General features: G+C 33.9%; 1 protein-coding gene across 1 annotated transcript; it reads left to right on the top strand.

The window, feature by feature from the left end:
* The first annotated feature begins 49,492 nt into the window (after positions 1-49,492).
* Positions 49,493-54,634, top strand: LOC149550074 (microtubule-associated protein RP/EB family member 1A-like). Its single transcript, XM_089793216.1, has 8 exons — positions 49,493-50,428; positions 50,754-50,822; positions 51,388-51,474; positions 51,667-51,776; positions 52,381-52,565; positions 52,952-53,022; positions 53,146-53,259; positions 54,002-54,634. The coding sequence occupies exons 1-8, from the start codon at positions 50,342-50,344 to the stop codon at positions 54,410-54,412; spliced, it is 1,134 nt and encodes a 377-aa protein (XP_089649342.1). The 5' UTR covers positions 49,493-50,341; the 3' UTR covers positions 54,413-54,634.
* Positions 54,635-72,089: the final 17,455 nt, after the last annotated feature.

Raw genomic sequence — 72,089 nt, 5'->3', positions numbered from 1 at the left:
ATTCCATTAATAAGGTTGATTACAAACTGGGGTTTGACCAATGCTAACCCCTCGTCCAAAAAACAAAACCATTTTTCTTGCAAATACAGGTGCGGAACAATGAACTAAATTTCAAATTTGAATACCCTTTTCATCGAACTTGCGGTATCCACAAACAGAAATTTCGTCGAAGCAGTGCAAGTCAAGGTCGACTTTTTGGGGCACAATTGTGCCCCGGGGTAAGATTGTGCTTTTCTATTTGGGTCAAGGTCAACTTGCATTCAAAAGGACAAAAGTTTTCTGGGTTTTCTCCGTCTCGACATTCCTATTAGAAAAAGGTTGTAGAATTCTTCGAAATTGTACATAGCATAAAAAATCATCATTTCCAGATTCATCCTACTTGAAGGTTAGTATTTGTCTTCTATTCATTCAAGATTTCATGTACTTACTTTTCCATTCAAAGATTATATGATCTTCTACTTTCTCCCTATTCTCCATTGCTTGATCCGTTTGTGCATTGATCACTTCCTTGTGGTTAATCAACTTGGATCATTCCTTTTGGGAATTTGGTTTGAGTATAGGTCCTATTTTTCCCCTATTCATTTTGGTGAACCCGAATCGCTTACCCCCTATCTTTTGTGGAATTAGGTGCCCTATTGTGTTTTGTGGTGTAAAATTTCATATTTGTTAGGTCTTTTCTTGCATTAAGATTAGATTTCATTTATGCTCTTGCATTATAAATTCCAAAGTACAAAAAAGTCTATATATTCAATAAAATCCAAAAACATTTCTTGCATTTCATTTACTATGAAGATTATGAAGATGCTTTGGTGTGTGGTTATGTTCCGTATTACCCTTCTTTTAGCATGTCTTTACCATAACTATGATGTTTATGAGAGTATCATTCATTTTATTATGTTCATGATCTTTCATTTTATTCTTCCTTATGCTTTTGTGAATTTAATTGATAGTAGTCTTTCTACATCCAAAACTTTCATTAAGGATTCATTTGGTAGATTTTTTATTCTCTTGGATTATGTGAAGGATTTGGTAGATGATACACCATCTCTTAATCTTCCCAATCTGAATCTTATTATTCCTAATCCAATGCCTAATTCTCCATCTGTTAATTCTTGTTCTTCCCATGCTTATGATGGCATTCAAGCTATAGTTTAGGATGCAGATGTGCAAGACTTCTTTGATTTAACTTTCCTATGATTCATGATGATATTAAAGGAAAGGGTAAAGACACTTTTCCAAACCTGTTATTCCACCTTATACAACCTTTACTTATGAGCATGATAAACAATCACCTCATGTAGAAGCTTTACATGATATGCACACTACATGATATAATCTGATAACTAAACAATGTTATAAAGGTTTAGGGCTTGGAGTTAATGAACATGGTATTAAGTATCAAGTTCATAGACCCTCTAAACTGGATTTGCATGGTGTTGGTTGCTCAAAATCTCAAGTTAAGGAAGGAGATGTTAATCATCATCCTCCTCTTCATAAACTTCTCCCTACACCTACTTTGGATAACTCTAATATTCATTAAGAGGTGGCTAAATAGGTTTATGTTGAATTGATGAATTCCAAAAAAGAAATCTTTAAACCTATACCAAAAGATGCCTTATTTAAGTACAGATGTCCCTTTCATTATCGCAATAGACACTTGCTGATTGTAGACATTTCAAATTGTACGTTCGTGAATGAGCTGCTTTAGGAATTATATCTCACTCATGCAATTTTACAATTGCTTCATAATTTTGATATAGGGGATTCTCCTCCTTCTGATATAATATAGGTTTTTTTTCCCTCTTGTCTTTGTACTGGGGTAAGAGTTGTATTTTCATCCAGTCTCCTAGGATCCATTAGGCCTTTTATTATGCTTAATTGGTATTATTTCTTCCTATTTTTCCAAAACTATTTGGTTCAGACTAGCGACAGTGCAAAACCCAAACTATTTACAAAAGTGCAAAGAAATGGAATCAACAACCTATCCAACCACACAAAGAATTAAGTAATTACATCTACCAATTTATAAATAGGTTACAATATGGACTTCAGTCCATCACATGTTCCAAAGAAGCAAAAAAACTCTCTCTATGGTAAAATAACACAACAAAATACTTGTTCATTAACCAAGATTTCTTCACAATACCATTCAATCCATGTCATAGGTTGAGGGGGACCTTATATAGGTCTAATACACATTCTCCAACCACTTTGAGGTGGTTATTCAACACTAAGATTGAAATTGCACTTTTTGAAATAAAAGTTGTCATGACAACTTTTACAATTTTACAAAGTTGTTATGCAACTTGACAACTTTTGGTCTAATTGGACCAGGCTTTGTCAAAGCCTTCTAAAACTCTACTAAATGCTCAAACATGTCACTTAGGACATGAAACTACCATTCCACCCTTTCCTTGTCTAATCTAGCCCTCCAAATGCAAAAACACCACTTTTAACAAGAATGACAACAATTGCATCACACTTAGCAACATTGGACAACTAAGTAACATTGCATGTTCCCAAGGACCTAATTAGACCTCCTCATATGAAAGAAACACTCTAGGACTTACTAGCCCCTTTATTACACTAGTGGCTTGGTTAAGTCCACTACAAGCCAAAACTCAACTAGGAACCCTAGGTTACCAACTAGCCTTACCTAGGCGCTCCTACATCATGCTCCCTACAAGAGTAAATCATGTCGCTCTTGTAGACAAGATGTTCTCAACAATTCCCAACTTCTTGAAATCTATAGCTACAACTTATGTTTCCTCTAACTCTGGTTTAGCTTTCCACTTGACGAGGTGTTCCATGTATTATGTCTAGTAGTCTTCTTGACTCTTGAATCCAATACTTTCTCTGCCTCTAATTCTAACTTAGGAGGTAAAACATTAGGTGTTACATCCTTGCCAACCTCCTATTTTTTCATGTCTACTTTTGTCAGAGGTCCCTTAAACTTGGTTAGGTTTGCCACATTAAAGACATGTGGATGTTCAAATCACTAGGTAGATGCACCTTATATGCATTAGCTCCATACTTAGCTAGAATCTTACAGGGTCCCACTCTCTTCATTTGTAGTTTCGTAGGTACTCCTTTCTACAACCTAAACTTATTCAAGTGTACCATGACATAGTCACCTATTGCAAACTGAACGTCCTTCCTTTTCTCATCCACTTTAGCCTTCAATCTTTGTGTAGTCTCTTGTATAGTCTTCTTCACCTATTCTTGAATGTCCTTCATGGTTTGAGTGAAGTCTTTTCCTTGACCACTCCTATATTCCATAGCTCTAAGGTCTCTAAGTTCACACACACCCCTTGGATGCATCCCACAGACAATCTCAAATGGGCTTCTACCTATTGTCCTGTTCACATTGTCATTATATGCATACTCTTCTTGAGGAATAATCACATCCCATGTACGATCATGTTCTTTAGTTAGGCACCTTGACAAGTTACCCAACACCCTATTAACCACCTTCGTTTGGCCATCATTCTGAGGATGGTAAGATGATACAAAAGATAAGTTAGCTCCTAACCTATTCCATAAGGTTTTCCAAAAATGGCTCATAAGTTTGAGATCCCTATCTAACACAATTCTTAGGGGTATTCCATGGATCCTCAAAATCTCTTTAGAGAATATATGTGTAATGTGGCTAGCATCATGGGTAGTTTTGTAAGGTATAAAATGACTCGTTTTACTAAATCCATCCACTACAACATAGATGCTATCACATACCTATTTTGTCTTAGGTAACCCTACAATGAAGTCCATCCTAACAAACTCTCATGGCCTAGTATACTGTTCCACATATCTTGTCACATCTCTTGACAATTTTGGCCAATAGTAGAACCTATGAACTAGTTCTAGGGTTTTGTTGATACCAAAGTGACCACTTATGATTCAATTCTATTTTTCTTGTATAAGGTTCTCCCTCATGGAACCCGTAGGAACACATAACTAGATCCCCTTGAACAATAGGCCGGTTCGCAAAGTATAATCAATAAAAGAACATGCAAGTGATTCTAAAATTTGGAGCATACCTTGTAGGCTTGAACAAAGTCTTCATCATCCTTGTAGAGGTCCTTGAAACTCTCTATGCCAATGTTATGTAGTTGAACTTCTCAAATTACCAACATCCTCCTACTTAGTGCATCTACAACCTTGTTCAACTACCTCTTCTTGTTCTTGATGGTGAATGTGAATCCTTGGAGATATTCCATCCACTTCAAATGTCTATTGCTTAAATTTTCTTGGGTATTGATGTAGATAAGGGCTTGGTTCTTAGTAAACACCACAAAATCCTTAGGTAGAAGGTAATGCCTCCAATTCCTAAGAGACTGAACCAAAACATACAATTCCAAATCATAAGAAAAATACCTCTTCTTGGCTTCATTTATCTTCTCACTAAAGAAGGTTACTGGCCTACCTTCTTGACAGAATGCACCCCCAACCCTCATCCCACTTGCATCATGCTCTAGGATAAACAATTTGTCAAAATTAGGCAGTTTAAGGATAGGTTGTGTGGCTACTGGTTTTTTCAAATTTTGAAATGCATTTCCTTGTTCAGAAGCCCACCTAAACTTGGGCTTTATCCCACCCTTACTGGTGTCTAGTAATGGTGCAAAAATACCACTAAAGTTCCCAATGAATTTCCTATAAAAGTGAGCTAACCCATGGAAACTTCTTACCTTTGTTACTGTGGTAGGTGGTGGCTAGTTTAAGATAGCTGTAACTTTATCTTGTTCCATCTTCAAAGACCCTTTAGATACTACAAACCCTAGGTATACAAGCTCTTGCTTCATGAATTCACATTTCTCCAAATTGATTTCCAACTTCTCCTCATGCAACTTCCTTAGCACCATCTCCACATGCTCAAGATGTTCTTCTCTTGTCTTACTAAAGATGAGTATATCATCAAGATATACCACCACAAACCTTCCTCTGTAATCTTTCAACACTTCATTCATGAGTCTCATAATGTGCTAGGAGAATTTGAGAGCCCAAATGACATCACAAGCCACTCATACAATCCATCTGTGGTCTTAAAAGTTGTCTTCCACTCATCACCTTCCTTTATCCTTATTTGATGGTAACCACTTTTGAGGTCCAAATTTGTGAAATATTGACCTCCTCCAAGACAATCCATCAAATATTCAGTTCTAGGTATGGGAAACCTATACCTTATATTGATCTTATTTATGGCCCTTGAATCTGTACAAAGTGTCCATTTTCCTCCTTTCTTGGATGCCAAAACTACTGGCATTGCACAAGGGCTGATGCTCTTCTTTATCATACTTTGACCTAGAAGCTCTTGTACTTGCCTAGCTACCTTTGTGTTCTTCTCTTGGGTATGCTTATAGGCTTCTTTATTTGGTAATGAAGTGCAATGTACAAAGTGACTCTGATGAATTATCACTCTTGTAGGGGGTAAGGTTATAGGTGTCCCATCATGGACAATGTCCTTATACTTCACAAGAATCTCTTTGATTTCGATGGGTAAGGGTTCTTGCTTAGATTTCTCTTCTTCCTTAGGTTTAAGAAGAATAACATATCCTTCACTGTCTTCATTCTTAAGGGCCTTGATGAAATCCTTCCCATTACTCAACAACACACCAGGAGTCTTGGACTGTGTTTCATCCTCCTCTAATAAGGACTGAATTTTGAAAGTTCTCCCATATTTCTTGAAAGAGATGGAATTTTCCTTCTAATCATATACAACACCTCTTTCATATTTCCAAGGTCTTCCCAATAGTATATGACATGCATCCATAGACAATATGTCACAAAGAAACTATCTTTATAGGCTACAATTGAAAATTCAACCCAAATTTTCGCATTGACCAACACACTTTACCCTTTTCTCAACCATGTCACCTTGTAAAGGTTAATATGAGTCACCTTTACCAATTTGATCTTATCCACTACTTTCTCCAATATGATGTTATTTTTGGGGTTTGAATTCACAAAAACCTTACACACCTTGCCCAAAATCTTGTACCTAATTTTGAACAAGGCCCTTCTATGCTTGGGTTCATGCTTGACTGGTTGTCTAATCGACACCCTCTTGAACATCAAGTTCTCTCCCCTTTCTGACTCAATATGATCTACCTTAGATACCTTAGAACTCAATGTATCCTCATGAGCATATGCAACTCTCCTGTCACTGTTTGAAGTAGGATTGTTAGGACATCTATAGGAAGGGTGACCCAACTAACCACAAGTGTAACACTTCATAATTGAAAAGTATGAATTAATCCTATGTGTACCTTTTCCTCTATTGGAGCCTCCTTGAGTGCCTCTCCCTCTGGTATAACCTCCTCTTGAAGTAGTTTCATTATCCTACTCAAAAATTTTAGACTCACCTTGGTTTTTTTTATCATTACCTCTACCTTGGTATCCACCTCTATGACCTCTTTGGTCTCTTCCTCTACCTCTACCTTTGAAGTTTGGATCTCCCTTATTCCTATTCTTCTCTTCTACCTTAACAACCAATTGATGACACTTCTGAATAGTGGTGGGGGTCCATAGGCTTAGCTCTTCTTGGATGTTCCACTTTAGTCCACCCAAATATCTTGCCACTTTGACAGGTTCCTCCTCTTCAATCTTAGACCTTAGGCATAGTTTTTGAAATTTCTCTATATAAGAGGCCACATCCAAGTCTTTTAGCTTCATACCTTGCGTCTTTCTATGCAATTATACCTCATAATCTTTAGGTAGATAATTCTCCTTCACTTTAATCACCATGGCATTCCAATTAGCTATAGGCTTCTTGCCTATACTAACCCTTTCATCGTACATGTATTTCCACCATGTCAATGCTGAAACTCCGAGTCTTGACTTGGAAACCTTTACATTTTGTGCCTTTGTTGCACATTCACACTCAAAATTATTCTCCATTCCCTCAATCCATTCCATCACTGTATTAGTGTCCATCTTTCCACTAAACAGTGGAATTCCTTCTAGGGTTTATCCTCTCAGTGCTTTGATGAACTTCAAGAATGGTTCTTCATTCAATGGAGGGTCTGGTTTAGGTATGATGTCCTCCTCATAAATCTTTGCCTTCCCTTTATCACTACTTTCACCTTATTTGTCTTTATTCTTGGCTGCCTCAACAAATTCTTCTAGTGATAAGTAGGAGATAATTTTCATAGCATGTCAAATTGTGATATTGCTATTAGGATTTAACTATGTTGATTTTGAGTCAAACTCATTGACTCATGTTTCATGAGTAGTGATTCAATGTGAATCCATCTCCCATGAGAATAAATGAAACACTTAGCACTCATTGGATCTAGGTGATGCTCATAGAGGTGAAGCACTAGGACTTCCCAGGAGGTCACCCATCCCAGTAATACTCCAACTTGCACTCAATCTGGAGTAGTATTGGGATGGGTGGCCTCCCAGGAAGTGTGCAAGCTAGAGTAGTATTGGGATGGGTGACCTCCCGGGAAGTCCCAATGCTTCACCTCTATGAGCATCAACTAGATCCAATTAGTGCTAAGTGTTCCATATATTCTCATGGGAGACATATTCATGTTGAATTACTACTCATGAAACATGGGTCAATGAGTATGACTCAAAATCAACTGAGTTAAATCCTAATAGAAATATCACAATCTAACTCGCTGGGACTTCATTGGAGGGAACTCTGTAGTTAAGTGCACTCAAGATGGAGTAGTACTGGGATGGATGACCTCCTAGGAAGTTCTGGTGCTTCACCTCTATGAGCATCACCTAGATCCAGTGAGTGCTAAGTGTTACATTTATTCTTATGAGAGATAGATTCATGTTGAATCACTACTCATGAAACATGGGTCAATGAGTTTGACTCAAAATCAACAAAGTTAAATCTTGATAGCAGTATCACAACTTCTTCTAGCTTAGTCTTCATTTCTTCTAGGGAATTAGTCACCATTATTGTTTCACTTATTGACTCTTTTGCAGTCTGAAACATCTATCCACAATCCTAAATCTTTTGGGGCTCTGATACCAATCTAATGTAAAGACAAGTCTTGCTCCTTAACCCTAACTTCTCCTAGGGTCTCCTCTAGGCCACTTCTCTAGCCTATCAGTGTTCTTACACTAACCCTACCTTAGAAGGATTACACTCCCAATCCTCCCTTCTTTTAACACCAATATAGAATTCAACTCCATCCAATCAATACTCCTTAGATGCCTTATTGGGTCTCCCACATCAAATGACCACACATGATCACAACCTACCCAGCATGGAGAGAGAGGGTTATTCCCAGGAAATTGGGGCCATTCCAATGCATATCAACTAAAAATTCATAGAAATCTATCAATTTCAAGAAATTGCTCTAAACTAGGCCTAATAGGGCTACAAGGAATTAGGCCTCCAAACTCACCAATGACATATAACTTGGAAAATGGGTTAACAAGGGGGAAATCAAACTACATATCCTCCTACCCTTTTGGAAGACCTTTTGAGATTCACTTGGTCTCACTTCCCCAACCTGTCTATACAATGGGTTGTTGTTTCAAGGCCTAAATTTAAGGGTTTCTTAATATGCTGACAAAGTTCACAAGGGTTTGTTCAAATCCCTATCAGATCATGTCACTAGGAATTCTCCTTGGGAACAAGACTTCTCCACCCTCATATCCTTCTCTCCATCCACTTGGGTTGAAGCAACCAATGCACTCAATCCCACCAAATGTTGTTTTAATCACTGTGATCCCTAACCATGCTCACTTGGCTTTCCTAGGACATCACTATAAAAATGCCAAACTTGCTTTCTAGGGTCCAAGCTCTTGCATTCCTATATTAAAAGGAGTCATGTGACACATTCCAAGAGACCATATAGATGCCACAATGGAAAGGTGAGTTATAACCCCATCTTCCAAAACTACCTGGTTCAGACCAACCACAGTGCAAACCATAAACTATTTACAAAAGTGAAAAGAAATGGACCCAACAACCTATCTAACCACAAAAACAATTAAGTAATTACATCTACCAACTTATAAATAGGTTACAATAAATGCTTCAATCCATGAAATATTCCAAAGAAGCAAAAACACTCTGTCTGTAGTAAAATAACACATCAAAATACTTGTTCATTAATCAAGATTTCTTCATATTCAATACCATCCAACCCCTATCACAAGTTGATGGAGATCTTATATAGGTCTAATACACATGATCCAACCTCTTTGAGGTGGTTATTCAACCCTATGCTCGAAATTGCACATTTTGCAATAAAAGTTGTCATGACAACTTTTGTAATTTTGCAAAGTTGTCATGCAACTTGACAACCTTTTGTCTAATTGTACCTGGCTTGGTCAAAGCCTTTTGAAACTCTACTAAATGCTTGAACATGTCACGTAGGACATGAAACTACCATTCCACCCATTCCTTGTCCAATCTAGCCCTCCAAATGCAAAAATACCAGTTTTAACAAGAATGACAACAATTGCATCACACTTAGCAAAATTGGACAATTAAGTAATATCACATGTTTCTAAGGACATAATGAGCCCTCCTAATGGAAAAGAAAGACTCTAGGACTCACTAGCCCCTTTATTACACTAGTGGCTTGGTTAAGGCCACTACAAGAAAAACTCAACTAAGAACCCTAGATTACCAATTAGCCTTACCTAGGTGCTCCTGCACCAAAATAAAAAGATAAGAAATCATGTTACATTGCAAACATGTCATGATCCCTTTATAACCTTTTTAAAAAAATTCCTAAATAATCATAGATGACTTAACAAGTGCGACATGTTATATTCATATCATTTGGTCTTATGAAATGATAAATTGCTTAGAGGTAATTTCTTATTTCACGAAGACATTATTTAAATAAAAATCTCATAAAAAAAACAAAAGCTTTCGTGCCTTCCCAAACAAATAAATACAAAAACCATATCAATAATTAAACAAAAATTGGAGGAGAATTCACAACACATAGGAAACACGTCCAACCTTGAATGGAGAAGTAACGCCAGGCAAGGACGTGGCTGGAGGAGAAGAAGCCTGTGACATGCAGTCTTGTGTGGAAGAATTTTAGTGCAATCAATCAGATCTTTTTCTTTAGTAACAAGCTAGCTAGGAAAACAAGAGAAGAAGGCTCTTCGTCCACACTGCTTGGAGCTGCATATAAGGAGTTTTCCATTCATTTTTTGGGGGGGCAATATTGTATACAAAAAAAAAAAATCTCCTCCTATGCAAAGAGCTATTAATGCCCAAAGCTTTCCTTCTTTCTATTAGTTCTCGAAAGACTTGTTGCAGAGTTTCAAATTTTGGGAACAAAAAATGATATTGTGAACCCTCCAATATCTTTCTTTCCATCTCAGTCTTGTAGCTGGAAGAACCAAAATAGCACCAAGGAAAAGGAGAAGTTGTCTTACTTTTTTGGGTCTGTCAACTATTGTGCTACAAGGAATACCAGGCAAGACATTTCTTTTCACTTGTTTCTTATCACAATCTGAACAACCTACAAAAGTGTACTGTAGATAATCATTTCACATCTCTTTCTTTCCATAGCAATGTTTGGTATAAATTTCACTAGCTTGTAGGCATCTTAGATTTTTGTTTTGGAGTTAGGAAATGACCTTCATATCTTTCTAGCTCACAAGTGATTGTAGTTAGGAAGAGAAGATGAGATTTTTTCTTTTCCCTTTAATTTGCTTTAAGTCATGCTACTAATTTGTTCTACCTAGCAATGAGATCTAAGAAATGACATGTTCTCTCTGTGACTTCCACTGTTGAAATAATTTTTTTAATTTAATGTATATATGATGCGACATGTTTTGAATTTAATAAAGATTGAAAACTTATGTAGTTCCTTAACCAATCCCTAAATTATGGGGACAAGAGGTTACAATTTCAGTCTATTGGGGTATAGAAAATTAAGTAGGAAGCTTGTCAAGTGTTTGACAATATACCTCATGTGTATACCTTGTGACAATATATTTTTGGACAAGCATATTCTATGCAATGGCAAGAAAAGAATACCAATTATTTGACATAATGCCTTACTGTTATAAATTGTTGTTTGGAGGATTAAAAAATAATACTATGCACTGATACATCATAATTATGGGCTAGAAACTATTTAGAAGTGATCAGTGAATTTTATACCATGATTATATGAATCTAATTTTCTGGAAAAAAAAGTCTTGTGATAGTCCCCTTTTAATTTTGGAAAAGTTCTGGAACAAAAGAAATCTGTTATCATTTTCTTGTAAAAAAAATCAAAAAAATAAATAAATTTGTTTATAGGACAGGAATTATCTTGTTGGAAACATAAAGTTAATGTGAAGCTTGGGTTATATGATTTACAAAATTTATTCTTGATATGATGTTCTCTTTTACCGTGTTTATAAACTGTATAAATTATAGGTCTGATTTTTAATAAACACTTTGTTAGTGAGTGAATCTTTTTTTGGAGATTTAAATAGTACATATAAAGCAGTCAAGTTCTGGGTATAAGAAAGTTAATTTAAATCCTCAATACTTTGTTGTTTAGAAAATCTTATGAAAAATAAAACATTTATTGGCTTCAGACATTAACCTTATTTGGACCTATGATAGGTATTACACAGAATGGATGAACTATAACTTACTTAGAGTTGAAGCTTTCCACTTGGCTTAAAAGAAAATATATTATTTCACCTTATTCAATTGTTAGACTTTGAATAACTATTTACTAAAACCATGTAGACCTCTTCAGTAAATTTAGGAAGGGACAAACTTTTTGAAATGATAACAGAGAGGAATAGGGCATGTGCACATAGGTAAACTCTTCACACAACTAACTATGTTTGGAAACAAAAGTTAATTGAAGTTAGGAAGGAGAGAGTATGGGTTACCACTCTATTTGCCCGAGTGGGTGTATGACAGTTAAGAACTACTTGGAAATGAAATAAGCCCCACAAGGGTCATCTCCATAGTAGTTACATAAAACCTAGCATAAAAAAAACTACATATTGTTATTGAGTGCACGTTCGATTGGTGTCTTGATCTTATAAATATGAGTATGTAGGCAGCCTGGAAAGTGAAGAATAGCTCCAGAGCACAGATACCTTGGAAATATATTTTTTGGTTACTTATCCCTTGCTAAATTATAATTTATTATAAATCTTAATAAAAACTTGGTAACAAAAATTTAAAGATCCTCAGATTGGTACCTATACCTAGCTGGATGCCCTAAATTTGAGAAGGGGTATAGGACTTGGTAATTCTCTCAGTGGTCTTGCACCAGGCTAAAGGTCCAAAATCCAAGGAAAGGTGTAGATCTATAGGTAATGATAAACCTTGCAAAGAAACTTGGCTCAATCCTAGGTAGACTATGTAATTTCTTGCAAGCTGTTTTGGACCCAATTTAGTGCTGAAGGGTGAAAGACTTTGATTAGAGCACTATCTATTCCTACCCCCTATAATAACCCATCCTAGTTGGATGGAGGTACAAATTATAGGTCACTTAGATGCTCCTCCTACCCCACATGGGTAGAGGTATGACCTGAGAAGGCCACTTATATCTTCATTTAGTAACCTATCCTGAAATGATGAAGGTACATAGTCTCGATCACTTGCATGTTTGTCCTACCCTACATGGGTAGAGGTATGATTGAAGATGGCTACTTAAAATGAGTGAGTACCTATCCCAATTGGATAGAGGGTTGGTTTGATAGACAAACTAATTGGTCTTGGGTAGAAGAGCTAAGATTGGCTAGTTATATTAAGTCCTATGAGGACAACATGGTAGATGACAACCTCCTGAGTAATCTAAAATTAAATTAAAATTAAAAAGAGTAGGTTATGCTAATGAAATAGGATAGCTTGTAAATGTCTTGTTATTTTATTCTAAGGACAAGATGGTCCTTACATGTGGTATTAGAGCATATGGTTCATATGCTTGGCCTAAAGGCCCACTACTTAGCTTTTGATTGCTTAAGCTTATTACTATGTACAAAAGAATAGAATTAACAATTGTAGAAATGTGATGCATTCAGAGGGATTACTAACATCTGTTAAATAATTTCCCAGAATGGATGAAAAAGTATATGTGCGAAGGAGGAGAAAATCCTCTATAGATACACCACCAAACCCTCAAGTTCAATAAGAGGATGTCCCCTCACCACCACTTATAGGCATTTTAGAAACAAATAAGAAGGGAACTAAAGGAAGGGAGACACAAAGAATAATAAAACCCTCCATTGTGCAGGATTTTCCATTTGGCATAGGGTGTAATGCCCCTAGTATTAGTAAGAAAATAATGGAGCATTATGAACAAGTGCATCCAAGGAATGTACCTATTGTTTCTGACTCCGAGGAGTCGAAAGAGGAAGAGGAAGCAAAGTAGGTTCTCTACAGAAAAGACTTTCGAATAAATATTTGTAAGGTGTAAAGAGTATGTGTAACTATAAAATACATAGCAATGAGTTGTATAGCAAAATCCATACCTATAAATCACATCTTTGTAACATTCTATATAAAAGGAATAAAGATGACTTTTCTTTAATTTTTTTTAAAAAAAACCTTATTGCTATTAATAACAAGTATATTCCTTAGTACTTGAAAAATTTCAAATAGAGAAAAGAGAGAATGAAAAGTTGAAATATTAGATATTAATGAATAATCATTATTGGCATGTATATTCTAGGGTAGAAATGGCCCAAACTAGGGGTTTACAAGGCAGAAGAGGAGACAAAGCTACAACTTCTATCCACGAGAAAAATCCTAATGAGTAAGCTAAAAATGGAATATAAATGCTCATCAACTTGCTAATAGAGCAATGAGATCAAATTCATAACCTCCATCAAACTATGAATGATCTCAGTAACTGACAAGAGCAGCTTGATAATATTATGGAGAACCTAGAGGAAAACAAGGAGTACCATCATCATAGAGCTAAATGGGAAATTACACCACTCACAAATGTTCCCCCTAAATAGAACACAAGTGACAAACCCAACATAAAAGGATTGGTATTTGATCCTTCCAAGGATATAAAAAAGATTACTCCACCTAAATTTGATGGAAGACATGTCGGGGACATTGCAGAAGATTGGTTGACCGAGATGGAGAAGTACCTTGAACTGAAAGATTACCTGGCTAGCATGAAGGTTGTATGGGGATCTTATCAGCTCACATATGAAGCAGCTAGTTGGTGGACCAATATTAAGGATCAATTTAATTATACTAAATCCACCTTGAGCTGGGAACAATTTGTAGAGAACTTTCAAGAGTGATGGCTTCCTTATCTTTGCTATGATTAAAAAATGACAGAAGTCATGAACCTGAGGTAGGGTCAGTTGTCCATGCAACAATATTCAAACCATTTTTCTAAATTGATGAAGTTTGTTCCCATTCATTAGAAAGATGAATGAGCTCAAGCAAGAAAGTTCATTTTGGGTTTGAACACAAAAATTAGAGTTGAAGTGGATATGTTCATTCTTAAAGGGATGAATCGAGTGTTGGAAAAAGCTCGTAAGCAAGAAAGTAAACTTTAGTCTTTAGTAGCTACTAGACACTCTTTTAGCATAAGAAACCTCCCTTCAAAAGGAAAGTAGAGAACATGGACTCTAGAGGACAAAATGATAACAAGAAGAGACGGTTTACAGGTCCAACATTGAATTGGAATCAAGGAAGCAATCATAATGGGAATGCATAAAAAAAAGGAGGAATGTACATCCCAAAGATCCTATGCGGCTAGCAGGGGGATGTTTCACATGTGGAAGAGACCATTTTGTTAGGGACTGTCCAGGGGGATTGAGAGTAGCTCCTAGGCTACTACCTCCACAATGACAAATTTATGTTGCAGTAAGATATCGTCAAACTTGCCATCAAAATACACCCTTGGAGGCCATAGGTACACATTTCGAAAAACCTATTTGTTTCTTGATAGATACTGGTTCATCAAAAAAATTTGTATCTCCAGAATTGGTTAAAAGAATGTTATTACTAGTAATGAAAATTGACGCATCATGGAAGATCCTAGATGGGGATAAGGTTGTTAGATTTTTTGAGAAATGTCTTAAGGATGCACTTGTTGAGTTTCTTGAAATAAGTACTAGGGTGGATTTATAAGTTGCTCCCTTGGGAATCTATGATGTGATCCTAGGAATTAACCAGCTAACTGAGCATAGAGCCAAAATGGATTGTCTCCATAACATAGTACATTGTGTAGATGATAATGGGTATTGGGTTGAGATTTATTTCCTGTAAAAACCCATAGTCATAGGGACTATTTCTGCTATGCAATTGAAGAAAGAAAGATGAAAAAAGGAAAACCAAAATTTTTATGAAAACATTAAACACAAATGAGGAAAAGGAAACTCCTATGTTTGAGAATAACCCCTTTCTCTTTGAGTATCAAGATGTATTCCCCAAGGAATTACTAGGGATGCCACCTAAAAGAGAATTTGATTTCTCAATAGAATTAATGCTAGGAACAACTCCAATTTTTAAAGTCCCTTATAAGATGAATACTACAGAACTACAAGAATTGGAAATACAATTGCAAGAACTATTGGATAAAGGGCTAATTAGACCTTGTGTATCCACATGGGGTGCTCTTGTAATATTTGTTAGAAAGAAAGACAAAACCTTGAGGCTATGCATTGACTATAGAATGTTGAATAAGGTAACCATCAAGAATAGGTATCCTTTACCTTGAATTAATGACTTATTTGATCAAATGAAAGGGGTAACAATATTCTCAAAAATTAGTTTGTGGTTAGGATACCATCAATTAAGGATAAAGGATGAGGACATACCAAAGACAACATTCAAACTAGATATGGCCACTATGAATTCACAGTAGTACCTTTCAGGCTAACTAATGCACCAACTTCTTTTATGAATCTAATAAACAATGTTTTTCATGATTATCTAGACAAATTTGTGACAGTATTTTTGAAATGACATCTTGATTTGCTGTAAAAGTGAAGAAGAAAAATTAGCCCACCTGCAGTTAGTAATGCAAAGGCTTCATAAACATAAGCTATATGGGAAGTTATCCAAATATGCCTTCTTTGAAAAGAAGATTCATTAACTGGGGCACATTATATCTATAGAAGGCATCTCTATGGATCCTGATAAGCTCAAAGCTATAACAGAATGACCAATTCCCAAGAATGTATCTGAAGTACGGAGTTTCATGGGTTTATTTGGGTAATATAGAAGGTTTTTCATGGAATTATCAAGAATAGCCAATCCTATCACCATATTGTAAAATAAGAATAAAATATTTATATGGACGGAAGAATGCAAACAAGTATTCTAGATTTTAAAAGAAAGATTAATGTCATCACCTATTCTAAGGGTACTTGACCCTAATTGCCACTTTATAGTAGTCACAAATACATCCATAGAAGGTCTTGGAGGAGTCTTGATGCAAGATGAAGGTGTAGTTTCTTTTGAATCCCAAAAATTGAAAAATTCATGAAGTAAACACATAATCTTGAATTGGCTACCATAGTGCATGCTTGACAAAAATGGAGGCACTTCTTGCTAGGAAAACCTTTTGAGTTGAAACAGATCATCAAGGACTAAAATACAATTTTATCCAACCACACTTAAATGCAAGGAAAAGAAGATGGCTAGAATTTTTAAGTGAGTATGATTTTGAAATTAAGTACATCAAGGGGAAATAAAATCGGGTAGCTGATACTCTTAGTAGAAGAAGGCATATATTGGTAATCTCTACCTTACAAGTAGATTTGAAACAACATATTTAATAGAGCAAGTTAAAGATCCATGGTACCTATAAGTTCAGGATGCACTTGGAAATTCTCCTATTGAACCCAAGTATGAAGGATGTACTTTGAAACCTGATGACATATCAAAGTTGGATATATGTTCCTGACCTTAAATGATTAAGAGAAAATATCGTAAGGGAAGGCCATAATGCTCCATACCTAGGACATCCTAGAGTAAACAAGATGTATGTTGATATTAAGAAATTCTACTATTGGTCGGATCTAAAAAAAGACATAGTCACAACAACAGTTAAGTGCCTAGAGTGTCAACGAATAAAAGAAGAACATATGCACCCTGTAGGACTACTGTAATCACATAATGTGCCATAATATAAATGGGAATTTATAAGCATGGATTTTGTTTAGGGATTACCTATGACATCTCATAGACATAATTGTATTCTAGTAGTTGTAGATAAACTTACCAAGGCAACCCATTTTATCCTAGGAACTTTGATAGATGATGCTCTAGCTGTAGCTCAGAAATTTATTAAAGATATTGTTAGGCTACATGGTATAACCAAAAAGATTATTTCAGATAGGGATGCTAAATTTACATCCAAGTTCTGGACCACCTTACAAACTGCCTTAGTAATACAATTAAACTTTAGTACATCATACCATGTAGAAAATGATGAACAAACTAAGAGAACTAATCAAGTTTTAGAAGATCTACTCTATATGTATTTTATGGATCAACGAACCAAATAGGAAGAATATTTAACATTAGTGGAATTTTCTTATAACAATTCTTTTCAGACTACTATTGATATGGCTCCATTTGAAGCACTTTATGGAAGGAAGTGGCGAACACCATTAAGTTGGGATAGATTAGAGGAAAAAATTGTAATTGGGCCTGAGATGTTAGATGACATGGATAATCAAGTACAACTAATAAGGTAGAGAATGAAGGAAGCGACTGATAGGCAGTTATGCAAATAAAAATAGAACTTCACAAAATTTTTAGATCAGTGAAAAAATATTTCATAGAGTTTGTCCTCATAAGAGCTCCATATCTTTTCGAAGGAAATCTAAAGTAACCCCACATCTTGTTGGACCCTTTGAAATTCTAGAGGAGATTAATCGAGTGGATTATTACTTAGCTTTGCCTCTGACATTGAGCCGTATTCATTATGTGTTCCATGTATCTTTGTTGAAAAGGTATAAACCTAATCCTATTTTGTTTTTTTTGAACTGGAATGCCCTTTAGGTTGAAGAGCCAGGAACCATAATAATCCAACCATACCAAATCATAGAGAGGCGACAGTACTAGTTGCACAATAGAATGGTGGATCAATGTAAAGTCCAATGGGATCAATATTCAATGGAGAATGCAACCTAGGAAGATATTGCAGAAATCAAAAAACATTATCCATATCTATTTTGAATTTTTTTAAACTAGCCATAACTTGCTTATTTTGAGGTTATATTGATAAACTTCATGAAGGCTTCATATTTATTTAAATGACATTTTGATAAACCTATATGAAGAGTTGATACTTGTTAGTATAGAAGTTGAAATTTGATATATAATGTTTTGAAAACTCTACAAGAAATAATATCAGGAAAGACATAATTTGACTCTACAAATGATTGAACTATGTTAGCATAGAATTAGTTATTTATTTTATTTTATTTAAAAAAAATTACAATGAGATCTACATTTGTAATTTTGATACACATACTATGTTTATGATGTTTATCTTTAAATATTATGCTCAACCCTTTATACTTTTTTTTAAAACTCCTAAATAATCATAGATAACTTAACAAGTGTGACATGTTATATTCATATAATTTGGTCTTACGTAATGATAAATTGCTTAGAGGTAATTTATTATTTCATGAATATTTAATTTATTTTCTTGAAAGGTTATTTATTTAAATATTTGGCGATTATTTAATTTGATCTCTTAATTATCTAGAAATTAATTAATTAAGCCAATTTTTAACTTCTTAGAAGTTATTTAATTAATTAGCTTGTGATTTATTTAACATTTCAATTGTGTATCGGTTCCTTGAGTATTGACTATTTTAAATTGTGTAATTTCTAATGCGATCTTTTGGACATGCATTTATCTAAATATTTTATGATTATTTAGTTACTCTTTGCAATGGTATCTATTTAATTATCATACAATTATTTAAATATAATTGATTCATAAATTTCTTAAGCATTAAGCTATTTAATTATTCCTCTATTAATTAATTAATAAATATAGATAAACTTAATTATTCTTGCAATGGCATTAACTTAGAAGATAAAATCTTTACCAGATATTTAAAAAATAAGAATTTAAATTATTAGAAACTTAACTAGAATATTTACTAGATATTTAAAAAATAAGAATTTAAATTATTAGAAACTTAACTAGAATATTTACCAGATATTTAAGACATGAGAACTTAGTTATTAAAACTTGACTAGCAATATAGCCCAAATAAAATAAAATCTCCTCTTGTGAAAAGAGCTGTTAACGCCCAAAGCTTTCCTTCTTTCTATTAGTTTCGGACAGAATTGCTGCAGGGTTTCAAAATTTGGGAACAAGAAATGAAATTGTGAACCCTCCATGAAAGAGAAGTCGGATTTGTTCTTTGCCTTTTTATTTTGTTTAAGTCATGCTACTAATTTTCTCTACCTAACAATGAGATCTAAGAGATGGCATGTTCTCTTTGTGACTTCCATTGTTGAAAGAGAAATTTTAATTTAATGGATATATGATGTGGTATGTTTAGAATTTAAAAAGGATTGAAAACTTATGTAGTCCCTTAACCAATTCTTGAATTATGGGGATAACAACTTATAATTTCAGTCTACTGGGGTATAGAAAATTAAGTAGGAAGCTTGTCAACTGTTTGACAATATATCTCATGTGTATACCTCATGACAATACTGTTTTGGACAAGCTTACTCTATGGAATGGTAAGGAAAGAATACCAACTGTTTCACATAATGCCTTACTGTTATAAACTATTGTTTGGAGGATAAAAAAATAATACTATGCTTCAGACATTAACCTTATTTGGACCTATGACTGGTGTTACATAGAATGGATGAATTGGTGTTACATAGAATGGATGAACTATAACTTACTCAGAGTTGAACCTAACCTTTTCACTTGGCTTGAAAGAAAATATATTGTTTCACTTTTTTCAATCGTTAAACTTTGAATAACCATTTACAAAAACTATGTAGAGCTCTTAAGTAAATTTAGGAAGGGACAAAATTTGGAAATGATAATGGAGAGGAGTACCTAGGGCATGTGCACATAGCTAACTATGTTAGGAAACAAAAGTTAGTTGAAGTTAGGAAGGAGAGAGTATGGGTTACTACCTTATTTGCCTGAGTGGGTGTATGACGGCGAAGAACAACTTGGAAACGAAACAAGCCCCAAAAGGGTCATCTCTATAGTAGTTACATCCAACTTAGCATAAATAGAACTACAAATCGTTAGTGAGTGCACGTTCCATTAGTGTCTTCATCCCACGAATATGGGTATCCAAGCATCCTAAAAGGCAAAGGATACCTCCAGAGCACAGATACCTTGGACATACATTTTATAGTTACTTATTGCTTGCTAAATTATAATTTATTCTAAAGCTTAATAAAAACATGGTAACAAAAAATTAAATATCCTTAGGAAGGTACCTATACCTGGCTAGATGCCCAAAACTTGCAAAGAGGTATAGGACTTAGTAATTCTCTCAGTGGTCTTGCACCTAGCTAAAGGCCCAAAATCCAAGGAAAGGTGTGGATCTATTGGTAATGATAAACCTTATAATGAACCTTGGCTTAGTCTCTTAGAAATAGGATTTACTAAGAGGGGTGGTGGGGTTGGGGTGGGGTGAATCAATAATCTAAAAAATTTGATCACCGACTAGATATTATTCTTTACTTTAAACCATACATAACAAAGTAATAAAGTAATGCTGAATAGTAACAATAACCATGCACAAAGATAACACTATATTTTGTTAACTAAGGAAACCTTGGCCAGGGGAAAACCCTAGTGGGGATGATACCCACTAAGTAACATACTGATATATAAGTTCCTTGTTAGAGGATGGACCCTGTTAGGATTAAATGAGAAAATTTTGTATAAGGAGTCCTTGTTAGGAGATTCCAACCCTGGTAGGAGTTGTAGTATAGTAGATGCAAGATGAGCCCACTGTCCAAATATGCACTTGTAATTATAAGTAGAGCTCATTTCCCAAACAAGTAATCAGACTTCTAGAATTTAGAATCTTTCTTTATTCAATCTTGAATCTTGAAATAGCTTCACAAACTTCACATATATCACTTTCACAAAAGTTCACATACAATTTCTCAACATCACAACTACTACATCTTTCATCACAAAATGTCCTTTGCATAAATACTATGCCTTTACACAAAATTTTTCTAGGTCGGCTAAGACCATAATACGCTTTTCCAACCTAGAGTAAATATCTAGGATGTCGGCCCTAATTGGACAAGTAATTATTTTGTAAACAAAATAATTCTTTCCTTCAATTCCACTATCCCGTTTCACTTAAACCATGAATATATATTTTCCATATAGTTTGTACTGACTTCCGAGGTTAAAGACGTCATCACTAAAATGAATACTATCTTCATCTAACTTTGCTAGTCATAGTATGATGTTAGGAACAAGTTACAAACAAAATAATACACTTTTGTATACCAAATTCCATACTAGATAGTTTTCTAATTATGAAAAGCTAAGTATCTTAATTTTTGAGGTTTTTTGTGAGTATGTACATCATGTGTTTCCATAAATGGAAAAAATTACATATCTCCATTAGCCAATTGTCAACAATCTCCCCCTTTGGCATTGATGACAACAAAATAGGGAAATTGGCTAAGTGACAAAAACTTAAAATAAACAACACATTCACATCTATTATAATTTATCGATCTTTACATATACTCCCCAATACAATATACTTTACAATCCTTTTTACTTTATTTATAGTTTTCTAATGCTTTTTCTTCCCTTTTAAAAATTTTCTCAAGTGCTTCTTCCACTTTGACATCAATGAAAAAGGTTAGAATGTCAAAATCTGTCAAAAACTATTGTCCTTCTTCTTTAAGCTGATAGAATTTTCATGCAATCATCAAAATTTTCCTTAAGATTATCCATACCTTTAGTCCATGTCTCTTTGGTAGATTCAACATAGGTGATAATTGCACATAAGGCATATGATGCAATCTCAATTGCATTAAGGTTTGAATACAAAATGTTAAGTGTCCTTGGCCTTAACACATTCCTCCAACTATTTCTCAACAATAGATACTTTCAGAGAATAGAATCTTTGAAATCTGATATTCTCTTCAAAATTTGTTCCTTCTAAAGTTCCAATTTCATGATATCATAGTGAATGCTGGCCACTTGTCCTTCAAAATCATCAATCTTACAAGATGTATGCCATATCTAGCTAGATAGAGCCTCTACCTCACTCATCTTTCCCCCAATCTGACTATCAATGTCTTTAGTTAGTTTATATGATAGAGTACACTTAATGTACAATATCTTACCATCCTATTGACACTTCCAAAGTTCCTTGATATAAGTATCAAGAATTATCAGATCATTCTTAATATTTTGATAAATGGTGCTAAACAAGTTAGCATCATGTGAAATTTGTGCCTTTGCTTCTGCAACACTCAAAAAATTAGTGGATTCTTCATCAAATGATTTTAGCACTGCCTATGAACTCTGTTTTGGATCTGCCTCTGTGTGTTGTACTGCCAGAGTAATATGTAGTCTATCAGTAACCTCCATCAAGGTTTCCTGCAGGCTCTTTACTATTTTGTTTTTTTGAATTAATTTTGATAAGGATGAGATGAAATCAGTTTGATCATCATCATCAGTTGCTAGGATGACAAGCGAAAGTAGAGTAGATGAACTAGAAGGTTTAGTGTCATCCTCCCTTTTCTTCTTGGCTACCTCTTTGACTCTTCTTTCCTCTTCCTCTTTATTTTCTCTTTCCCTTCTTTCATTTTCTCTCTTCTCTTTCTCTTCCAATCTTTTCTTCTCATCTTCTTTTGTTTTCTTTCTCATTTCTTCTTATACTATTCTTCTCTCCTCCTCCTTTTCATTTCTTTTCATTTCATCCTCAAGCAATTTTTGCTTGGCCTCTTCTGCTTTCCTCTTCTCTTCTTCTAGTAGTCTCTTTTCCTCTTCAATTTGCCTCAGCTTATCTTCAATTTCCTCATAATGAGATTTAGGTGGATCTGAAATCTCAAACAGGTTAGTATCCTCAATGTTAATGGTAACATTGGTCTTATCTATCTACATAGTGTCACCACTCACTGACACTTCTGAGGTTTTGGGTGCAGGTGAAGATGCTACCTTAGATTCTATCAACATCTAACTTATTGCTACTATAGTATCACTTCTTAACTTGTCTTTCTCACCAGCCATAAACAAAAATGGTCTCACTTTATTTCTCAAATAAGGTGCAAGATTATTCAATAATCTCTTAATGTCTTCTTTGTCATTAGTCTTGCAAATAGTTCTTAGCATAGACTTCTGAAGTTCTAAATCTTCTTCTCTTGCTGGTGCCTTTTTCTCAATAAGTCTAACATATACTTTATGGTTTACTATGCCCTCAATATCCTTCAGTTTCAGATTGTTAGCTATAATGTATCTCATGGTAGAGATATCAATTTGATCTTTCTCAAAATTGTTATACAAATTATAGAATTTTTTCATCTAAACAAAGTTTCCTTCAATAGCAATAGCTGAGTTTATCTTTTCTATCTTTGGCTTCTAGGGTTTCTAAGCTTTTCCTGTTGATTGCTTAGAAATCTTTATCTTTATCTTTTATGCTTACTTAACTTCTTTTTCTTCTTCTTCTTCATCACTAGAATCAACAATTGTCAACAATGTCTTTTGTCTCTTGCCTGGTCCAGTGGCTTATTGCTTGAACCTTTTAGTCTTTGTGGTCACCACTTCCACTAATCTCTCAAATTTTTGCTTTGGTTCACCAGGTTGCACATATGATACTGCTGCATACAAAATGCTCTATTTTGAAGATGTCTCTGCAATAGATACTGATAAGGGTTGTCTATTAAGTATACCTTGCTTCATGGTTTGCTTGACTACCTTAGACTCACTCTTAGTCATACCGACCTTTGATAAAGATTTCTTCATAATAGACTCAATTTTCTTGTGAGATGCTTTCTCCAAGGATGTCTAATGAGCTGATTGGGTAATCTCATCATATGTTCCAAATTTGCATTCTACTTTATCATTCTTTGATTTCAACAATAAATCAATGTATCCAACCATTGTTTTATCATTCAATTCATAATCTAAGGGATCAAGAAATGTTTCTCGAGGTTCTATTGCTCATATATAAGTAAAATTTGTATCAATCATAATAGAAATCTCTTCCTTAAATCTATCTACAATTGCAAGTGTAATTCTAAATCTCTGTCTCATTTCATTTTGAAATGTCTTCATTATCAAATTTTCACTATCCAATATATTATCTGTAGGATGTCTTCTGCATACTTCTGTGATCTTCTCCATTTTACATCTATCACTACTCATTATCTCTATGACTGATAAATATGGAAATATTTTAAGTACATGAAAGAATATGTGATTGATTAGTGATTGAAATCTAAACACACTATTCTACCTTTTGATCTTTTCTAGGTTCTCAAGTAGTTGCATTCTTAGAATTTTGCTAAGATTTACTTGTTCCTTCACAATACATATCTTATAGGCTACATAGATGAATTTGGTTGATAATTCATTAATCTTTGAACTTGCACATAGCGAGTATCTTATAGGCTACATAGATGAATTTGGTTGATAATTCATTAATCTTTGAACTTGCACATAGCGAGTAGGCAATAATTCTACTCAGGAATCTTACATCATTTTTCTTAATGGTGCTAATCACCATAGCCTTTCCATTATATATGACCTTGGTATAACTCTCAACTTTCTTCTTAACCATTTTCTCACCTATGGGTACATTGCCTTGTTTACTAAGACTAGTTACCTCATGAATAAGTTTGGAAGAAATAACAACTATACTATCTTGCATCCATAGTTTCCCATCACGTCTTTTGCTTAATATGATCTGTGTGCACTCATCTATGTCTAATTCATGGTGGAAATGATATTTGAATAGTTCCTTCAAGTGTTCAAATCTTGGTTTCATAGTCATATCGTGGTTGAAAGCTAATTCCATCTCCTTGTTCATATATTCATTCCCAATAGATTCAAACTTACAGGTAAGATAACTTCCTACATCTTCCAAATAAACTACATTATTCAGAGTAATGGATAATGCTGAACTAGGGTTTCCTTCTACAGGTTTCACAAAAACAACTTTTAACTTAGGTCTGTCCTCATTCTTAACATTGTGCACTATTGACATATCCATGATTTTATCAAATATGGACTTTTATTGAATAAATTTTATGGAAAAATGATAAAATACCTTTTCTAAAAATAGGGTTTTATTTGAAATCACCTTGACAAGTCACTTCTAAGTGCTTTCTACTTCGAATTTATTCAAAATGAAGTGAAAATCAAGTCTGTACTCCATTTATTCCATCAACTTGAACTTGCATTAATTGTGTACTTTCCAAATGCAAAAAAGCTATCAATTACCTTTGGTGATCAAATAACTACTCAAGATCGATGCTACCCAAGGTTTTCCATAGCTATCTTTTTTCATGAAAAATTTCCACAAAACTTCACTTCATGAAATTCTTAGCAAAAACATAATTTTCATCTTCTGCTATAGAATTGACTTTCTCTGTAATAACAATAACTCTTACTTCCTTCATAACTTATTTAGATAAGCTCCAATTTACAAGTGAGCTTAGATGCCTTCTAAATTTAACTTGATACACCTTTTCCCAACTTTGCAACCTCTAATTTGATCTCTTAGTAAAATTACAAATTCTGGTGCTCTAAACAAGCTTAATTCAACTTAATTGAATCAAACTCGATAACTAACTTCGATCTTCCTGTCTCATCATCTTCTACCTTTTCTTTTGAGATGTCTAATCCTTTTACAAATGCCTCATTAAGTTCTTCATGAAGTTCACTGACTACATTTCTTTGTTCCTCATTGTCTTTGTTATTTTTGGAGTTCCTTTCATGGTTCCTTCTATAGTTTTCAATATTTCTTCCATCATTCCTTTTGTTTTAATGTTTCTTCCATTGTTTCTTCTATCTCTAAAGTTTTTGTCCATTCTGCAATACTTTGATGTATGTCTAAAGTTGTTACATAACTGACATATTGGTGTTCTACTTCTAGGATTCTACTGATCATTAGGTGCATGACATTTTTGAGCTATGTGTCCAATGTTGTTACACTTATGACACACAATCTGTCTTCTATCTTCATTAGATCTTCTTCTATTTGTAGGGTTAGTATTCCTAGACATTCTACTATTCCTTCTACCATATCATACTTAGGTATCCTACAATCAATTTCTTTTTGACCCATACCATGACAATTATGACAATAAAAATCCTTAACATGATTAAATGACTTATTTGTACAATCTCTTTTCATATGACCTATTTCATTATATGAAAAACACTTAACCTCTAAATTCATACTTGGTTTCCTTAGGAGATTCCACTTGCTTTGGTTCATCCAATATTTCAACTTCCTTGTCTTGATCAACTTCTTTGGGCTTATTAGAAGATTGATTGGATTCAATCTTATCATTAGATTTATCTTTTTCTTTTGGATATAATCTATTCTCAGATTTTTTTGTAGACATGTTAAATAGATAACCAAGACCAGTCTTATCATAAGTAAGTCTCTATATTGACATTGAATCATCAATCTTTTCTCTACTAGAAAAAAGCTTCTCAAGTTATTGCTTGCACTGAGTTAATTCACCTTTCACAATAGTATTGTACTTATGAAGTTGTTCATGATCTTCTCTTAATGTTTCAAACTCAGATGTCTTCTTTGCCAGACTTGCTCTAAGATCTGCATTCTTAGTCTTCAAATAAGATTCAACTTTACCAAGATCAATCCTCAAAGTCAACTTTAGATTGGTAATCTTCAATTTGTGCTTCGAAATCTTGTATTCTATCTTCAACTTCGAATAATCATCATCACTAGTTTCAGATTGAGTAGATTCTGGCTTGGATTTAAGATGTTTAATCTTTTCCTTCAATTGTCCAATGCATACTTTGGAGTCTTCATGTATGTCTTTCATCTTATCTCTTTCTTCAGTAAGGAGATCAATTTGTTCAAGTGCCTCTTCAAGGTTCTTTATCAATTGTTCCATATCCATAGGGATCTTACTCATAACACCATATTTTGTTAACTAGGGAAACCCTTGCCAAGGGAAAACATCGATGGGGACAATGCCCACTAGATAATATACTGATATATAAGGTCCTTGTTAGAGGATGGACCTTGTTAGGAGTCAATGAGAAAATTCAATATAAGGAGTCCCTCTTAGGAGACTTTGAATCCTTGTTAGGAGTTGTGCCAACCCTGTTAGGAGTTGTAGTAGAATAGATGCAAGATGAGCCCATTGGCCAAACATGCACTTCTAATTACAAGAAGAGCTCACTACCCAAATAAGTAATCAGACTTCTATAATATATAATCTTTCTCAGTTTGATCTTGGATCTTGAAATAGCTTCACAAACTTCACATATATCACTTTCACAAAAGTTCACATACAATTGCTCAACATCACAACTATTGCATCTTTCATTGCAAAATATCCTTTGCATAAATATCATGGCTTTACACAAATTGATGCTAGGTCAGCTAAGACCATATTAAAATTTTCTAACTTAGAGTAAACATCTAGGATACTGGCCCTAATTAGACAAGTAATTATTTTGTAAACAAAATAATTCTTTCCTTCAATTCCCCTATCCTATTTCACTTAAAACATGAAAATCTCTTTTCTGTACAATCTATACTAATTTCTAAGGTTATAAACATCATCACTAACATGTATACTATCTTCATCTAACTTCACTAGTCATATTATGACATCAACAACAAGTTACAAAGAAAATAATAGATTGTTGTATACCAAATTCCTTAGACAATTTTCTGATTACCAAAAGATAAATATCTTTATTTCCAAGGTTTCCTTGTGAGCATGTTCATCATGTGTTGCCATAAATGATAAACATTACATATCTCCATTAATGAATTGTCAAAATAGTCCTAGGTAGACTCTTTAATTCTGATGTAGGAGCATCTTGGGTTGCTTTGTTATCCTTCTCATTTTTGTTCATTCTGCAAGTTGGTGCCTAGCAATTCCTTCATGTGCCTAGAAATTCCTTCATGTGCCAAGTTACTGTAACAATTCCTTCATGTGCCGAGTTACTGTAGCAATTCCTTCATGTGTCGAGTTACCCAGTGTATGCTGAGTGACTTTTCATGTACCGAGTTACCTAGTGTATGCTGAGTGTCAGCATCATTTGGATGTGATTTTTGCGAGCTGACTTGCGAAATTTATTTTGATTGCGACATTCATGTTAAAATATTTTCTTGGGATGTGTCTAAATCGTTTTTGGGTCGGCCTTCCCCTTATGTAATGTTCTAGAATGATCTATAAGCCATTTTGGCAAGTATATATAGAGTGTTTAGGCTTAAAGTTAGAAATTTTTTTTGGAGAGGATTGCAGAGCATAACTGAAAGTATGAATTTATAGTTGGATCTTTTAATGTGAATGTATTTGTAATTGGTCATAACCTAGAAGGCCGTACAGCTGGGCATGTATGAAGATATTTTGATGAATTAATAAAAGTATTTCACTCTTCTTCCTCCTTTAGTTGATGTTATTTGTGTTTGCTTCTATTGTGTTAACTCTTGCAGGGTGGTTTGGATAGCTGGGTGAGCCTTTGGCCCTAGTTATTCATCCTTTTCTTGCGTCAAATTCCTTTCAAGCTTCCTTGGACCAAATTTAGTCCCAAAGGAGAAATACTTTAATCAAAGCACTATCTATTCCTACCCTTATAATAACCCATCCCAATTCGATGGAGGTATGAATTCCAAGTCACTTAGATGCTTTTACTACCCCACATGGGTAGACGTATGACTTGAGAAGGCTGCTTATTTATTCATCTAGTAACCCATCTTGAAATGATGGCAATACAGAGTCTAAATCACTTACATGTTTGACCTACCCTGCATGGGTAGAGGTATGACCAAAGATGACCACTTAAAATGAGTGAGTACCTATCTTGATTGGATAGAGGGTTGGTCTGACATAATGACTAATTGGCCTTGGATAAAAGAGCCTAAATTGGCTACTTATATTATGTCCTATGAGGACAACATAAAAGATAGAAACCTCTTGAGTAATCTAAATAATATATTTTAAAAGAGAGAGAGAGAGTAGGTTGTGCTAATGAAATGGGATAACTTCTAAAAGTTTTGTTATTTTATTCTAAGGACAAAATGGCCCTTACAAAAAGATTCTGATAGTGATAATGATGAAGATGAAGTAGTTTATATTGTTGTTAACAATGAATATGATAATGAAGAAAATGAAAAGATGACACTTATCTCTCATGTTAGAGAAAATGATACATGGATCATTGATAGTGGTTGTTCTCATCACATGACTAGTGATAAAACTAAATTTGAACATTTGGAACACTATGATGGTGAAAGTGTTAGATTTGGAAACAATGAACCATGTTATATAAAAGAGAAAGGAATCATAGCATAAACTGATATAATGAAATGTGAAAAATCCTATTAGGTTAAAGGATTAAGACATAATCTACTTAGTGTAGCACAATTGAACAATATAGGATACAAAGTTGAATTCATGAATGGAAAAGCTAAACTATTGGATGGAAAAGGAAAACTAGCTAGAACTAGCAAAGGAAATTTATTTTACCTAGATCTCATTGAAAGTACATGTTTGCTAGCTCAGATAGAAGAAAGTTGGATATGGCATAAAAAAATGTGTCATGTTAACTTTGATAACCTCATCACGATAAGCAAGAACACAAGAGTAAGAGGCATACCTTATCTAAAGAACCCTGAGACGAGCATGTGCAAACAATGTCAAATTGGTAAAATGAGTAAAAGAAGTTTCAAAAGTAAGTCCTATAATTTTGAAGAATTTTTGGAGCTAGTTCACATGGATCTTTGTGGGCCAACAGGTATGGAAAGTTATTGTGGAGATACATATTTCATTCTATTTATTGATGATTATTCTAGGATGAATACTTCAATATTACTAAAAGATAAGTTTGAGGCTTTTCAAAAGTTCAAAAAGTATTTGGCTAGAGTTGAGAAAGAAATAGGGAAGAATATGAAATGCCTAAGATCAGATAGAGGAGGATAATTTATCTTAGATGAATTCAATGAGTTATGTAGTGAAAGAGGAATCAAAAGATAGGTATCAACACTTAGAACTCCAAAGAAAAATGGAATAGCAAAAAAAAGAAATAGATCCATCATGGAATGTGCGATAACACTAATGATTGAGAAGAATGTTGCACCAAAATACTGCAAAGAAGCAATCGACACAACAATTCATAAATTGAACTGAGTTCAATTTAAGAAAGATACAAATCAAACACCTAAGGAATTATGGCATGACTAAAAACCCAATGTTTGTTATCTTAGAGTATTTGGAAGGAAATGCTATATCTTAAAATATGTAAGGAAAGGAAATCTTGATGCAAAGAGTGATGAAAGTATATTCCTAGGCTACTCAAATAAAAAAAATACATACACATATTAAAATCTTACTACTCATAAAGTCATAGAAAGTGCCTATGTAAAGATTGATAAGTTTGCAAAAAGAAGTGAAGAACATAGAAGCAAAGAGCCTGAAGATTACAAAAAAATTATCTATTATAAGGAGGAGTTTGAAACTCTACCTCAAAAGGTTGAAGCCAATCAGTAATCAAGTGTACCTAATAACTCATTGGTATTTCAGCCCGAGTCAAAGAAAAAGGCATCGAAGTCGCATATAGTTCAACCCAAGTTGCAAGAAGTGCAACTGGAGTTGCAGCCACAAGAAATTCAACCCGAGTCATAGTTAGAGGCACTTGAGTTACAACCAAATCAACTAGAGAAGCCCAAACAAAATGATGAAAATCTTGTAGAACCAAGTGAACCAAGTTCAAAATCTAGAATGAAAGTTCCAAGACTTGCCAAATATGCTAGAAGGTATCATGCACCCGAACAAATAATTGGAGGAGAAGGCATAATAACAAGGAAAAAATTAAAATGTATATGTTTTCTTAGTGAAATTGAGCCTAGATCTATAAAAGATGCTTTAGAAAATGAAATTTGGAAAGAAGAAATGAATGAAGAGATTGAGAAAATAGAAAAGAATAAAACTTGGACTCTTGTTCCTAGACCCAAGGATAAAAATGTGATTGGTACAAAATGGATATTCACAAATAATTTGAATGAGAAAGGAGAAGTGACAAGAAACAAGTAGACACTTGTATGCAAAGATTATGCTCAAGAAGAATGTATTGATTATGGGGAAACATTTTCTCCTGTTGCAAGACTTGAAGGAGTTAGAATACTTCTACCATATGCAACACAAAAAGGATTCAAAATATATCTGATGGATGTTAAATCAACTTTCTTGAATGGAGTCCTAGAAGAAGAAGAAGTCTACATTGAATAGCTTAAATGTTTCATTGATCCAAGAAAAAGTAACATGGTATGTAAAATTCATAAATCTTTATATGGATTAAAGCAATCTCCTAGAGCATGGTATAAAAGACTACATGGATATCTAGTAAAAAATGGTTTTGGAAAGATAAATGATAATAATAATTATATTAAAGAAGGACCACAAGACAAGATATTGCTTGCATAAATATTTGTGGATGATATCATATTTGGTGGAAATGAGTGTTATGTAAGTCATTTTCTAAAGAAATGAGGAAAGAATTTGAAATGTCTATGTTTGGAGAGATTAAGTTCTTTGTGGGTCTACAAGTTCATCAGATGAAGGATGACATGTATATCACACAATCAAAATAAATCAGGGAAACATTGAAAGTATTTGGAATGAAAGATTTCAAACCAGTTGGGACACCTATGTCTATTGGACATAAGCTCTTAAAAAATGATGATTCAAAGGAGGTTAATCAGAGTACTTATCGATCATCAATTGGGAAACTTTGGTATGTGGTTCACACCATACCTGACATTGCATTGGAATTTAGAATAGTTGCAAGATTTTTTACTAATCCTAAAGGAAATCACATGATGATAGTCAATTTATTTTTGAGATATCTAAAAGGAAGTGAAGAAAATGAATTATGGTATAAGAAAGGAGAAAATCTTGAGTTGAGCCTTTACTGATGCAGATTGGGAAGGATGTATTGATGATAGGGAAATGACCAATGGAGGAGCATTCTTTATTGGAAAGAGGCTAGTGCCTTGGACAAGCAAGAAGAAAAATTATATTTCTCAATCCATAGTAGAGGTAGAGTATGTTGTTGCAGTAGTTAATTGTTCTAACATAATGAATGTGAATCAAGCTATTGATGTCAGGAATGAAAGGAGAAATCAAGGAACCAATAGTTATCTATTGTGATAACAAAAGTGCAATTCATATATCCAAAAAGCTAGTGATGCACACAAAGAAAAAACACATTGTAATAAAATATCATTTCCTAAGGGAATTGGTTCAAGACAAAGAGGTGAGATTGGAATATGCGAACACCAAGGAGAAGCTAGTAGATATCTTTACTAAATCTTTACCTTAGAATGCACTTATGTATCTAAGAGGTAAAATAGGGGTTATTCCCCTATTTGATGCTCACTAAAGCAAAAGATAATGTGGCATCAACAAAGCTCTACTAGAGATTAATTAAGTTGATGCAGTGCAATACAAAGCATATTGCATATGAATCAATACAAAGGTACATTGTAACTTCAAAGTCTCTATCCTTTGGTAATTGATATCAAAGAAGGATATTTTAGTGTCAACGTGGAAGATTGAGGAAAGTTCAATATCAATGAGAAAGAGGGAGAGTTTTGTTATTTAGGTAATAGAATGTACGATTAAGAGGGAGAAAATTATAGTAGAGTATTGATAGGAAAGTAGTTGAGACAAATCCAAGTAGAATCTTAGAGGGAGCTAGTATGGATGAGAATCAGAATGAAACTAAGGATATTATTGAATTGTTCATACTTCTATCAATTTATCTTGACATGTTGTGTTTCCATCAATGCCAAAGAGGGAGTTTGTTTGAAATAATTCTTCAATTGTATATTGTCATTAATGTTTACACAAATGTCAGTATTAACTGAGCAGCCAGATAAAAAAGACTTTCTAGTATTAAATGAGTAGTTGGTTAATAAGAGTATTTCTAATTGCAATATTGATCGAGTGGTCAGACATCAAAAGGACTAGTGTAGTATTGACTGAGTGGTTGGGCAACAAAGGAGTCACAATGTCAACTGAGCGTTCAATCCTAGTATTGACCAAGTGATAATAGAATGAATTTCTCAATTAACTAATCAATTGAGGCTGACTATTTGGATATTTATTGATTTTTTAGAGGGATATTCAAGCCGACTTGTCCTTGCTTATGATATATAAGAAGGGTCAAGTTGTGAGGATGATGTGAGAAGTGGAAGATATGAAATAAGATGGATATGTGAGCGAAGGAAAAGACATAGTAGGAAAGTATGAAAGATAATTTGCAAAGAAACATTTGATCATGAAGGATCCAAAGGTCAAGCTAGAACAAAGATTTGAATGAACAAAGAAAGTTGCTTCATCAATCAAGTCAAGATTGTTGTTTCTTTCTAACCATTGTAGCAATAAAGAAATCTCTTAAGAGAGTTGACTTAAAGATAATTTTGTAAATCCTCTAGAAAATTGACATCTCAAGATTGAAGTGTTAGAAGATCTCTAACTAGGCCACTCCTAATACAATGATCTAAATCCTCTAACAGGGTCATACATAACAGTGTGTTTTGTAACCTTTAATAGGGTTGGTACTTAACAAGGCTCACTTCAGACGAGTGAAAATTATTGTGGCTAGTTGAAAGGTGGTTTTTCCCAAATTGGGTTTACATGTTAAATCTTGGTGTCATCTACGTTCATGTTATTTTATTATGTTTTTTTACAACTAAGTTACTTAGGTTTATAATAGATTAATAAATCTTATGATTTCTTTGTTAATTGAGTTAATCGATATTGCATGATCAATGGAAGTTTGTTTTGACATACAAGGGAAAAGGATTTATATTTTGTGGTAACTATTTCACCCCTCCCCTCTCAATTACTCTCTTACATTTCCAACATACACATGGTGCAAATATGTGTTACAATGATCAATTGTTGGTGCTAATTACTTATAATATATATATATATATATATATTTTTGATGATTTTCACCCTTTGTGGAAATAGGCAAAGGACTATAGACATAATCACCCCTTTTGTTGAGGATCTTGCATAGCTAGCAGACATAAAGCAGAGGTAATGAATTACAAAATATACAATGATTATGATGTATGCATATTGTTCATGTTATGTTCTATATAATTTGTAGCATATGTATCATGTAATTTGTAATAGAACTTAAGCTCAATGATTTACATATGTAGGAATTTAAACCCCTTTGACGATGATCCTACATAGTGACTTGGATCAATGAGTATAAGTTTATTAGATGCTTGCTTTCTCTTTACCTTCAAAATCAACTTTAGGCTAACTTCATCAATATTAGCCTCATTTTATAGCAAATTTTATCTCTACTTCAACTGTATCTCTCATTTGATGGGCTATAGGTAGCACCAAATATTTATTTATTAGATTTGTTTTCCTCAACTGAGGGAAATACGAGAATAGAAGACGATAATGAGACATGTAGTAGGTATACAATAGGGAGACCAACTAGAGGTCAAAAGATTAAAATAAATTTCTATAAGTGCATGCAATTTTTCCTTTCTCAAGGGGGGTCATGTTCTTATGATCATGAGAGAAAAGGTGACATCAAGGTTCTCTTGAGGTACATACATCTTTAAAAAGAATGGGTACCCAATAAATTACCTCCAATTGACACTAATTTTTCTGTTAGCGAGAGGGTATATTGCATAGTTTCATTGCCATTACATGGTTTGGGCCTATTTTCCATGGATGGCATAAAGGTTAGTTATAAGAAAGTTGTTGAGTTGATGGAGTATGTAGGGCCCTGTTATAATTACAATAATTGGATGCAAATAGTTCAATAAAAAAAAGTATGCATAGGTATGCACTGTTAGCAAATTATCTACAAAGGAAAGAAAATGATCAAAGTAAAAGACTTGCTATGTACATTGATAAAAGGCTAAAAGCATTAGGAAACATTTCATGTTTTATAAATAATACATGTCCTAGGTCAACTAATAAGTGACCCAACAGCATTTTCGAGGTGTGTAAGAGAATTCATATTTTTATGTGTGATAGAATCAATAAGTGCAAGGGAAGAGCTACTAATATATTACAATTTAAATTACATAGATACAAAGAAAGTTACTCTCATGGGACTAGTAAGCACTATATATATATATATATATATATATATATATATATATATATATATATATATATATATATATATATATATATATATATATATATATATATATATATATATATATATATATATATAACATTTAAACTAATTACCATTAATTAATAACTCCAATATACAATATACCATTTTATTAACAAAGTTTTTTGCTAAGTTGTTTATTGCTCTCATTGTGCTGATGTTTTTATATTTAATCTTTGTCACAGGGCACATGGATCCATCAGATGATGGAGTTAGGGATGTTCCACCCACCCCTTCTTCAGCAAAGGTAAACCTTTATATAAGAATTAGTGTAATTATAATTGTACAAAATGCTATATTATTATCTTATTTTCAATAGGGTTTTGAACTTATTTTGATTGTTTTACTGATTTTTTTGTCACAATTTGATGTTTACAGAAAGGGAAAAACACCACTTGTATGCACCCTAAAATGGTCACCTAGACTATGGGCCCCCATTCTTCAATTTATCAAATGATGGAATCAATTTATTAATTTCTTGAATCAATGCCTTACAATATTTTCAATTCAAATCAATATTCTTGATCAAATCATAATTAATTCAATTATATCAATATTTCCTAAGGTTTGATCATTTTATCAATAATCTTATTTAATTAAAAGAAAACATCCCTTTTAAATAAATAAAATAATCTTATTTAATTAAAATAAAATCTCTCTTTTAATTAAATAATTTTATCTTATTTAATTAAAATCTCTCTTTTAATTAAATAGTCTTATCTAATTTAATTAAAAGATATCTCCATCTCTTAATTCACAGTTAAGATATCTCAAATTCTTGGTGAGATATATTTTTGCTTTACGTTTCATGACTAGTTGGAGTTTTTTGATCTTACAAGTAAATTCCATGGTTTACAAGGCTTTGTGGCTCATATCATGATTTTATTACTCCCTTAGTTGACATATCTATGGATCACACTTCATTTCAACATCTTAGTATGGAGTAGTTCATGATTTGGGTCCTAACATAAACTTGATATTACTTTATCATTATCTTGGAGAACGCAATCTTTCTAGGCCAACATACTGCTTATGAAGCCCTATATATTGATGTAATTATCTATAGGAAGGAAGTTAGAGTTCTTAGAGAAGAACGAATCTATGGGGTGAACCCCCTCTTTTCATGTCTTTTTTAAAAGTTTATTTAAAGCATTTTTTCAAAGTGGAGTGATTTTATTAAGAGGCATGTCAAAGTTTTGTATTATTCTATGCATTTCTCTTGTCTATATATAATGGTGTATAATTGTAAATCATGTAATTTAATCACATCCTCTCATTGTATCCTTTGATATAGGAGAGTTAATATCTTATGTTGATTTTCATCTATACATTCATTAGAGATTTTTAATTTTGGATGGTTGTCTTCATAACCAAAGCTTACATGATATGTAGTGAATCCAAAGCCATCTCGTGAATGGTAAACTAACTTGATGGATTGCTTCCTACAATTCTTTTCAAGAATTAAGTTATATAAATTATATCTGGTTAAACCTTTGTGGATGATTTTCTCTACCATTAAATGGTGACTTAGAAAATAGAAAAAGATAACATACTAAATTTGAGGTTTTTAAAGTTCTATATTACACATTGATTGAGAAATTCTTTAAAGTAAATCTTAGACCATCTCTATGTTAAAAGTGTTTGAATTTTTTGATTTATTTCATTACATATAGATAGGATAGAGGAAGTTAGAATAATATTAGTTTGGATTTTAGAGATATGGCACACATTTGATGGTTATTTGATCCTTTGCAAATGTTGAGTCAATTACATGATCATTTGTTATGTTTATAAATAAATTGTTGTTTTGTCAAAATTGGACACTTTCATTTTGAGTCACTATGATGGGGAGCTTCTCCACTTTAGAGATTTCTTTCTCTACCAAGGCTACTCCTAGCCTACTTAGGGTTACTATTCCAAACCCCAACCTAGAGGAATCCTTCCCAATCCTCTTTCACCAAGAAACTCTTCCAACAATCCAAGCTTCCATCCTCTACCTTTAGTTCACCAACAATGCCCTTTTTGACCTAGTGTGCCAAAACTCCACCAAATGCATCTAAAGGGCCAAAATTGGGTTTAGACCATCTTTCCATGGTTATTACCACATTTCATGTCATTTTACATCATTTTGGTAAGTCTACCATACCCTTGAGTCCAAATTATCATGTTTGCCCTTGTAGCCCTAAGAACCCCTAGTAGCCCTCCTAAAAACAAGGAACTAGCTATAACTCCCAAAAAACCTTAACAAGGCCTCTTGGTGTCTTCAAAACTTTTATTCCTAATAACCTAGGCTTGAATATTTTCTAGGTCTTAAGTCTCTATGGTGACCGTACAGTTTGGCTCTAGAAAACCCTTGTTTTAAGGGTTTCAAATGCAATGACAATGAAACATTCACAAAGTACTCCAAACTGCACATCCAACCTCCTCCTATGAGTTATGGACCCCTATTATTCTACTCCTTCATTTCTTAAGAAATATTGGCATGTTTCAATCCTCTGTTCTCACCAAAACTCCATTACAAGCTTTCGTTGCACCTTGCCAAGCCTTTCCTACCTAGGGCTCACTTGTAAAATTAGCTTCTTGACTACCACAAACCTCAAAGAATTATTTAAATAGTAAACAAGGGCTATTTCTTTATTTACAAGGGCCATGGTGTTTTGACCAACGAATTTCAAGCTATAGCCATTTGAGTGCTGGCTATACAAAAGTAAACAAGGGCTATTTCTTTATTTACAAGGGCCATGGTGTTTTGACAAAAAATGCTCCACATATAGCCATTGTCTGTACAAGTGTATGTCCAACCCTTGGAAATGAGTTGGAAGGTTTTTAAATAGGTTCCCTCTTCCATGTTGGAATTTTTTTCAAACCATAACTACCCATGTTTCCATTTCTCCAAAATCGTGCACAAATTGCAAAGTTGTCAATGAGCAATTTTGGAATCTAAGTCACCAATCTTGAACAGTGTGATTTCAAGCTATATTAAATGAAACTAAAACACCTAATGACCTCTTTTTATCATTTCTTTCCTCATTTAAGGTATTTTTTAAGTTTTGCCTCATAGAGCAATTTTGAGCAACTTTTGCCTATCAAGATCTAATTGGTCAAAACTCAACTCATACTCCACACTTACCTAACCACACCTCCTAAAATTATCTTTGGAATTTATATTGAGTCCTTATTCACTAAATGGTTGGTTATCCCATTTAAAACCAAAATAATCTAGGGTTTCACCTTACCTTAGGTGCTCCTGTACCATCCTCACCCTGCAAGAAGAAGCTTAAGGTACTGTTTGAGAGAGGAATTCCTTGCTAATGCTATGACTTTTGAAATCACTCTCAGCAATCCAAGTGGCCTTATCTTCAAGTGTGTCCAACCATTTCACTAGGTGTTCTTTGTAAACTTTGTTCCTTGTACTCCTTTTCACTCTAGAGTCCAAATCCTCTCCACATTGTGGTTGCTTCTTTTCTCGTACCTACAGGTATGAGATATCCTTGCTTATTTCTTCCTAATACTCTACTTTATCCATCTTAGGAACCTTGTATGATATTAGGTCTTTGACATTAAAGATTAGAGAGATATCGATGTTCTTGGGTAAGTCTACTTTGTAAGCATTGGATCCATACTTCTCAAGTACTTTGAATGGCCCAATCCTCTTCATTTGCAATTTTCTAGGGATGCCCTTCTATATCTTGGATTTTTTCAAATAGACCATCTCCAAATCTCCCACTTAAAGTCACAGTTCTCTTCTCCTCTCATCCTTCTTCTCCTTCAATTTTTAATTTGCCTCCATCAAGGTCTACTTAACTTGATCATGCATTTCTTTCATGGACTGAGCAAAGTCATCAACATGCTAGATATTGTCATGTTTTGGTAGGTCCCTTAACTCCATTATGCCCCTTGGATGAGTGCCATACACTAATTGAAAAGGGCTTGACCCTGTTGTTATGTTCTTACTATCATTGTAGGAAAATTCTTCCTGAGGGATGACTTTCTCCCAACTTTGCCCATACTCCTTAGTAAGGCACCTTAAGAGGTTGCCTAGGAATCTATTGATGACCTCTATCTTCCCATTTGTTTGGGGATCGTAGGCAAAGCTATGAGCTAGCTTTTTTCCCAACCTCTTCCATAGAGTCTTCCAAATAGGACCCATAAAGTTGATATCTCTATCAACCACTATGCTCCTTGGTAACCCATGTATTCTAACCACCTCTTTGATGAATTTATTGGCTATATTTCTTGCATCATGTGTTGTCTTACATGGGATGAAATGGGTTATCTTCTTGAACCTATCTACCACCACAAATACACTATCTAACCCAGTCCCAGTCCTTGGAAATCCCACTATGAAATCTATGATGATGCATTACCAAGGCCTATTAGGAATGGATAGAGGTTGGTAGAGTCTTGCATTTGATGAAGTTCCCTTTTCCTTCTAACATATTACACACTACTCCACATACCTCCTTACATCCCTTTGCATCTTGGGCCAGTAGTAGAACCTTTCCATAAGGTCTACTGTCTTGTTGAGGCCAAAGTGCCCATTCATGCTTCCATTGTGCTTCTATTATATGAGATTTTTTTCTCATAGATCCCCTTGGGATGCACAACTATTGGCCCTTGAACAATAACCCATTTTGCAAGGTATATTCAAAAAAGTGACTATGGAAATGATTTTCAAAATTAGTACATATCTTGCATGCCTCTAAAAAATCAATGTCCTCATATAATTTCGTGAATCCATCCAATCCTATGCTATACGACTTGACCTCTTGTACTATCAACAACCTATTGCTCAAAGTATCTACCACCTTATTATTTGTGCCCTTTTTGTGCTTGATGGTGAAAGTCTAGGATTGCAAGAACTCCATCCATTTGATGTGCCTCAAACTAAGCTTCTCCTGTGGGTTGATAAAACTTAGTGCTTGGTTTCCTGTGAAGACAACAAACTCCTTAGGCAATAAGTAATGCCTCCACTTGAACAAGTTCATAGAGCTCCAAGTCATATGTTGAATACTTTGTCTTAGCTTGATTAAGCCTCTCACTAAAAATGCTATTGGCCTACCTTCTTGGCTTAGAATTGCCTGAACTACTATGTTACTAGCATCGCACTCCACCAAAAATGGCTTCTCAAAACTAGGAAAAACCAATATTGGTTGAGTTGTCACTTCCTTCTTCAACCTCTCAAAACTTGCATCTATTGCCTTGGTCCATTTGAACTTGGTCTTCATGCCTCCTTTGATGGTGTCATCCATTAGTGCACAATTCTCACTAAACCTTCTCACAAACTTCCTATAGAACTACGCTAGTCCATGGAAATTTCTAACCTCAGTAGTAGATCTAGGAGTAGGCCAACTCAAGATTTCCTCCACCTTGTCCTTGTCTATTTTTAGGTTCCCTTGGGATACTAAAAAACCCAAATACACTAGCTCCTCCTTCATGAACTCACTCTTCTCAAAATGTATTGTCAACCTTTCCTCTTAAAGCTTCCTCAACACTATTTCTAGGTACTTCATATGCTCCTCCTTTGTCTTATTGAAGATGAGGATGTCATCTTGGTATGAAGTCAACTTGATGACTTATGGCTCTCTTTGGAGGTAAGGCAAGTGGTGTTCTATCACAAACTATATCCTTGAGATGATCCAATAGGTTTTGTACCTCTACAGGTATAGGTGCTTGTACTGATGTCTTCTCCTCCTTGGGCTACACCAAAATGGCATCCCCTACTCCTTCACCTTCTTTCAAGTCCTTAATGAACTCTTTCCCACTCATCAATAATGTCATGGCAGCAACCTTCTCTACCTTATCCTCTTCCACTATGGATTGTATCCTATAGGTGACTCCATCCTTCTTGAAAGAATACTTGTTTTCCTTCCCATGATACATTGCCTCCCTATCATACTGCCGAGCCCTTCATAATAGAAGATGGAAAGAATCCATGGGAAGAACATCACTATGATCTTATCCTAATACTTTCTAATGGTGATGTCTGCCCATACTTGGTCATTCACTAATATATTCGACCCCTTGTTCAACCAAGTCACCCTATATAGATATACATGAGGAGTCTTTCTTATACCAAGCTTTTGTACTACTTCCTATGACAACACATTGTCTAGTAGACCTTGAGTCTATGATTACCTTGCATACTTTACCTAACATCTTGCAAGTGGTCCTAAAAAGTGCTCTTCTATGGTCGGATTCCTCCTTTACTGGCTCCTTAACCAAGACTCTCCTCAACATGAGGTTTTCACCCTTCTCTATGTCAAGGTCTACTTCACGTATTTTAGAATTGTCTTCCTCTTGGACATATGCGATCTTCTTCTCCCTATAAGATGATGATTCCTTCTTTGGACATCTATAGGTAGGATGTCCCAACTTGCCATAGTTTTAACACTTCATATTGTTGAAGAGTGAGCCTTTGTTGATGTTCCCATATTTGGCTTTGCCCCCATTGTTGGATCCTCTTCCTCTAGTAGAGCCTCCCCTTTGACTAGTCTCACTGACCTTCTAATTTTATTTGGAGTCTCCATAGCCTCTTTGCTTATTGGTCCTTCCACTAGAAACTCCTCTTGAGCCATCTCTAAAGTTGTTACCTCTGCCTCTATTTTTGGAACTTGAGTCCCCTTTCTTCCTCAACTTATCTTCCACTTTCCTAGCCATTTGAAAACAACTATGTAATGTGGTGAGGCTAAACAAGATCAACTTGTCTTGAATAGACCACTTAAGGCCATTTAGGTACCTTTCCACCTTAATTCTCTATGACTCCTATACCCTTGACCTTAGAGCCAACTTTTGAAACTCCTTAGTATAGGTAACCACATCAAGATCTTTTTGCTTGAGATTCTACCTTTGCTTGTGAATCTGAATCTCACAGTCTTTTGGCAAATAGGTCTCTTTTATCTTTGCTACCATGGCCTTTCAATTAGCTATTGGTTTCTTCCCTTCACTCTCCCTTTCCTCTTGCACAAACTTCCACCATGTCAATGCTTGACCTTTCAATCTAGATTTTGCAAATCTCATCTTTTGAGCCTCTGTTTTCCCCTTACACTCAAAGTAATTCTCAATACTCTCAATCCATTCTAGGACCACCTCTGCATCCATCTTGCCATGGAATAATGATGCATTTTCAAGAATCTTTCCTCCAAATGCCTTGAGGGTTTTGAGGAATAGTTCTTTCTCACCAAGTGGAGGATCTGGTTCAGGTATTTCATCCTCCAAATTCACCTTCTCTTTACCCTTGCCAAAATCTTCATCTTCCTTAGCTTGGGCTGCATCTTCCATCTCCTTTAACTTATCTTTCATCTCCTCTATGACCTCACCAAGAATCCTAGTTTTCTCTTCCATGAGATTCTTTTTCTCATCTACCTCCTTTTCCATCTCTTCATTGGTAACCATCCTTGAAGATACATTTGACTCATTGGAATACAACATACCACCACAAGCCACAGTCTTATGGCTTTGATACCATTTTGATAGGGAGATTCTTCAATTTAGGGATATCTTGCTTTACCAAGGATATTCCTAGTCTTCTTAGGGTTACTATTTCAAACCCCAACCTATAGGACTCCTTCCCAATCCCCTTTCACCAAGAAACTCTCCCAACAATTCAAGTTTCCATCCTCTACCTTCAGTTCACCAAAAATGCACATTTTGACCTATCATGCCAAAAATCCACCAAATGCACCTAAAGGGCCAAAATTAGGTCTAGACCATCTTTCCATGGTTCTTACCACATTTCATGTCATTCTACATCATTTTGGTGAGTCCACCATACCCACAACTCCAAATTGCCATGTTTGTCCTTGCTAGCCCTAAGAGCCTCTATTAGCCTTCTTAAAAACAAGGAACTAGATATAACTCCCAAAAAACCTTAAAAAGTCCTCTTGTTGTCTTCATGACTTTGATTCCTAATAACCTAGGCTTGAATATTTTCTAGGTCTTAGGTCTTTGTGGTGGCCATACACTATGGCTCCAGAAAACCCTTGTTTCAAGGGTTTCAAAAGCAACACCAATGAAACTTTCAAAAATTACTCCAAAATCCACATCTAGCCTCCTCCTTTGAGTTATGTACCCCCATTATTCTAGTCCTTCATTTCCTAAGCAAGATTGACATGTGTCAATCCTTTGTTCTCACCACAACTCCATTACAAGCTTTTATTGTACATTGCCAAGCCTTTCCTACTTGCATATGGCTCGCTTGTAAAATTAGCTACTTGACTACCAAAAACCCAAAATTCATTATTTATATAGTATAAAAGGGCTATTTCTTTATTTCCAAGGTCCATGATGTTTTGACCAGGGAAGTTCAAGCTATAGCCAGTTAAGTGCTGGTTATACAAAACTGAACAATAGGAACACAAAACTTAACTACTTTTTAAAACCTTATAAAATGAATGCTTGAGACCAAAAATAGTATGCATAGAATCAAAAAATTATCCCAAATCAATATTCCATCCAAAAATTTAAGTTATTCAATCCAACTTCTTTACTCAATCGTTCAAACTACATTTTTTTAAATCACAAAAATGCTCCACATACAGGTGTTGTCCATACAAGTGTATGTCCAACTCTTAGAAATGAGTTGGAATGTTTTCCAATAGGTTACCTCTTCCATATTTGCCTTTGGTTTGACCCATAACTACCCATGTTTCTATTTCCCCAAAACTGTGCAATTTTGCAAAAATTGCAAAGCTGTGAATGGGCAATTTTGACAACTCTTGCACTTTTGCAATCTAAGCCACTAAACTTGACCAGTTTGATTTCAACCTATATAAAATGAACCTAAAAAACCTAATGACCTCTTTTTATCATTTCTTGCCTCATTTAAGGCATTTTTCAAGTTTTTCCTCATAGAGTAATTCTAAGAAACTTTTGCCTATCAAGAACTAATTGGTCAAAACTTGACTCATGCTCCACACTTACCTAACCACACCTCCTAGACCTATCTTAGGACTTTATATTGCTTCCTTATTCACTCAATGGTTGGTTAGGCCATTTACAAACCTAAAATGAGTTAGGGTTTCACCTTACCCTAAGTGCTCTTGCACCACAATAGGACAAAGTTTCCCCTCTTGTTGTATAAGTAATCACATCAAGTATTTTGCATTGTTTAGATTAAAAAATTGTGTAACAAATAAAAAAGTTTATTCCATACAATATTTTGATTTTTTAAAGAAAAATATAACTATCAAACATTTTGTAAACTTGAAAAGTATAGACCTTGTGTGTTCCAAACACCAACATGGGCCCTATACATAGGCAAAACTTGTAACTTCTAACATTTAATTCAATGGGGATCTTCCCCACTATGTAGCTTCACAAGCATCAATACTCATATTCTTCCATTCAATTACTTCTCTACCAAGAAATAATTTAATTGAGAAATATTTTTTCCATCTTTAATTAAAACAATTAAAATAATTTTTCCTATAAGAAAGTTATCTATGCAATAATAAGTTTGTTTTGTAATTTATAATGATGAAATTGAAACTTCAAGAAATTGATAACTTATTCTTATTTGGAACACATTTTGGTTGATTCATAATATTTAATTTTAATTCGAAATATTTTATCAATATGACACTAGATGTTGTAATGTTAACATCAATATGTCTTGCCTCTCAATCTTGTCCCTACACTAATTACATTTTTGGTTTGGCATTTGTGCTTGTATGCTCTACTATGGGGTTATATTGACTTCATTTCTAAATTTTTTGTTCGAATATAGACAATTTTGAAAGATTTATAGTGGTGCTAACAATATTTTGTTTTGATGTATGAAGTACTCCAATATATTACATTTTTTCATAGGTTACATTAATAAGTTCTTATTTTAGGATTTCAAAGTTCCAATCAAGTTGATATGATAATAATTTTGGTGTAAAGAGATCAAATTTCCACAATCCATTATATTGTATTGATATGTTTCTGGATTCAATTGTGTTAAGATTTTTACACTACGTGATCACTGTGTTTTGCATCTCTTGCTCTTCATCCTGATGATGGATCATGTAGTGTGATTTGAAAAGTTGATGGTAAAAATCTTAACACAGTCGAATCCAGAAACATTTCAATACAATTTTGGTGTAATTATTTTAAGGTGCATATTATTTTATTTACCTTTGATTGGTGTAGTTTGATTCATATAAGTTATTAAATTTTTATTTTTGTTTCTTAAATTTGGCATCTATAATTTATTAATATCAAGACCACTTCATTAATTTGATGAATCACAATTGTAGTTTTGCTAAGTATAAAGTTATAATAGTAATTTTGGAGAAGCTAACCATTCTCAACCTCTCTACTTACCATTTACCATTTTACGTTATCTTTCTTAAGTCAAATTCCTTTGCTAGTTTCTTTTATTCCAATGTCAAAAGATACAAAATGTACTCACATGTATTCATCTTGTACAAAGATATAAGGAAGAGATGATAAATGTAGTTAAATAATACACATCCACATCTCATCTCAATAATCTCCCATTCCCAAATTAATTCTTGTACTATTTAGAATTTATCTTATAGTGATTTGTTATAATAAGGTATATCTTTTTTCTAGATATAATTACTTGGGATGAATCTTTAATATGAATTTTTCACTTGTTTGTGTGCCCTCTCTTTTTTTTTGTAAGACAAAATTTAGGACATTTGTATACTCTTTGATAAAGCTCTTATAGAGTTGCATAATTATCTTCATATCTCATGAGAACATATTTTACCACTCTTGTTTTCTTTGAGTACATTAATTTTTCACACTTTGGCATTGACTTAGAGATTCTTAACCAACCTTGAAAGGATTTTTTTCTTCTTCTTTGAATCTATTGTTCTATATCTATCTCGACATTCTTCTAATTTAATATTTTCTCTAGTTAGTTTTCAAAATCATTTGCGCATGTTGCTAGATGAGGGAGGTTGCATGTCCTTCTTCTTCTATGCCTATTTTGACAAATATGTTTCCCCTTTTAAGAGTGGGAGATTTTCCCTTCAAATTTTCATTTTATATTATAAGAGGAGCTATCATTATAGATGAGTTCCTCACCAAGCTTTGTTTTTGGGACTAATATTAGCATTATCTCTCAATCTCTTTGAATTGGACTTTAGGGTGTTGTTGGTTTGTGCTTGGTTGGTTTCTTTCGTAGATATTTTCATAGCTTATGTTTTATTTTGTTTATGGAATTCAATTTTTGTCTTTCAAGTCGCAAGAACAAGTCACATCATAATGATTTTTTTTCTTACATCTCACATTTCTATATATTCAAGGTTTCACATTGTAAGTCGTGTGATCATGTTGTGCACTTACATCCTTGGATGGATGTTAGATCTATTTTTATTTCTTTTGTTGAAATTTTTGATCTCCAATGGTTGGCTCCATTGGAAAAATCTTACATGATGTAGAGAATTCAATGTCAATTTTTAGATCTTATGTCTAGATTAATTGAAAGAAATTCAATATTCAAATAAAAACAAACTTAAGGCAAGAGGCTACAACACAACGGTAAATTGTGAGCCTCTTATTGAAGAGGTCTTGGGTTCGAAGCTACTCATGTTAAATAAATAATAATAATAATTAATCATGTCATAATAATTAATCTTGGCTTCAGCCTCTTACCAATAAAAAAAAAAAAAGAAAACAAACTTAAAGTTTATTAGCATTATCTCTCAATCTCTTTGAATTGGACTTTAGGGTTTTGTTGGTTTGTGCTTGTCTGGTTTCTTTCTTAGATCTTTTCAGCACTTACATCCTCAGGTGGATGTTAGATCTATTTTTATTTCTTTTATTGAAACTCTTTATCTCAGATAGTTGGCTCCATGGAAAAATCTTACATGATGTAGAGAATTCAATGTCAATGTTTAGATCTTATGTCTAGATTAATTAAAAGAAATTCAATATTTCAAATAAAAATAGACTTCAAGTTTATTAAACATCTTACCTAAAATAGATAATGTCATTATTTAAAACACAAAAAATAAAATATTATTAAAATAAACATTTCTTAATATGTTAAAAAAATTAGTAGTTCTTTAGAATATTAAAATTTATTCATTTAAAATTTTGAAATAATTTTTATTTTATAAGAATATTAAATTTACATCAAATTAGGTGGACTGATTTTTTTAAATTATAAACAAATATTCATTATCAACTTCTAAAAAGTTGTGATGCATTTAATTTACCCATTTATGCATTCCACAAGTTTGCTTCAAAACCATAAACATGTAATTACATGGAACTATGATGGTTGCTCGTCGGCATACATAACCACTTTTTAAGAGAACATTTCTTTACACCAATAGACAATACCAATTCAACAAAGTATATTCAGTGTGAACATTTTTTTAAAATGTAATATACAAGTGTAATTCTAAATCATTTTTAAGTGATCAATTGTCAATTTAGTCTTTTAAATATTGAATAATTTAGTCTTTTGATTATTGAATAAAGTAGAATGAATGAAAAGTTACATTAAGAATAGCTAATTAGTTGTCAATGAAATTTTGTTAGTTCAAATATCTAAAACAATTTCATTAGAAAATACATCATAAAATTTAATACAAAGTAACTTTACAGAGGTTTTGTTCTCCTTCCTTACAATAAAAGGTATGTGATGCAACATGTCTTCCGTTTTAAAAGTAACACATCTTTAATAATAGTGAGTAGATTTGCACAATCAATGAGAATACTTTGAATGTTGCTTCTGGATTCAATTATGTTATTATTTTTCCATCAATCTTTTGGATCACACTTCTTGAGACATCATTAAGATGAAGAGAGATTGCATAAGGAGAAAATTTGATGATGGCTGATGGAGTGTCATCTAAAACATTGATGGAAAAAATAACGACACAATAGAATTCATAAGTAACATTCAAAGTAACAAATTTCTTGCTTGAAAGGTTTTAAAGTGTTGTAAAAGTTTTGCAAATTGACACATTGCCTCAGTCTAGCTTTTGATATTAGAAAACTTTCTATTCCCTCTCAAAAACTTATAAAACTGAAGAGATGGCTTCTAAAAAATTGGAGGTTGTTTTACAGGGTGTGTGAAACTTTCTCGTTGTCCTTATTTAGACATGAGGCTCTTAGAAGCCAATATATAATTATAATATCAATGGATACTACTACAAAATTGATAAAATCTAAATTTATTCTACTAAATTGAATATTATTTTAAATAATACCAACCTAAAATTAAACAAAAATAGATATTAATATACAAATTTCATCTTCTACCACTCCAAGCATAATCCCCTAAAAGGCACTAAAATAAATTTATACTACTCCCATCCAAAAACCTTGATACATATTTAACTTGCCTATTAAGAAAATCCGTGCTTAACCAACCCTATTGTTTTAAAATCAAGTCAACTAAACCCCCATTGTTTTAAAATCAAATAACCTTTTTATAACATCACACTACGTTTAAGAAAGAGAGATTTTAACCATGCACCACATTTTCGTAAGCTCAAAGCTACTGCCTATATTTGGTGGGAAGTGAGCTCTTTCACCAACCATTTTTTAAAATTTGCATAACCTGATGAAAACACAACAAACAAACATCCAACTGAATTTTGAAAAACATAAAAATAGAAAATTCCATTGAAAACACAACCAACAAAGACCCAACTGGAATTTGTAAAAATAATAACAATATTTTAAGATCCAAGCAAATGTAGTGAAGAACCATCACTTTCACATTGGCTGGAGATCTGCTCGCCTTCTTCATTAACCTTTCCCTTTATTTCTAAGAATGGTTATCTACAAGTTCTAGAGGAATTCTATTTTAAGAATATAATTCGTATTTTGCACCTACTTACATTTTTATAAAAATGATTTCTTAATTAGTGTTAATTTTTTTGTTGAGCTTTCTTTTTAAGATTTATGACTGAATTATTTTAAAAGCGTTCTGTAGCCTGTGTTCTTGACATAACTGTCACTGTCACAAGTTCAGATCTCATAAAAGCCAATATATTTGTACGTCTTGTTTGTAATGCAATTAAGAGCCTCTATCAAAAAAATGAAACAATCCCATATTATAAACCATCTATAGACCCATATACAAATAGTCGATATCTATACTTAACCAGCTTTATTAATATTTTATAATTCCTCATTAAACCTTCTGTTATAGCCTAGTGTTTGAATTAATTGTTGAAGTATACCTATATACTGTCTTGCCATGCCTTTCTCTTGTGAATACATTAATGAGGGAATATAAAATTAGATGCAACTAACTTTATCTCTTGCAACCTTTCTGCTCTGCTTTTCCCCTCAACTCCTGTGATTGCATTTGTGGGTGAGCAAGATGAATTGGATACATCTATCTACCTCCTCATAATCATATAGCTCTGGCCTCCCCTTTCTATCTTTGTCAGTGAATTTCTTCTATCATTATCTTAGTGTTTTTGAATGAATTTCTTCCATCCTTATCAAATTGTTCTTCAATGAATATGGAAATCTGAATGCATCTATTTTGGTGCTTTATAGCCTATTCCACATTCTTCCTATCTTTATCAATCTAGTCGCATTTGTTTGTTAAAAAATATGGTTTACATGCATCTACAATGGTGCATAGGAATCTCCTGCCGGACCTTACCTTTCCTTACTATCCTTGTAGTGGTTGCAACTATGTGAAGAAAATTGGATGTATGGAATGCTCTTGCAACTGTAGAAACCCCACTGAATCTTTGCTGAGTTAGGTTATCTAATGTACATTGTATAATAGAATTAGATATAGGGTGTAGTAGTATTGAAGCTTGCCCAGTGTAGTCATTTTCAGTAGTTGGGTTAGAGGAGAAGATATTTGGGAATTGACATTATGTTTTCCTTGATTGACTTGTTACAGCCTTTACAGAATTTAGGTTATTTTAAGTGTAGTGATTGTTGTTTTCATTGATTTTGCTGTCATTGGGGGAACGAGTAAGTGAATTTTAAGGTGTGGGGAAGGCAACTTGTTTCTATAATTGTTTTGGGTGGGGTGGATTGGAAGTGAAATAAATAGGGGCACCATAGGTTTCTTGTATTGGGAGGAGCACAAGAACACCATGGAGGGGGCTTACTTTGTGGGACGCAATGAAATATTGAGCTGGATCAATAACACTCTGCAACTCTGCATCAGCAAAGTGGAAGAGGTATGAAGATCTTTGTAGATCTTTTGTCAGATTCTAAAAACTTTGATTCGTCAATTAACAAATTTGGAAAAATTCTCAAGTCTCTTGAAATTGGAAGGTTATTTATACTAGTCAAAAAAGTCTGTCCATGGGATTCAAACTTTTTCTTTGGATTTGAGTGCCCTTGGAATGCCACAGGAGAAAACATTATGAGTTAATTATGGCTAATTGGCTGATTTATCAAAAAAAAATTAGCCTAGGCCAAAATTATTGGCTACAATATGTTTGGCATCTGCCCACGTTTCTTTGATCATGTGGAGTTTTTAATGTGTTTCTTTGGTGACAGGGGGCCTCTGGAGCTGTTTATTGCCAGCTAATCGATGCCTGCAACTCTGGAATTGTACCAATGCACAAGGTTTATTTACATGTTTTTAAACTGTTATATGGTCTTGAAGATTGTTTTAATTCTATCATGGCGTGCTTTTAGTTTGAACTCACAAAAAAAATCCATTTCCACCTTCGAGCCTAACCCTTTAAATATGCTCATCGATCTGAAAAACAAATTATATTGGCCTATTTTTATGATCACTGGTGTAGAAATCTATAATTTGCCAATGTGGCCATTGGAAATCCTTTTAAATCCTGAATTGTAGTTGTTTTAGTCTTCTCCATCACTTTCTTCGTATATGTACAATTGGGCTTCAACATAAGAGATGTAATTAAGCTTTCCAGATTATAGACACATTCTCAAAATATCTAGCTGGGTGCAATCCTGCTGAATCCGCTTGTATGAATTCTTAATTGCAAAAGGAAATTTTTGTAGAACATTTTTGGTGACCTATTTCATATGATCTTTTTCAGTCCTACTGTTGTGAGAAAATCATTTTGTGTATCACCGTTCCATGTGTTGGAACAGATAATAACGAAGAATTCCTGAAGTTTATGTTTTTCATGCATCATCTGTGATCTCTGTGTTATAGGTTAATTTTGATGCCAAGTCTGAGTATGAGATGATCCAAAATTATAAGGTCCTTCAGGAAGTCTTCAACAAGCTTAATATAGCTAAGGTAAGTTTACACAATTGCCTATGCAACTGTCAAAGCTATAGAATGGCTAATTTATTATGTTCTCAAACCGCTCTAAATTTTAATCTTGCTCATTTGTGATTTTATTATATTAATGACAACTATATCATGGGACTAATTAAATTTACTTTTCTTTGTTTGACTTGAACATAAAATCCATCTTCTCTGTTACAGCATATTGATGTAAACAAGCTCGTGAAAGGAAGGCCACTTGACAATCTTGAATTTATGCAGTGGCTGAAACGATATTGTGACTCAACGTATGCCAGAATCCCTACGTCAAGGTATGGTGTTATAGGTTGTTCATCATGTTCTAGTGGGTTTTAGCAGAACTTTGAAAATTTCTACTTTAATCAAGAGTCTGCCTTTTCCAATAGTTCGTTAAAATAATTTTTTGATATCATTATTCTAAAATCCTGTTTTTGGATTGGGGTTTGACATGGTAAAATTTGAAAAAATACATTCTCACGCTGATAGATCACTTATATTGGTCAGACATAACTTGACTTGAGCTGGAACATCTAAATCCAAATTTTTTTATATTATGTATAGGATTCAAACAGTAACTAGACTCAGTACTATTATTTATTGAAACTAATTATCATTATTTGTTAAGTTCAAAGAGACTCGAGCCTAAGACCTTCCACATAAGAGGCTCACGAATTACCGTTGTGTTGTAGGTTCTTGCCTTCTATACATAGATCTGAGTGAAGTAGTAAGGAATTGAAAATTACATTATGTAAAATATAGAAATGTTTGAAGCCAATCATACTGAATTGCAAGTTTAACATATTTGTCCTCACTATGTTGTCTCAGGGGCAAACATTGATGCTTTTCATCTTAGAACAAGTATATCAGCAGATTCTTAACTGATACATGTTCATGCAGGAGCCCTTATAGAGCGGCGGAGAGGAGGGAAATATGCAAGGGGGGAAAGGAAATCAATAGGAAAACAGCTCTGGCTCAGAATTCTCAAATTCCAGGGCCAATGAAGACATCAGCAAACTCCACGCCTGAAAGACCAGCCCTTAGTTCCCATCAAGCAGATTCTAATGGTAGTTTGGATGGATATTGTAAGATTCTTTTCATTGATAAGTTGGTGATATTTTCCATATTAAGTCAAATTATGATAAGTTCTTGAGTCAAACTCGTTGGCCCATGTTTCATGCGTTGCTCACAAGGACCAATTTCTTGTGAGAGTGAATGGTACACTTGCACTCATTGCCTCTCCATTTGTTTCTTGTGAAACACTACTCATGAAGCATGAATCAATGAGCTTAATTTGAAACCTACGCAATTGAATCCTGATAGCAGTATAATAAAGATCTCTTCCATCTCTAACTCTAGGAACAGTTTTAGTATTGTAAGATACTATAGTTATGTTCATTGCCAGAGTTTCAAGCTTCATTTTAATGTGCATTTAATCAGCATACCTTTATGTTCCTAATGTTGTCTACAGCAAGTAAAGGTACCCGAAACAACCAATCATCATCAGAAGCTACATTACAAATCAGGGCCTTATTTGAACAAGTATATACTGCATCAATTTCTATATTCCGTTTTCAAGCCTCATTTTAGATATTTTAAATCCATTATTTGTCTATGAAAACACTATCTCATTGTATGTCACCATGTAAAACGATGAGATTGCAGGTTGCAGAACTCAAGGTCGCAGTTGACAATTTGGAGAAGGAAAGAAACTTTTACTTTGGAAAACTCAGGGACATTGAGAACATATGTGCAAACCCTAAACTGCTACAAGTTCCAGTATGTCTGACAACCTTAGTTGCAATAAGATAAACACTTGTTTCTATCTGAAAGCCTAGTTATGAGCTCATGGAGCTATTTTAACACTCATTGCTATTGATAAAGGTAGCTTCTGGATTCGATTGTGCATTAGATTTGCATTAATGTTTTGGACCATGCTCTGTAATCAATCATTAGAATGTAGTAGTGTTAATGAAGGAAAAGTAATGATGGATTGGAGTGTGATCCAAAACGTTGATGCTAAAACCAAACACAATCGAATCTGATCCAAAATGTTGACGCATAAACTAAACACGATCAAATCCAGAAGCTATCTTCATCAATTCATGGATTTTAGTTATTTAGTGTATTTGACTCATTACTACTGTAATTAAGAATTTTAAGTTTTTGGTTATACTTACCTATCAAATTTTACGCTTTTGGATTCAATTGTGTGATTATTTTTTAATCAACATTTTGGATCATACTCTGTGATCCATCTTCAAGATAAGAGAAAAAGAGCATCATTGCTACTGTAATTAAGAATTTTAAGTTTTGCGTCATACTTCTCATGATGCTTTCTTTCTCTTATTTTGATGATGGATCACAGAGTGTGATCCAAAATGTTGATGCAAAAATTATCACACAATCAAATCCAAAAGCATAAAATTTGATAGTTTCATATTGATTGTGAAAATCTTCTTGTTCTCAAGCTTACCTAGTTTGGTCATTTACATTAACATAACTTTGTTCTTTATCTCAGGCCATAAGAAGCATTCAGAGACTCTTGTATTCAGATCATTATAATGCTGATTCTGAATTTGAAGCCCCAAATGGACAAGACAATGAAACCTCAAGCCTTGTTTCTGAGGTCTCAGATGTCCAACCTCCTAGATCCCAAGGGCTTTTGGAGCGAGATGATTTGTCTTTGTATGATTCAGCAGCAGACTACAAAGGAGAGATTCTTGGCGATTCAGTTGAAGAGTTCCATTGTGACATTTTGGAATGTGATTCAACTGTTGAAAGGCGAGCTAATACTTCAGTTATTATGAATGGAAACAGTAATATTAGTACTAATACTAATACTGATCCTGTAGACCAATATAAGCAGCATGCTCCATGTTTCTTTGAGGAGAGCTTCAACAGTACAGCGTCAGCTGCAGTGAGTGTATAGATTTAACTAAATACTGATTGTTCGTGCACATTTGGGTCTGATTTTTGGAAAAAAATTGTGGTGCTGAAGTCAAGTCTCAATGCACTCTACTGTCACCATGGAGTGTAGAGAGTAGCAAAATTAAAATTGTCAAAATTGGTGTATTGGGATAGGAAACATATCATAAGTTTTGAAATGGCCTATTATGTTGATTATATTATATGCTAATTGAGATTTGATCAATGTGTGCTAGGCCTTTGTTCTTTTGATGATAAAGAATTCCTTGTGCTTAATAATTATCTAGAATTTAGTTTTTTGATAAAAGGAGCACAAATTTCTTTTATGTAGTGTGTGGAAGTGTTTCTAACCATTTTGAATTGTTCTAGTAGATAAGACTTTTGATAAAAGGGGCGTGAGTTTCTTTTATGTTGTATGTCGAAGTCTTTCTAGACATTTTGGATCATTCTAGTAGATAAAGAAGGATTTGTGAAAGCAGATGTTCCTTTTAGAAGAGTAGAATCAAAATACAGTGTTGAATAAGTAGGTGTAACTGCTGAGTTCTATGGTGTTGATGTCATTTTGGCAATCTACTTATAGTTAAAAATATGTTAAACGCATACAATTAGATGAAAATTTGAAGGCCTTCATTCTTTTGATGACAAAGAAGAATTTCATGTGCTCAACAATTATCTACACTTCTCATTTATGATAAGAATTAGAACATGCAATATACTTCCATAAAATAACTAAATAGACATCTATGGTACTTGTGACACTTTTTTATTGGAAAACTTCAAAGCTAAAACAATCATTAACAAGTCTTACCTCACCCTCCACTGAAAGAAATAAATAGGAATCTTCATTTTATTGGCAAATAATTTCTTTCAACTACAGAACCAGATGGCATGATCTCAGGAGAGGAAAAATCAGAACTGCTTATAATCCTTAATCAGAGGTCTATCTTTATTTCCAATGAAGAGGATAATCTAATTTGGTCATTCAATAAGTATTCAGTCAAAGATGGTTATTCCTCAATCAATAGTGTGTATTCAGCAAAGTCTAGGGAATTCTCCTTTTGTTGGCATGATGTGGTCCTCCCCAAGGCTGGTACATTTCTTTGGCTAGTGCTTCATAAGCATATTCTCAATAGGGATAGACTTCAGAGACTGGGTATCTCAGAAAATTTTATGTGTGTCTTGTGTGGGAAAATTAGAGAAGATGCTGATCACCTCCTTCTCACTTGTGAGTTTTCCCATGAATGCTGGGGTAAAGTTATGGACAGATTTGGTTGGTGTGGTCCTGTTCATAGGTCCCTTCCTCGCTAGCTGATTGGTTGGCCCGTTACATAAGGGTTCCTTTTTTTGGCAAAATGGAGGGTTGTTCCTGCTCTTGTAGTTTGGGGGATTTGGTGGGAAAGAAACAAGAGGTTTTCAGGAAAGAATCCTTAGAGATTGATAAAGTGTGTGCATTGATGGAACATTCAATATCTGAATGTGTTTATTGATATTCTTATGTCATGAGGACAAAAAACTTATCTTCTACATTCACTTCTTTCGATTCTAAATTCCTTAACAATTAGAAACAAATTCATATCCCTTTCTGGGGAGTTTTGGTGGGTAATACATCCAAGAAAGATATTAGAAGAGAAATCAAGTGGCAGCCACCTTCTAGATCTTTTGTTAAGCTTAATTTTGATGGGGCCTCTAAGGGGAACCCAGGCAGAGCAGGGCCGGGTTGTGTTATCAGAAATCATTCCAGTAATATACTAAGGGCCTCTTATTCCAGAATCCCTGATGCTACTAATAACATTACAGAGGCACACACTCTCTTGGAGAGTATCAAATTGTCTCTAGATATGGGCTTCAATCTGGCATCGCCTCCTCTGCTGCTATATGCTGGGCAGCTTTCCCTCTTTTGTAATGTTCCCATTCTTTAATATAAGTATAGGTCTATAGACCTTTTCCTTTAAAGAAACAAAAACTATAGAACCATTTGATGTTAAAGAATAGGCTTTTTAGAATACTCATTCTAAATTTAAACTGGAATACTTTTATGAGAAAAATATATACTACATACTTTTATGGGTTTCCTTTAGTCATGTTTGAGATATGTCAATTTTATATTTAATTCAAGTTATTTAGGCATATAAACTAATAGAATTTTGTGATGCAAATCCCTCTGTGGAAAGAATGAGAGTTACTCCCAAGATTGTCAATGGTTTTTGTACAACCACAACCACATGGAGACTCGGTTGAAGATAATTGAATACACGGGAAGGTATTTGCTAGTTCTGAACTTTGAAATTGGAAATAAATACACTTGAAACTCTTTTTTTAAGGTTTCAAGAATACTATCATGCACACAAATTTAGCAATGCAATGTGATTCAAATCCTATGATGAACTTTAGTTCTAACCCTATTTTGTCAAAAAATATCAATAGATAAAAGTAACAACAATTCAAGAAAATTATTAAAATGAAATTCTAATGGACATAAATACACTCGCATATCAAATATGTAATTAGATAAAGGAAACCCATAAGCATATGAAATTTAATGCTCATAAATCAAACCAAGTAGATGTAACTAGCAATGGAAATTTAATAGGTAATAGATATCTTAGAATTCATCAAATTGTAAAGCCATATCAAATATGCCCCTAAACAAGACAAATCCATCCTCAAGTACAAACAATAAAATAATTTTCAATTATTTATTACAATGATCAAAACAAATCACTTCATGAATAATCATGAGAGAAAATACACATACACTCACACACACACATATAACTCATGTACATGATAGCTAGACACACCATAAATGCAACAACAATTTCATATTGTATCCTTATGTAAAATATTTAATCCTTATTACAATACCCAGTTGTATTTATATAGTTTTTACAATGCAAAATCATGAAACCCGTAACTAAAGTTTTTGGGCATCTAAAATGGGTGTTATAAATTCTGAACTCTACTTAAAATCCTCAAAACTACTTCTAATCTATACTATTATATGCTGACTTTGATTTCTATCCATTACAATGCCAAAACTATGCAAATTCGCTGCCACAAAAATGCCCTAGATTTCCAGAATGAAGTGAAGTTGAAGTGGTTCTTAACCACAAATGCCTCCAATCAGCTTTATAGTTGATTCTGATGCATGAAATCAAAGGAATAAACTATTGTTGGTATATGCAAGCCAGGCTAAACCTTGTAAACATTTAAAATGATATTTTCCAAGCAAATTCAACCCCAAAAAAACCTCAAAAATGTGATTTTACAAAATTTCGTCCTTTCTTCATTTTCTTCATTTCCAGCCATAACTGGAGTCTAATTTTGTTTTTTTCTCAAAAATGCAAATTTTCAAAATTTTGTCATTTCTCCTCTATCTTCATTTTCTTCATTTCCAGCCATAACTGGAGTCTACTTTTGTCTTTTTCTCAAAAATGCAAATTTTCAAAATTTTGTCATTTCTCCTCTATCTTCATTTTGGGCCATAGCTTGAGTCTATGAATGAAAGAAAGGTGAAAACTGCATGAACAAATAAAGGAAAGAATAGTAGTGTTGAGGTAGAACATTCATAAATGCTTGTTAAAATTTCTCTTTGGTTACAACTATTTCGTCAAAATTGTGAAGTTTCATTAATTCTAAGTGGGTTTAACTCTTCTATAAAATATTTAGATGTTGATAACTTGACCTTGGATTTGTTCAATATCCTCTCATTTAGATTGTAATATTAGTAACTTTCATGATGAGATTAGTAGTGTTTTACCATTGGTGTTGGCAATGCTCTTTAGGAACTCATTGAAACCCATATGATCAATGTTTGTTTTAGTAATTTGGCTATGGAGATTTCCTGGTGTTGATAGTGTGCTCTAACCTACGAACATGTAATTTATTAGTAGCATTGAAGACATCTCCACAATTCTACACTAATAATAAAAATCTATCAACATCTTTTTATTAAAAACCAAGAAATCGAACTAAAGAAAACAAACTATCAAATTGTGGAAAAATACTCTAAAGCCAAACAACTAAGAAACCAAAAAAAAAATTGTCTTCTTTGGCAAGAGACTACAACACAACAGTAAATTGGAGCCTCTTATCTAGGAGGTCTTAGGTTTGAGTCTACTACTTGAACTTAATAAATAATTTAATAATAATAATAATTAATCACAACACATAATTGTAATTGATCTTGGCTTCAGCCTCTTATCAATCAAATAAAAAAAGAAACCAAACAAAAAAAACACAACTAGAAGCGTAGAAGCTCTAAGCTTAAAACCTTTTCACCTATTTTTGGTTCTTTAGTGTTATAGGGGCTAATGAACTTTTTTGATTCTCAAGATCATCCAAAGATGCAAGAGAAGAGCATACTTCGTTTTTCAAAAAACTACAATAAAGTTTATTAGCCCCCCCCCCTCCCGAATCTCTCAAATACGAAAACTAAAATCTACTCTTGCACATAGAAAAGCTTTGATACCATGTTAGAATCTGATAAGATTAATAACCTAGAAAACTAGTGCAAAGAATAAATATCTAAACTATGAATACAAATGATACAAAATCAAAATAGCATCATAGAGTTAGTCTCCAAGAGAGTAATGCAAATGCTGGAAGCAAAATAGCATTAAGAGGATGCAAAAACAAGAGATGCAAATACAAGCCAGGTAGCATGCTTATATAGGCTAGGAAGAGGGAGGAGGTGGCAACACCAACCAATGAGGAGCAACCATCTATTAGACTAAAGATAGCAAAGTATCTTCCCAAGATAGCTAATGGATGCTCACATGTAGGAAGGTGACACCTCACAACCATTCACCTAATAAGACATGCTTTATTAACCTAAGCGAGATTATTAAAAGTGTAGGAAAAACCTAGCAAAATAGAAAAAATAAAAAAACTACACTAACACCCCCCCATAAGTGAAGCTTAGGTGGATGCTAACCTAGCAAAGCTATGAAAGCAGAAAAATGGGTCCTGACAACAAGGCCTGATCAGGTACCCAATACAAGAAAAAGAACTAGATGAAGGAAACTAAGCCTCCAATCTAGGAAATGTCCCAAAGAGAGGAACAAAAAAGAGCATGAAGCATCTCCGAAGCATGAAGCTGCAAACACTATCAGAAGAAATTGCTGGAACCCCCATTGAAATAGTGCATGACCAGGTAGAGAAGACAAAGTCTGAAGAGCCGATCAATCGAAGAGGTGACCTCCAAGGGTAGGAATGAATGAGTGTCTATATAGTAGATGAACCATCTCACTGAAATGCATAGGTGCTTAGCCATTGCATCCGCCTAGTACATAGGAACAAAAACTAAATACGTAGATCACTCAACCGAACCAAAGAAGCAATAGAGCCAACAGGTGAACCCCACCATAATGCTGAACAGGGAGAGGGGTGACAAGAACACTAAAATGCAATGCCAAAAACATCTGCAAGAAGAAGAATCAGGAACACCAAAAGTTTAATAGAAGTACAAGCACAAGATAAAGGGCGATGTCACCGACACACTGCATGGGCTAATGTCATGGAAGAAAAATTCATTTGAAAAAGGTGGATGAGCACAAAATGGAAAAACATCATGACCCCCCATGGCACTTTATAACTGAGTGTGAGTACAAACAAACACAAGGTGTACAAGATCCCAGATATGCAAAAGCAGGCACTTTATCTCAGTGCGTTTACAGAAAAAAGAATGCAACAGAATAGAAGCATACAATGCTCAGAAGTTAGAAAGAAGAGTGAGCCAAAAGAACAGAAGAAGAGATTCCAGGACTTATAGAATCTAAGTAATCCGCCAGAGTGCGAAAGTGCAAAACTCGAAGGAGAAAGAACCTAGAGCAGAATCTGGATAAAAGACCTTTGCAACTAAATAATTTATAGAACCAACTTTCCAACGATATCTGGCAAGCCCAGAAAAGAGTTTGAATGAGCGAGATATGGCTCCCGCAAGGCAAAATAGAACATCTAGCTTTGACTGCCAAAATAGGAAACCAGACTGTAGCAAAAATTTAAAAAACCTATACCATCATCTCCATCTCAAAACCAGCTTTCCGACGCATTTTTTGGATCGAAAAAATACGTCTGTATGCTCAAGTTACGGAAGAAAAACTGACAGGGCCTCCTCATGAAGAGCATATGCTAAAAGTGAAACTTGGGCACAATAATCAAGGAAACAAATAGCACCACTGCGATCTACTCGAAAAATCATGCACTTCCAAAAAAAGAATTGCCTCGATACGAGGTCGTATGAGAAAGTTATGATCCTCCGAAGTTTTCAAAATGAGAACTGTGCACAATCATGGCTGAGAATCTGCAATTTCTGAAGAATTCATGCATGAAAATTAAAAAACAACTCCACTAGTGGATAGAGCACAAAAAAATAGCGAAGTTCATAACAAGAATCATCAAAATCGGAGTCTGTATGAGCAAGAACGAGACATTTGAAAACTGCGTTCAAATCTGCGACTGCCAATGGAGAGGAGTATGGCTCTAGTTTTGCATGCTCAATTCTGCAAAATATACAGCTTGCATGCAAAATTTAAAAGATGCTTAGATGGTTTTTCGGGGCTGCGAACAAAATTCAGAAAGCGTTTTTCTTTTTGATGTACAGAAGATGCTGCTGTAGTGTAAATTGGACGCCTTTAATAGTAAGAAACGGCTCCAAAAATTAAAAAATGACCCCAGCAACCAAAATATGACATGCAAATGCTAGATCAGCTTCCTAAGTCCATCAATGGTATGTTGGAACCTGCAATACTGATTGAAAACTTCAAATATGCAAGTTGGTTGTCAGATTTGAGATTGAAACCCCAGAGAAAAACCATTTTTGTCAAAACTTTTTTGATTCTCAGGATCATCCAAAGATGCAAGAGAAGAGCATACTTCATTTTTCAAAAAACTACAATAAAGTTTATTAGCCCCCCCCCCCCCCGAATCTCTCAAATACGGAAACTAAAATCTACTCTTGCACATAGAAAAGCTCTGAGACCATGTTAGAATCTAATAAGATTAATAACCTAGAAAACTAGTGCAAAGAATAAATATCTAAATTATGAATACAAATGATACAAAATCAAAATAGTATCATAGAGTTAGTCTCCAAGAGAGTAATGCAAATGCTGGAAGCAAAATAGCATTAAGAGGATGCAAAAACAAGAGATGCAAATACAACCTAGGTAGCATGCTTATATAGACTAGGAAGAGGGAGGAGGTGGCAACACCAACCAATGAGGAGCAACCATCTATCAGACTAAAGATAACAAAGTATCTTCCCAAGATAGCTAATGGATGCTCACATGTAGGAAGGTGACACCTCACAACCATTCACCTAATAATACATGCTTTATTAACCTAAGCGAGATTATTAAAAGTGTAGGAAAAACCTAGCAAAATAGGAAAAATAAAAAACTACACTAACACTTTTTATGTTGAGTATTTTTTGTGCATACATCTTTGTAGACCTTTTTGAGCCATTTTTCGAGCATGCATACATTTCTTCGTAGACTTTATTGGGTCACTTTTTTTTGAGTATCCTACTTTTGGTATACATCTTTATAGACCTCATTGACTTTGGTTAATTTGAGTAACTTTGTTTCTTGGTCAATTTTAGCCAAATGATAAATAAAGGGTTCTAAAAATGGTAATGATCAAAGTCAACATACTTAAAATAATTTCATTGCACACTCAACCAAGAAATAATTGTTTCAAGTATAATTTTTAAGATTTAATTTGTGATTCAAATAGTTAGCATAGGAAAGCTTCTAGATATGATTGTGTGCAATTTATTATTGGTGGATTTTAAGTTATATAATTTTTGTAATAGATTTAAGGATACTTGATTTTTTTTGTTTATTCCAACTTGAAACATATTCTTGTATTTCTTTGTTGTTTTAAAATTCTATTATTTTACATAATAAATATAGTTAAAAAATATTTCTATCATATATTTCTATATTAAAAGCTAGCACAATCAATAACAAGTTTCTACCTCACCCTCTACCAAAAGCAATAAATAACAATCTTGATTTACCTCACCCTCTACCAAAAGCAATAAATAACAATCTTGATTTTATTAGAAAATAAATCCTGTCAACTATAGAACTATTTGATGTTAGAGAACATGCTTTATAGAATACTCATTCTAAATTAAAATAGGATAAGTTTCTATAAGAAAAATACATACTTCATACTTTTATTTGTTTATTTTATGTTTAGAGATATGTTGATTTTGTATTCAATTCAAGTTACTTATGTATATAAGGGTTTGTTTGGTTGTAGGCATTGGAATTGAGAATAAGAATGGATATTCCAATAACAACTATTTTTGGGAATGGACATAAGCTCATTTTAGGGGTAAAATGGGAATATGTATTCCTATTCACAATTCCAATTGCCACACCAAACGAAAAAAAGAAAACATATTCCTAATTTACTATTCCTATTCCAACAACCAAACAAACCCTGAACTAATATAATTTGTAAACACTACATCAATATTTGTTCATATTGAGCATCATTTTTACATGAGGTAATCATAGGGATATGTGATGTGAATCCCTCTCTTGAAAGAATGAGAGTCACTTCCAAGGTTCTTAGTGGTTGTGGTACAACTACAACTGCGTGGAGACTTGGTTGAAGATAATATGAATACACGAAGAGGCCTTTTCTAGTTCTAAACTTTGAAATTGGAAACAAACACACTTGACAACTTTTTTTTTTCATATTTTAAGTATACTATCATGCATACAAATTTACCAATGCAATATGATTCAATTCCTATGATGCATTTAAATTCTAACCTTGTCTTGTCAAAAAACATCAATAGATTAATGTAAGAACAATTCAACCATATAACTAATATAAAATTTTAATCGACATAAACTATGATGAATCTCACTCACATATCAATACTGAACAAGATAAAGGAAACCCACAAGCATATGAAATTAAATGCCCACAAATCATACCAAGTAGATGCAATTGCCAATAGCAATTTAAGATTATCTCAGGATTCATTAATTATGAAGCCATATCAAACATGCACACAAGAAAGAAAAAATCATCCTCAAGTGTGAACAATCAAATTATTTTCAATCATTTACCACAATGGGCAAAATGAATCATAGTAAACACCAACTAATTGATTTGTGAGAATAATCACAAAAGAAATAAACTTGGATCTTAAATTCTTAAAATGAATTCTTGAAATTCACACACACCATGAATGCAACACCAATTTCATATTGTATCCTTGTGCAAATTATCTTATACTTAAATTACAATACACAAATGTGATTATATAGTTTGTACAACACAAAATCATAAAACTCGTAATTATAGTTTCTAGGCATCTAAAATGAGCGTCATAAATTCTAAACTTGAATTCAAATCCCCAAAACTACTTCTAATATATACTAATAATTTCTGAATTTGATATTTCATGCAAAAATTATCTAAGTTTGCAACCAAAAGAATGCCCTAGATTTCTAGAATGAAGTGAAGTTGAAGTGGTTCTTCACCAAAAATGTCTCCAATTAGCTTTGTAGTTTATTCTAATGCATGAACTTGAAGACAGAAACTATTGTTAATTTATGTAGCCCATGCTAATCCTTTTAAACATTAAAAAATGACATTTTTCATTCAAATTCAACCCCAATTTTTTTGGTTTTTTCCAAAAATGTGATTTTCCAAAAGTTTGTCATTTCCTCCTAAAATTCTTCATTTGGGCCATAACTTGAGTCTAATTTTATTTTTTCCCCAAAAACATGACTTCTTCCTTTTCTTCATTTTGGGCCATAGCTTGAGTCTATGAATGAAATAATATTGAAAACTAAGAAACAAATAAAGGAAAGAAAACTAGTGCTGAGGTAGAACACTCATAAATGCCTATCAAAATTTCTCTATGGTGGTGTCCATTTATTCAAAATTGTGAAGTTTCATGAATGCCAAGTGGTTTTGATTCTTCCAAAATATCTTAAGATGTTGAGAAACCTACCTTTTGGATTTGTTCAATATCCTCTCATTCATATTGTAATATTCAATAACTTTCATGATGAGATCAAAATTATTCTACCATTAATAGTGTCAATGCTCTTTAGGAACTCATTAGATACCATATGGTTGATGTCTATTTCAATAATCAAGTTAGGGAGATTACTCAATGTTAAATGTGTTCTCTAATCTAGAATGTGTACTTTATTGGTAGCATTGAAGATTGATAAGTAGGAGATAATTTTCACAACAAGTCAAATTGTGATATTAATATCAGGATTTAACTATGTGATTTTGAGTCAAACTCATTGACCCATGTTTCATGAGTAGTGATTCAACATGAATTAATATCTCATGAGAATAAATGGAACACTTAGCACTCATTGGATCTAGGTGATGCTCATAGGGGTGAAGCACTAGGACTTCCCGAGAGGTCACCCATCCTAGTACTATTCCAGCCTGAGCGTGCTTAACTACAAAGTTTCCTCCATGGTTAAACCAAAACCTTGCAACCCCATTTGAAAAACCTTCACCAAGTGTTGTTCCTTTTGAACTATTCATTAGAAAGCCCCTTAAGCTCATCAATTGATAAGTAGGAGATAATTTCCATAGCAAGTCAATTGTGATATTAATATCAGGATATAACTGTGTGATTTTGAGTCAAACACATTGAACCATGTTTCATGAGTAGTGATTCAACATGAGTCCATCTCTCATGAGAATAAATGGAACACTTAGCACTTATTGGATCTAGGTGATGCTCATAGGGGTGAAGCACTGGGAGGTCACCCATCTTAGTACTACTCTAGCCTGAATGCACTTAACGATGGAGTTTCCTCCATGGTTAAACCCAAAGCTAGAAACCCCATTTGAAAAAACTTCACCAAGTGTTGTACCTTATGAACATTCATTAGAAAGCCCCTTAAGCTCATCAATTGATAAGTAGGACATAATTTCCACAGCAAGTCAAATTGTGGTATTAATATTAGGATTTAATTATGTGATTGTGAGTCAAACTCATTGACCCATGTTTCATGAGTAGTGATTCAACATGAATCCATCTCTCATGAGAACAAGTGGAACACTTAGCACTCATTGGATCTAAGTGATGCTCACAGGAGTAAAGCATTGGGACTTCTTGAGAGGTCACCCATCTTGGTACTACTCTAGCTTGAGCACCCTTAACTAGGGAGTTTCCTCCATGGTTAAACCCAAAGCTAGAAACCCCATTTTTAAAACCTTAACCAAGTGTTGTGCCTTATTAACCATTCATTAGAAACCCCCTTAAGCTCATCAATTGATACGTAGGAGATAATTTCCATAGCAAGTCAAATTGTGATATTAATATCAGGATTTAACTATGTGATTTTGAGTCAAAACCATTGACCCTTGTTTCATGAGTAGTGATTCAACATGAATCCTTCTCTCATGATAATAAATGGAAAAATTATCACTCATTGGATCTATGTGATGCTCATAGGGCTGAAGCACTGGGACTTCCCAAGAGGTTACCCATTCTAGTACTACTCCAACCTAAGCATGCTTAATTACGAAGTTTCCTCCATGGTTAAACCCAAAGATTGCAACCCCAATTTCAAAACCTTCATGAAGTGTTGTGCCTTATTAAACATTCATTAGAAAGCCCCTTAATCTCATCAATTGATAAGTAGGAGATAATTTCCACAACAATTCAAATTGTGGTATTAATATCAAGATTTAACGATATGATTGGGAGTTAAACTCATCGAACCATGTTTCATGAGTAGTGATTCAACATGAATCCATCTCTCATGAGAATAAATGGAACACTTATGACTCATTGGATCTAGGTGATGCTCATAGTGCTAAAGCACTAGGACTTCATGGGAGGTCATCCATCCTAGTACTACTCCAACTTGAGCATGCTTAACTATGAAGTTTCCTCCATGGTTAAACCCAAAGCTTGCAACCCCATTTGCAAAACCTTCACCAAGTGTTGTGCCTTATGAACCATTCATTTGAAAGCCCCTTAAGCTCATCAATTGATAAGTAGGAGATAATTTCCAAAGCTTGCAACCCCATTAATAAGCTTTCTAATGAATGGTTCATAAGGCACAACACTTGGTGAAGGTTTTGCAAATGGGGTTGCGAGCTTTGGGTTTAACCATGGAGGAAACTCCATAGTTAAGTACATTAAAGCTAGAGTAGTATTGGGATGGGTGACCTCCTGGGAAGTCCCCGTGCTTCACCCCTGTGAGCATCACCTAGATCCAATGAGTGCTAAGTGTTCCATTTATTCTCATGAGATATGGATTCATGTTGAATCACTACTCATGAAACATGGGTCAATGAGTTTGACTCAAAATCACACAGTTAAATCTTAATATTAATATCATAATTTAACTTGCGATGGAAATTATCTCCTACTTATCAATTGATGAGCTTATGGAGCTTTCTAATGAATGGTTCATAAGGCACAAGACTTGGTGAAGGTTTTGAAAATGGGGTTACAAGCTTTGGGTTTAACCATGGAGGAAACTCCATAGTTAAGCATGCTCAGGCTGGAGTAGTACTAGGATGGGTGACCTCCCAAAAGTCCTAGTGCTTCACCCCTATAAGCATCACCTAGATCCAATGAGTTCTAAGTGTTCCATTTATTCTCATGAGAGATTTATTCATGTTGAATCACTACTCATGAAACATGGAACAATGAGTTTGAATCAAAATCACATAGTTAAGACCTAATATTAATATCACATTTTGACTTGTTGTGGAAATTATCTCCTACTTATCAATGGATGAGATTAAGGGGCTTTCTAATGAATGGTTAATAAGACACAACACTTGGTGAAGTTTTTTGCAAATGGGGTTGCAAGCTCTTGGTTTAACCATGGAGGAAACTTTGTAGTTAAGCATGCTTAGGTAGGAGTAGTATTGGGATGGGTGACCTCCTAGGAAGTCCTAGTGGTTCACCCCTGTGAGCATCACCTAGATCCAATCAGTTCTAATTGTTTCATTTATTATCATGAGAGATGGATTCATTTTGAATTACTACTCATGAAACATGGGTCAATGATTTTGACTCAAAATCACACAGTTAAATCCTGATATTAATATCACAATTTGACTTGTTGTAGAAATTATCTCCTACTTATTAATTGATGAGCTTAAGGGGCTTTCTAATGAATGGTTCACAAGGAAAAACACTTGGTGAAGGTTTTTCAAATGGGGTTGCATGCTTTGGGTTTAACGATGGAGGAAACTTCGTAGTTAAGCACACTCAGGTTGGAGTAGTACTGGGATGGGTGACCTCTCAAGAAATCGGTGCTTCACCCCTGTGAGCATCACCTAGATCCAATGAGTGCTAAGTGTTCCATTTATTCTCATGAGAGATGGGTTCATGTTGAATCACTACTCATGAAACATGGGTCAATGAGTTTGACTCAAACTAACATAGTTAAATCTTGATATTAATATCACAATTTGACTTGTTGTGTAAGTTATCAATTTATGAGATTAAGAGGCTTTCTAATGAATGTTTCATAATGAACAACACTTGGTGAAGGTTTTGCAAATGGGATTGAAAGATTTGGGTTTAACCATGGAGGAAACTCTATAGTTAAGCATGCTCAAGTTGGAGTAGTACTGGGATAGGTGACCTCTCGGGAAGTCCCAGTGCTTCACCCTTGTGAGCATCACCTAGATCCAATGAGTGCTAAGTGTTTCATTTATTCTCACGAGAGATGGATTTATGTTGAATCACTACTCATGAAATAAGGGTCAATGAGTTTGACTCAAAATCACACAGTTAAATCTTGATGTTAATATCAAAGCATTGAAGATGTTCTCCATTAGTCTACATCAAAAAATAAATAAAATTATCAAAATTTTTATTGAAAACAAGAAATCTAACTAAAGAAAACAAACTACGAAATTTTGCAAAACAAAGGAAAACTACTCTAAAGCAAAAAAATTAATAAACCAAATATAATTTATAAATAGAAGAAGATAAGTTCCAAGATTAAAACCCTTTCATGTAGTTTTTATTCTTTAGGATTGTGGACCATGATGACTCCTTTCAAACTTGTGAGATCTGATGACCCTAATAAATTCACCTTTTTAATTGATTTTCTTTGCATTTATAGTTGAGTCACTGGGGTTTTGCGGGTGCAGACATTGGAAACCATTTAAGAGTTTTAGGGGTCTAAACCTTGAAATTCTGATGAGATTCGACACAATGTTTGTAGGTAAATGTAGAATGTGGGGACTAACATCTAAGGGGTTTGATAACTTGATAACATTTTTGGGGGTTTAGAGTTGAAAGAATCCTAAAATCCCAAAACTCCAATAAAACTTTGAACTTTGAAACCCCAAAACTTTGACAAGTCTTTGGAATCTAAAACCTCAAATCTACGAAAACCCTTTGGATTTTGAAACTCTAAAAAATCTGACTCTAAAACTTTGAAACTCCAAAAAAGATGTAAAACTTTGAAACTTTGAGAAAGATCTGAACTATGAAACTTTGAAACTCTAGCAAGCATTTAGACTCCAAAATTCCTACGAAACTTTAAACTCTAAAACTCCAATGAAACTATGGAACTCCAAACCCTGAAAGTGTGATTTAAGTCTGAAATATTGGCAAAACTATGAAATGGATTTTTGCAATTAACCTAAACATTAAGACTCCAAGCTAAGAAAGAACAGAAACAAAAATGATAAAGGAGAGAAAAAGAGGGGAAAACTAAAATACCTTAACCCCTATCAAGTTACCATTGAACTATCAAGAGTGAAAAGAGCCCACATTATGACTTACATGTACATGACTTATTGGGATCAAGAAAGAAAACAAAAAAACAAAAAAAGAAATAAGAGGGCCCTCATTTGGTCAAGTGGCCAAAATGGGGGTTGTTAGAAAGTAAAGTCCACCAATATAATTGGGGGGGATTGGATCAGTTATCCAACTATTATGATAAATATCAACATTATTAATCTTTAACCATATGAGAAATATAATCGACAACCATAACAAGATACTCATACACAATAATACCAGATATGTTAACTAGGGAAACCCTTGATTAGAGGGAAAACCTCAATGAGTATGGTACCCACAAGATGATGTACTAATATAAATATTCCTTGTTAGATAATGGATCATGTTAGGATTCAATATAAACATTTAGTAAATATCAGTCCCTTTTAGGAGACTTTGAATCCTTGTTAGGAGATTCCAACCCTGCTAGGAGTTGTGGAAGGCATATGGACTCACTATCTAAACAACTTTAGGGGAAAGATCACTGAACTCATTGTCCAACTAATCTCTATATTATTCCTTGTAGAATAATAGAAATGAACTATACTTGTACTTCCTCTTCCTCTATCCTGTCAAACAAACTTCTCTTCTTCTTTTGATCTCAATACCAAATCACCAACTTTGCAACCAAATGATCCCTTGGATCACTTACTTGTATTTACCAAATGGTCTTCTCTTGTTCACACGATTGACACACTTGATACACTTTTAAACAAGGAAAATATCCTTCCTTTATACCATGTCCTCAAAAAAATTCCTTGAGACAACCTTGAGGCTTTCCCAATTAATTATAATAGGGTTGCATTAAGATAATCAATTATTTCACAATTACGTAACATTGTTGGCCCATAGTCTTTACAACTTCTCACATGTGCGACTCCAGACCTTGCACACTCACTGACATTACCATCAAGTTGTCTTCTTTCATTGTCTAACCTCGCATATCATGATTCTATCACTATTAGGATATTCAATCCATTCATCAAAAATTTCTTATTAGTTACTCTGTCTATATACTACTTTGTAAATTAAGTATATCTTCTGCATATCTTCCCCTTACTTGATACACACTTAACCTCTTCATCAAGACACAATGTAGAAAATGTCCTTAACTATGCTTCACTTGACCATCAATTCTCTATTCGTACTATAGACACTTAAACTTGTCCTAAAGACTATATTAATTTATTTAATATTTCTCTTGACATTATAATTAATTATTTATTAATTAATTATAATTGTCATATTCTTCTACCTATTTAATTAAATTTATTTAACTAAGTAGGTTCACTTTCCTAAGGTATTTAAATTTAATTTAAATACCTCCAGCCTTAATGTGTTAAATTTATTTAATACATGATCCTCCATAAATCCCCTTTTAAATAAATCTTATTTATTTAAATCCCCTCCATCTCATTAATTTCTCTACACCTATGATTAAATTTAATCTTATTTATTTTAATCTTAAATATAGCCTAAAACCTAGTCTACACCCATCATTTTCATCCTTCTAAGCCTATCCATTTCTTAATCCCACTTAATCATCCTAATCATCTTGTTCAACTCCCTTCTTAGCCTAAGTATGTGCTCACACATGTGTGAGCACCACTCACACCTTCCACACCCCTCACACTTCTCACACCTCTTACAAATTTGTCCCCCACTCCTCTCTTCAAGTTTGCTCACACATGTGTGAGCAAACTTTGAATGTTGACCACTTGAATGGCTTGCCTGCATGTCTCCTTGTGGCACCTATGTGGATTCCACATAGATGCCACCTCACCAAGGCCTCTCTCAAGCCTATAAATAGAAACTTTGTCTCAAGCATTTTCATCTCCCTCATTTGCATTGTTATCATGCTAGTTTGAGTTTAGAGCTTTCATAGTTATTTTCATGTTGCATACTAACCTTTACTAGCTTAGTTAGCACATTAGCATAGTTTCTTTATTGTATTCCATCTCCACATCCACTTGAATGCTCTCAAATATGGCTTCCTCCATAGCCATTGTTTGAGGTGTTCTTCATTTCGTATAGCATAGTTTCATTATCACATTTACATTTTCACATCAAGAGATTCACCATATTTGTGTTTGGGGAGAGCACACCAACATCCCTCCAATCTAAACACACCAACAAGGCCTCTCATGGGTGCCTTTGTTGAGCTATTTGATGTTGCTTGAGGACTTGATCTTTTGGTTTCTTTGAGTTGCAAAACTCAAGAAAGTGTTAGTTCTCTTTCATTTGATTTTGAATGCTTGGTATATCTATTGTGGCTAATGTTTGCTTTTTTACTCTTGCTCCCAATAGGTCAAATTCTCTAGTATACACATATGATCTCATTCATTGTCTTCTACTTTTCCAGTCTTCACAAAAACCATACTATGTTATCATCAATGATAAACATAGTCATGAATGCAACATGTCAATCATGATAAAAATCTCCACATGCTCTGAAAATGATTAGGATACTCCCCCAAAGGAATACCATCAACATTCATGCTAACAGGGGTGTGAGTTATGGAGGCACTACCAATAGCTCCAACAAAAGGATAAACAACCAAGGCATTTCTTTACTAGCTAACAACCCTTAGAAATTTTCTCGCATTAGGTTGAACCTAGACATTAGCCATGAGAACATCATTTCACAATTTTCTAAATTGATATCCATTTATTGAGTCATCTAGTGTATGTTTAGGTATATTCATTTCATGAAAACCTTTGACAAAGTAACTCAGATTTAACATTGAATGAAGGTTGTAGTTCTCATGATTGACTAAGAATCCAATTAAATTGCCTTTTTAAGTTTCCAAAATTATTCATTTTTCAAATTCATTTTGAAGACCTTCTTGGGCCACTTTTTACTTCAAATATTTTTCATGCATAGATAGGTGTAGAACTTCCTAGA

The sequence above is a fragment of the Cupressus sempervirens genome, chromosome 7 (genome assembly GCF_028749045.1).
Source record: "Cupressus sempervirens isolate cs-2001-9-10 chromosome 7, ASM2874904v1, whole genome shotgun sequence".
Taxonomy (NCBI): Eukaryota; Viridiplantae; Streptophyta; class Pinopsida; order Cupressales; family Cupressaceae; genus Cupressus; species Cupressus sempervirens.
The sequence above is the reverse complement of the archived record's forward strand: the minus strand, read 5'-3'. Positions and strand labels throughout refer to the sequence as shown.

Bases quoted from the DNA above. Each gene is read 5' to 3' on its own strand.
- LOC149550074 (XM_089793216.1), top strand. From the start codon at position 50,342: ATGGAGGGGGCTTACTTTGTGGGACGCAATGAAATATTGAGCTGGATC. The intron at 51,475-51,666 runs GTAAGTTTACAC...TCTCTGTTACAG, and splicing joins ACAAGCTTAATATAGCTAAG to CATATTGATGTAAACAAGCT. The intron at 52,566-52,951 runs GTAAGATTCTTT...TGTTGTCTACAG, and splicing joins TGGTAGTTTGGATGGATATT to CAAGTAAAGGTACCCGAAAC.